Genomic DNA, 64402 nt, shown 5'->3' with positions numbered 1-64402 from the left:
AAGATCTCCCCCAAGGCACAAACCCACGGGGGGCCAAACCCGGACAGGTAGATCACGTCAGTGACTCAATCCACTCAAGTGACGCACCCTTCCTAGGGACGGTATGGAAGAGCACCAGTAAGCCAGTGACTCAGCCCCTGTAATAGGGTTTGAGGCAGAGAATCCCAGTGGAGAGAGGGGAACCGGCCAGGCAGAGACAGAAAGGGCGGTTTGTTGCTCCAGTGCCTTTCCGTTCACCTTCACACTCCTGGGCCAGACTACACTCAATCATAGGACCTACTGAAGAGATGAGTCTTCAATAAAGATTTAAAGGTTGAGACCAAGTCTGCATCTCTCACATGGATAGGCAGACCGTTCCATAAAAATGGAGCTCTATGGGAGAAAGCCCTGCCTCCAGCTGTTTGCTTATAAATTCTAGGGACAGTAAGGAGGTCTGCGTCTTGTGACCGTAGTGTACGTGTAGGTATGTACAGCAGGACCAAATCGGAAAGATAGGTAGGAGCAAGCCCATGTAATGTAAGCAGTAAAACCTTGAAATCAGCCCTTGCCTTAACAGAAAGCCAGTGTAGAGAGGCTAGGACTGGAGTAATATGATCGCATTTTTTGGTTCTAGTCAAGATTCTAGCAGCCGTGTTTAGCACTAACTGAAGTTTATTTAGTGCTTTATCCGGGTAGCCGGAAATTAGAGCATTGCAGTGGTCATAGTTCCAAAGATGGCTTAGCAGTGCAGACGTGTATTGTTCGTCCTCTCGTGTACTTTTGTATTTTTCGTCCTTTTTTGTATATATTTCGATTTTTATTTTCAATCTCTTTCCATTTTAACTCAATTATACCTTCCGGTAACCTGCCTCACCCAATGTGATACAGAACCGCTATTATTTTACATTTTTAGACCTTATAGCAAGAGCCACCTAGCTATCAGAAGCTAACCAGCTAATTTAGCTACAAGCTATTTAGTCATTGTTAGCCACTGCTAGCGGCCTTTACCTTCTTCACAGATACCAGCCCCTTTTTTTAGCTTGGATAATACTCGCCAGCCTACCAGTATCGGACTGTCTCTCCACTACAACGCCGGATTCCTCCCGTAATCCCTGGACCATTACTCCTGATCTTCACAGCTAGCTAGCACCCACCGAGTTACCCAGTACCGAAGCTATCCCTGAGGCCCACCTCCCGGCCTACTCAGTTGTTCACCCCAACCCCACCCAAACACAGCTAGAACCCACTACTCCACCGGATCCTTACCGAAAGCTCTGGACCTTGGCACCGGATCACCGCTGCTACCGAGTGGCTATAGTGGCTAACGCCCCATGCCCTGAAGCTAGCACCAGGTAGCCGTGAGCCAGGCGCATCCCCCGGCTAGCAAACTAAATTACTACATCTACAATACCTCTTTCGCCATCTGGCTTGGATCCTTTGTCGACACGGCGCCCCGCCGCACCACCACGACTGGTCTGCCGACGAATACTCCATCCGCTGTGCCTCCAACCGGCCTCCGTCGGACGTCGGAGCAGACGCTTCTACTAGCCCTGGGCTACTACCTTTAAGCGCCGTGTCGCCCGCGTGCTAGCGTAGTAGCGACTACTCCGCGGCCTCCCTGTTCCATCTACCGCTGCCCCCTGGACCCTATGATCACTTGGCTACATAGCTGATGCCTGCTGAACTGTCCATTAATCACGGTACTCCATTTTGTTTATTATTTGTTTATCTGTCGGCCCCAGCCGCAAACTCAGGCTGTGTGTGTAGTTAACCGACCCTCTCTGTCCAGTCATCACCATTTTACCTGTTGTTGTTGTTGTTTTAGCTGATCAGCTGTTGTCTCACCCGTTGTTGTCTAGCTAGCTATCCCAATCAACACCTGTGATTACTTTATGCCTCGCTGTATGTCTCTCTCAAATGTCAATATGCCTTGTATACTGTTGCTTAGGTTAGTTATTGTTTTAGTTTACAATGGAGCCCCTAGTTCCACTCATCATGCCTCTGTTACCTCCTTTGTCCCACCTCCCACACATGCGGTGACCTCACCCATTATAACCAGCATGTCCAGAGATACAACCTCTCTTATCATCACTCAGTGCCTGGGCTTACCTCCGCTGTACCCGCACTCCACCAGACCCCTGTCTGCACATTATGCCCTGAATCTATTCTACCACGCCCAGAAATCCGCTCCTTTTATTCTTTGTCCCCAACGCTCTAGGCGACCAGTTTTGATAGCCTTTAGCCGTACCCTCATCCTACTCCTACTCTGTTCCTCGGGTGATGTGGAGGTAAACCCAGGCCCTGCATGTCCCCAGGCACCCTCATTTGTTGACTTCTGTGATCAAAAAAGCCTTGGTTTCATGCATGTCAACATCAGAAGCCTCCTCCCTAAGTTTGTTTTACTCACTGCTTTAGCACACTCCGCCAACCCTGATGTCCTTGCCGTGTCTGAATCCTGGCTTAGGAAGGCCACCAAAAATTCTGAGATTTCCATACCCAACTACAACATTTTTCGTCAAGATAGAACTGCCAAAGGGGGAGGAGTTAGCCTGCAAAGTTCTGTCATACTGTCCAGGTCTATACCCAAACAGTTCGAACTTCTAATTAAAAAAATGAATCTCTCCAGAAATAAGTCTCTCACTGTTGCCGCCTGCTATCGACCCCCCTCCACTCCCAGCTGTGCCCTGGACACCATTTGTGAATTGATCACCCCCATCTAGCCTCAGAGTTCGTTCTGTTAGGTGACCTAAACTGGGATATGCTTAACACCCCGGCAGTCCTACAATTTAAGCTAGATGCCCTCAATCTCACACAAATCATCAACCCCAAATCCGTAAACATGGGCACCCTCATAGACGTTATCCTGACCAACTTGCCCTCTAAATACGCCTCCGCTGTTTTCAATCAGGATCTCAGCGATCACTGCCTCATTGCCTATATCTGCTATGGGTCCGCGGTCAAACAACCACCCCTCATCACTGTCAAACGCTCCCTAAAACACTTCTGCAAGCAGGCCTTTCTAATCGACCTGGCCCGGATATCCTGGAAGGATATTGACCTCATCCCGTCAGTCGAGGATGCCTGGTCATTCTTTAAAAGTATTTTCCTCACCATCTTAGATAAGCATGCCCCGTTCAGAAAATGCAGAACTAAGAACAGATATAGCCCTTGGTTCACTCCAGACCTGACTGCCCTTGACCAGCACAAAAACATCCTGTGGCGGACTGCAATAGCATCGAATAGTCCCCGTGATATGCAACTGTTCAGGGAAGTCAGGAACCAATACACGCAGTCAGTCAGGAAAGCAAAGGCTAGCTTTTTCAAGCAGAAATTTGCATCCTGTAGCTCTAACTCCAAAAAGTTTTGGGACACTGTAAAGTCCATGGAGAACAAGAGCACCTCTTCCTAGCTGCCCACTGCACTGAGGCTAGGTAACACAGTCACCACCGATAAATCCATGATAATCGAAAATTTAAATAAGCATTTCTCTACGGCTGGCCATGCCTTCCTCCTGGCTACTCCAACCCCGGCCAACAGCTCCGCCCCCCCTGCAGCTACTCGCCCAAGCCTCCCCAGCTTCTCCTTCACCCAAATCCAGATAGCAGATGTTCTGAAAGAGCTGCAAAACCTGGACCCATACAAATCAGCTGGGTTAGACAATCTGGACCCTCTCTTTCTAAAACTATCCGCTTCCATTGTTGCAACCCCTATTACCAGTCTGTTCAACCTCTCTTTCGTATCGTCTGAGATCCCTAAAGATTGAATAGCTGCCACGGTCATCCCCCTCTTCAAAGGGGGTGACACCCTAGACCCAAACTGTTACAGAACTATTTCCATCCTGCCCTGCCTATCAAAAGTCTTCGAAAGCCAAGTTAATAAACAGATCACTGACCATTTCGAATCCCACCGTACCTTCTCCGCTGTGCAATCCGGTTTCCGAGCCGGTCACGGGTGCACCTCAGCCACGCTCAAGGTACTAAATGATATCATAACCGCCATCGATAAAAGACAGTACTGTGCAGCCGTCTTCATCGACCTGGCCAAGGCTTTCGACTCTGTCAATCACCGTATTCTTATCGGCAGACTCAATAGCCTTGGTTTTTCTAACGACTGCCTCGCCTGGTTCACCAACTACTTTGCAGACAGAGTTCAGTGTGTCAAATCGGAGGGCATGTTGTCCGGACCTCTGGCAGTCTCTATGGGGGTACCACAGGGTTCAATTCTCGGGCCGACTCTTTTCTCTGTACATATCAATGATGTCACTCTTGCTGCGGGCGATTCCCTGATCCACCTCTACGCAGACGACACCATTCTGTATACTTCTGGCCCTTCTTTGGACACTGTGTTAACTAACCTCCAGACGAGCTTCAATGCCATACAACTCTCCTTCCGTGGCCTCCAACTGCTCTTAAATGCAAGTAAAACTAAATGCATGCTCTTCAACCGATCACTGCCCGCACCTGCCCGCCCGTCCAGCATCACTACTCTGTACGGTTCTGACTTAGAATATGTGGACAACTACAAATCCCTGGGTGTCTGTTTAGACTGTAAACTCTCCTTCCAGACTCACATTAAGCGTCTCCAATCCAAAATTAAATCTAGAATCGGCTTCCTATTTCGCAACAAAGCAAATTTCCCTCAAGCTGCCAAACATACCCTCGTAAAACTGACCATCCTACCAATCCTTGACTTCGGTGATGTCATTTACAAAATAACCTCCAACACTCTACTCAGAAAATTGGACGCAGTCTATCACAGTGCCATCCGTTTTGTCACCAAAGCCCCATATACTACCCACCACTGTGACCTGTATGCTCTCGTTGGCTGGCCCTCGCTTCATATTCGTCGCCAAACCCACTGGCTCCAGGTCATCTATAAGTCTTTGCTAGGTAAAGCCCCGCCTTATCTCAGCTCACTGGTCACCATAGCAGCACCCACCCGTAGCATGCGCTCCAGCAGGTATATTTCTCTGGTCACCCTCAAAGCCAATTCCTCCTTTGGCCGCTTTTCCTTCCAGTTCTCTGCTGCCAATGATTGGAACGAACTGCAAAAATCACTGAAGCTGGAGAGTCATATCTCCCTCTCTAACTTTAAGCACCAGTTGTCAGAGCAGCTCACAGATCACTGCACCTGTACATTGCCCATCTGTGAATAGCCCATCCAACTACCTCATTTCCATATATATATATATTTTTTGCTCCTTTGCACCTCAGTATCGCTACTTGCACATTCATCTTCTGCACATCTATCACTCCAGTGTTTAATTGCTAAATTGTAATTATTTCGCCACTATGGCATTTTATTACCTTACCTCCCTTATCTTACCTCATTTGCACACACTGTTTATAGACTTTTCTATTGTGTTATTGACTATGTTTGTTTATTCCATGTGTAACTCTGTGTTGTTTGTGTCACACTGCTTTGCTTTATCTTGGCCAGGTCACAGTTGTAAATGAGAACTTGTTCTCAACTGGCCTACCTGGTTAAATAAAGGGAAAATAAAAATATTACTGCCACTTTTAGTGAGTTTGGATAGAGAGCTGTTTATTGTGTTCAACATAGGAGGGCCAAACACAGGAATCAGCTCTTTCAGTAGTTTAGTTGGAATAGGGTCCAGTATGCAGCTTGAAGGTTTAGAGGCCATGATTATTTTCGCCAATGTGTCAAGAGATACAGTATTAAAAAACTTGTCTCCCTTGATCCTAGGTCCTGGCAGAGTTGTGCAGACTCAGGACAACTGAACTTTGAAGGAATATGCAGATTTAAAGAGGAGTCTGTAATTTGCTTTCTAATTATCATGATCTTTTCGTCAAAGAAGTTCATGAATTTATCACTGCTGAAGTGAAAGCCTTGTGGAATGCTGCTTTGTGACAGTATCAAAAATACATTTTGGATTGTTCTTATTTTCCTCAATTAAGTTGGAAAAATAGGATGATCGAGCATCAGTGAGGGCTCTTCGGTACTGTCTTTCCAAGACTTACCGTTTGGTGTAGCGCCATTTCCGTTCCAATTTTCTGGAAGCTTCTGGAAGCTTGCTTCAGAGCTCGGGTATTTTCTGTATACCAGGGAGCTAGTTTCTCATAATTTTTGTTTTGTTTTTTTGTGCTTCTTCATCTGCATTGCTTGCTGTTTGGGATTTTAGGCTGGGTTTCTGTACAGCACTTTGAGATATCAGCTGATGTAAGAAGGGCTATATAAATACATCTGATTTGATTTTGTTTTTAGGGTTGCGACTGCATCTAATGTATTACGCAAGGTTAAATTGAGTTCCTCAGTTAGGTGGTTAACTGATTTTTGTACTCTGACGTCCTTGGGTAGGTGGAGGGAGTCTGGAAAGGCATCTAGGAATTTTTGGGTTGTCCGAGAATTTATAGCACGGCTTTTGATGATCCTTGGTTGGGGTCTGAGCAGATTATTTGTTGCGATTGCAAACGTAATAAAATGGTGGTCCGATAGTCCAGTCATCACTCCCCCTAACTGGGAGGGGGCCATAGACAATTACTCGATGCCGACACATCTTTCTAGCTGATTTACACGCTGAAGCTATGTTGCGCTTGGTGACGTCTGACTGTTTCATCCTAACATCGTTGGTGCCGACGTGGATAACAATATCCCTATACTCTCTACACTCGCCAGTTTTAGCCTTAGCCAGCATCATCTTCAGATTAGCCTTAACGTCGGTAGCCCTGCCCCCTGGTAAACAGTGTATGATCGCTGGATGATTTGTTTTAAGTCTAATACTGCGGGTAATGGAGTCGCCAATGACTAGGGTTTTCAATTTGTCAGAGCTAACGGTGGGAGGCTTCGGTGTCTCAGACCCCGTAACGGGAGGAGAGGAGACCAGAGAAGTCTCGGCCTCCGACTCCGACCCGTTGCTTAATGGGGAGAACCGATTGAAAGGTTGAAAGTTTCTGTCCTCTGAATGAGCGACAACGGTTGAGCAAAAGCCGTGAGAAAATTGTCCGGCTGCGGGGACTGTGCGAGGGGATTTATACTACTATCTGTACTTATTGGTGGCACACCTTTCTTATTGGTGGCACACCTTTCCTACACTTAAATGACCTTGCCTAACGATTGCGTCTGAAGCAGGGCTTGCAGCACAGCTATCCTCGCCATAAGGCGATCGTTCTCCTGTATATTATGAGTACAGCGACTGCAATTAGAAGGCATAATGTTAATATTACTACTTAGTTATCAAATATCTCACATTTATAGCGTATCTATATCTACAGATTATGTCCCAGCTTTTATTATTGTGTGTGACAGAAGGGAGATGGGAAAATATTATACTTGGATGTGTTATATTCTGTGCTTGACTTGGACTGAAATAGTTGCCGGGCAGCACTTATTTTGAGTGATGGTGCTATTTATATTATATGCAGGAACTCTGCAATACTTTTGAGCTAATGTTCTGTGGTCCAATCCCAAATCGCCCCCTAAGCCCTGCACCCTATGCACTTTGGGAGATCTGAGAGGATTTGACAGGTGTAATCAATCTGGTAATAGTTTCACCATATTGCTTATACCAATCAAATCTTCTCAGTGCATAGGGCTTAGGGAACAATTTGGGATTGGCCCTAAAAGAGGTGCAGGAACTCAAGCAGTTGAACATTTGAGGTGCTGGATTGGTGATACTGTAGTCTGGGTGCCAGTCTGTTTTGTCTAATTAATCAGACTTTTATACCAATACTTGATATACAGTCTGAAACATGATAATGCAAGATTATTGAAGTTTTCCTTACATGTCAGAACGTTGAATTAAATTACACTTGAATTTACTGTACCGGTTGGTCCTTCAGCCGCTTGAAATTTTTTATAAAATATCCCAAAATATTTTGTCTAATATGCGCACCTGTACTATCATTGAAATGCATCATCAGGCACATGCGCAAAACCATGTAAACACCTGCAGACTTCGGTTACATGCATGCGTTGTGTGCATGTACTTCCGTCTAGTGCACGTGCCTTTGGTCACAAAGAAACTAGGCTTGTTTGCCACACACAGACCCGCGCTTTGAAGTTTGGTTTATAACACTTTCCTGTGGATATTTAGTCTAAAATTTAGACCAACTGAAGGACCAACACCACAGACAATCAGCAGAGTTCAAATGAAGTTTATTACATTTATTTATACATTTCCATGTATTACATTCTGACTTCTAAAGGGACCGTTTGGATATTTTATTACATAAATGTGTGTGGTTTTGCCTACATACAGTGCATTCGGAAAGTATTCAGACACCTTGACTTTTTACACATTTTGTTACGTTACAGCATTAGTTTCAATGGATGAAATAGTTTTTTCCCCTCATCGATCTACACACAATACCCCATAATGACAAAGCAAATGTATAAAAAAAGTATTCAGACCCTTTACTCAGTACTTTGTTGAAGCACCTTTGGCAGCGATTACATGCTCAAGTCTTCTTGGATATGACGCTACAAGCTTGGCACACCTGTATTTGGGAAGTTAATCCCAACTGCACAGCTATTTTTCAAGTCTCTCCAGAGATGTTCGATCAGGTTCAAGTTCGGTCTCTGGCTGGGACACTCAAGGACATTCAGAGACTTGACCGAAGCCACTCCTGTGTTGACTTGGCTGCGTGCTTAGGGTTGTTGTCCTGTTGGAAGGTGAACCTTCGCCCCAGTCTGAGGTCCTGAGCACTCTGGAGAAGGTTTTCATCAAGGATCTCTCTGTACTTTGCTCCGTTCATCTTTCCTTCGTTTCTGACTAGTCTCCCAGTCCATGTCGCTGAAAAACATCCACACAGCATGATGCTGCCACCACCATGCTTCACCGTAGGGATGGTGCCATGTTTCCTCCAGACATGACACTTGGCATTCAGGCCAGAGTTCAATCTTGGTGTCATCAGACCAGAGAATCTTGCTTCTCATGGTCAGAGTCCTTTAGGTGCCTTTTGGCAAACTCCAAGCGGGCTGCCATGTGCCTTTCACTGAGGGTATGGCTTCCATCTGGCCACTCTACCATAAAGTCCTGATTGGTGGAATGCTGCAGAGATTGTTGTCCTTCTAGAAGGTTCTCCCATCTCGACAGAGGAACTCTGGAGCTCTGTCTGAGTGACCATCAGGTTCTTGGTCACCTCCCTGACCAAGGCCCTTCTCCCCCTCGAGTCTTGGTGGTTCTAAACTTCTTCCATTTAAGAATGATGGAAGCCACTGTTCTTGGGGACCTTCAATGCTGCTGACATTTTTTGGTACCCTTCCCCAGATCTGTGCCTCGACACAATCCTGTCTCTGAGCTCTACAAAATTTCTTCAACCTCATGGCTTGGTTTTTGCTCTGACATGCACTGTCAACTGTGGGACGTTATATAGGCAGGTGTGTGTTTTTTCAAATCATGTCCAATCAATTCAATTGACCACAGATGGACTCCAATCAAGTTGTAGATAAATCGCAATGGAAACAGAATGCACCTTAGCTCAAATTCGAGTCTCACAGCAAAGGGATATTTTTAATAAATCTCAAATCTGTTTTCGCTTTGTCATTATGGGGTATTGTATGTATGTATGTGTTTGTACAGTACCAGTCAAAAGTTTGGAAACACTCATTCATGGGTTTTTCTTTATTTTTAATATTTTCTACAATGTAGAATAATAGTGAAGACCTCAAAACTATGAAATAACACATATGGAATCATGTAGTAACCAAAAAAGTGTTAAACAAATGAAAATATATTTGAGATACTTCAAAGGAGCCCCCTTTGCCTTGATGACAGCTTTGCACACTTGGCATTCTCTCAACCAGCTTCATGAGGTAGTCACCTGGAATGCATTTCAATTGACATGTGTGCCTTGTTAAAAGTTAATTAGTGAAATTTCTGTCCTTATTAATGCATTTGAGCCAATCAGTTGTGTTGTGACAAGGTTGGGGAAGAAGATAGCCCTATTTGGTAAAAGACCAGATCCATATTATTGCAGGAACAGCTCAAATAAGCAAAGAGAAATGACCATCCATCGTTACTTTAAGACCTTTTAAAGATTCTTCAAGTGCAGTCGCAAAAACCATCAAGCGCTATGATAAAACGGGCTCTCATTAGGGCAACCACAGGAAAGGAAGACCCAGAGGAACTCCTTTAAGACTGTTGGAAAAGCATTCAAGGGGAAGCTGGTTAAGAGAATGCCAAGAATGTGCAAAGCTGTCATCTAGCCAAAGGGTAGCTACTGTCATGACGTTGGCCTGTGGGTAAGGTTTATGACCCCCCCCATAAATACCTTTCTCCCTTCCCCTCTCTGACCCTACTGAAGGACTTGAATAGCCTGTGTTAACCCTTTCACACGTACCATCACACGGGGTGTGATCGTTCTACAGTGATCCCTGAAGCGTACGATCACACCCCGTGTGATTAGAACACTAATTTAGAACGCTCATTTAGAACGGCCAGTTTCGAATGACGCAACAATCAACATTTGAGCTGGCCACACTTTTTTCAGAAACTATTTACACAAACAGTCCTTACGTAAACTATACCATGAATTAGCTAATAGCAATTACTATGTACAATTAATCACATCACGGGTGAGCTCACCGTTGATCAAAATAATTGAGTAAAACACTTTCTAGAAATTGAAAGTAATCTGACGATTAGTTCCAGCGCGCAGCTGGCCACACTTTTTTCAGAAACTATTTACACAAACACAGTCCTTACAAAGTTATGTCCAGAATGTGAGCAGTTTATTTTTGGATGCAATGTTCAGATATTCACAGAAGTATCTATAGCATAACACAATCATCCTAACCGGAAAGATGTAGGCTACATTTGTCCTAGCGCTGAGGAAAGATTGACGCAACACAAGCGGTCATATTTTCTAACTCTCGGCTGACATAAACTACACTATGAATTAGCTAATAGCAATTACTATGTACAATTAATCACATCACGGGTGAGCTCACCGTTGATCAAAATAATTGAGTAAAACACTTTCTAGAAATCGAAAGTAATCCGACGATTAGTTTCAGCGCGTAGCCATGCTTTTTTACCTCACAGACACCGAAGATAATAAGAGAAGACAAGATGAGTTGTTGAAGGGGTGTGGTCTACCATCATTCACATCCCACATTCACTTCCTGAAGTTCTCAAAAAATGAGTGAACCCTTACTCACCTCATTTTGTTATAGCATCTTTGGTCCGACAGACGATCAAGTGAAACCCAGAATGCATTGTATGTCAACAAACATGGCTCCATACACATAGCTGGAATTAGCTTAGCTCATCATAATCAGTACAACCTTCAAAACATTATTTTACACACATACTATGCGCCCTTTACAATTTATGCAAAAATTGGAACGCATGATTTATCACGGGTAATTGAAAAACGTAAATAAAATAGTAAATATATCAATAATACCACACAAAACATTTTCTGATAGTGATTTATTGATACAAATTGCGCGTTTAGGCAGTCAATCACGGTAACCTCTCACTCCCACTCTGAGCATTCAGTGTTGTTGTTTATGTAACAATCACATCCTGGAATGAAGAGAACGTTCGAACATCACGTGCATAAAAAAAAAACTCACGCTGGGGCGACCGTTAGAGATATTTGGAACTCACGCGTGAAAGGGTTAAATATAGAGAGTCTGGGAACATCAAACAAATGGGGAAAGGAACCATATTTTGGTAATAAAACCAGTTGGAAATATGCTTTGGAACGTAATGAGTATGGATGTCAGTTCGTTGTTATCTGAGACATTATGATTGATGACAGAACGACATAAACTGTACCTGAGAAAGTATACACCCTCTAGTTATCAGAGTAACATGGAATTGTTATGCAATTGAAATGTTTGATATTGAAATTGTTTGTTAGGAGATTAAATGTAATTTTAGCTTCCAAATGAGAGATTTGGGTTTTCATAAGGAAAGTGCCCTGCTTGATCAGTGGCCCACCCCTGTGAAGAGGAGGGGTTATAAACGATGAAACACATCCTTCCCCCTCTCCACTATATAAGCCTTTGACGAAAAGATAACCAGGTTGGTTCCAGTACGTGAGGTCTGCAGCCTCTACGTTAGAAGGACACACGTCAAGGACAGAACTAAGCCAACCTCGGCGTGAGCTATGGTATGAACTGGTATGAACTTTGAGCTTATTCACTACAGAAGTGATACTTCCTAGCCGTTGAGTTAGCAGCGGCCGCTGTAGACGTGGGCTAGGAAAGGACGGACGACGGATCCAGTCTAACAGACGGACGAAGATACCACCACGTATCCAATTTACCACCAGAGACATTCTTAAGAGTTTACAGGAAGATCTGTTGGCCAACCCGGCCAGCATCTACGACCAATCTACCGAAGCGCAGCTCAGAGTAAATATTTATTGCATTTTCCTTTTCCAAATGGGTGGTAATTTAGAATGCATAAGATAATGTATTTACGATAGCATAGCTAAGTCTTCCCGCTCTTTCATTCAAGCCCAACCCCCTTTCCTTTGTGTAACCAGCCATGATACAGGTTCCGTCCACCGGGACGTTTTCTGTATGACATCATTTGTATTCTGTGTATTTGTAATTCTGTGTGATTAGTTTAGGTATTTAGTAAATAAATAATTAAACCCAATTTTGTATTGCTGATTCAACTTGTTAGCCAGGGTTCGTGAAGATAACCAAGAATTTACAACTTTCATTATGAGACTGAAAATAATTATAGGGTTAATATTGACTGCTATCAATGTAAAATATTACAAAGTATTTTAAGAGTTTATTCGGAAGATAACGGCTCTATAAATGTTCTTCCGTGGTGCCCCGACTTTCTAGTTAATTACATTTACATGATTACCTTAATCAGGTAATATTAATTACAGAGAAATCATTTTATAAGTTAGCATGTCATATCACTTAATCCGGCATAGCCAAAGACACGACATATTGGAGCCCCCGTGCGAGGAATCTAAAATAGGATGACGCTTTCATTTTGATTCAGCCTATATAAAATTGAAAAGCAGATTACATAATATACCAAGTTTATTATATACATTATGGGAATTGTAGACCGGAATTATTGGTGCGTGTGTGCTCTGGAGAATCGCCTCCGTGTTGTGCTCTGAGGTAGTCAGTGGCGAGCATAAGCTATACAGTTCTGTAGGACGACTGATAAAGCTATCTGAGAAATAGCGCGTTTGGCCAAACGCTAAGTATTTCTGGCTCTCGCGTTTCAGACACGTGTTGGCTAGGTCATTATTAATTTCTCGAGCGAGGACAAAGACCCAGCCGATTGAAATTTAGGAGAGATTAGCTTGACCAGCGATAAGTATCTCTCTGTCTCTCTCGCGTTTCGATGCGAGTAGACCACGGTGCATTTCGATTGTTTGCCGCGAGTTCCGGTTAAAACATCGTCAAATATCGCCGAAAAGGGTTTGAACATAATACGTTATAAGTAAAACCTTTCCCTTGCCAAGGGAATCCTATGTTGAGCATTTTTCAGGCATCAAGTAGCATTAGCTTGCTCGAGATGCTAAGCTAACAAAAGGGAAAACAGCCATTTTGTTTGTGCCACATTGTAATTCATCCGACTTGAGTTGGATTTCTGCGTGTGCCAGCAGGGACCTCTGAAGAGTCACCAGTACTTTCCTTCAAGAATAATTAGTCAGGTGACGCTCAAGTCGTTACTCGTGATATCCAGATGGATATCGATGTCTTATTCAATTGAACTAATAAGTGAAATTGCCAGATTTACATTCTCAAGTGGATCTTTTAAATAAGTTTTCTAAATGAGACATTGTAATCTTTTTTCCACATTAACCTAGATGAATAAACCTCTCAGGTTAATTAAAGTTTAAATCCCAAATAGCCTATACAGGTTTGATTTATCATTAAAATGGATCAATCAGTAAAATTTGGTTTTTGCAAAACCCATTCAGTAATCCAGTACTGACAGGAGTCCCGCCCCCGCGGGAATCCCATGTGGCTTCGGCCCAAGGAAGAAGTGTGCCATAGTGGGGAGTGTTCCCAACATTTGAACTACTGTTTACACTTATGATATCCAATCAATGGAGATTGTATGGATTATCATCTCATTCAATTTAATAAATTAAATTGTTGAACATACCTTAATGTTCTTGCAATCAAATGAGACACTTTTAAACTTCCCATATTAACCTGGATGAAGCAACCTCTCAGGTTAATTCAAGTTTAATACCCAGATGGCCTACCCAGGTATGATTAATCATTGGCATTGATTAATTCATTCAATTTGCTTTTGCAAATTCATTCACGTCCAACTTCCACATTACTGGTACAGTACTGATGGTTCGTCAACATCTATAAATAGATTAAACTTGTCTTTGCAGCTTCCAATGAATTCCAAACCCAAACATTGAAAAAAAATAGGAACATTTTTCCTCTAAATTTTTCTAATAATGTGCAAGCTACCAAAGGAGGTGGTCACCACTCCTCCGCTAATTAGTGAACCTCAACCCATAAAAGGATCGATCTCTGACCTCAGCAGGGATACCAACCCTAATTATGACATTAGCGAATACACAGCCGAAATTGCGAACGCTCTCCAAAATCAACCATCAAACACAGGCATTGTGACGGTTCTCTCCACTTTAGCACTTATGTATCGCCATCAAAGTTTGGCATCGATCCAATACCACAGTGCACAGCTGAAGCACGTGCAAGACATGGCTAACATGAGGGCAAAGGTGGAGAGAACTGAGCAACTATTGACAAAAGCAGGAAATGAAAACATTCTGCTTGTTGAGGAACTGCGTTTGAAATCGGAAGAATTAAAAGTAATTGCAAATACTTATGACGATGAACGAGCACAAGCTCTTCAACAAAATCATATGCTACAGGAACAACTCGATTTAGCCAAAACTAAATATGATGTTGTCCACGCCAAATTAGATAAATCTGTCGAGTTATCTATAAACAGGAGCGCACAATTAGATAACATGCAGGCAGTTTTGTTGAACGTTACTCAAGGTAACAATGTTCTACTCCAAATTCTGCAGACTAAAGACGATCAGTTGATGAACACAATGACAAAGTTGGATGACAAATCAGCAGAACTTATTGAAGTCGCTGACCAATTGCATGATGAGAGAATTCAGGTGATGAGGATGGAAATATTGATTTCTAAGCAAGCAGAGGAAATCTCATCACTGAATCTCTCGCTCCGTACTCGAGACCTCTATCTGCAAACCATGACAGATAAGTTTGAGACCAAAAGGAGCAGAGGTGACACTCACGTGTCCAAAATCGGTACTCTAAGCGCTCAAGTGGACTCTGCAATGCAGCAGAAGACCACCCTTACGTACCATCTGGAGGAAGTCCAGAATGGTCACGCTCTACAGCATGACTACCCATCCAAGCAACCGGAGTCCGGTACTCAAAGGAGTGAAGACGATAGGTTTCAGACATTGCCTCCATCATGTGTCCCTCAGTCTTCTCCTCTTGGCCATTCGGCACTGAGTAATATGGAGCCTCTTGGCCAACAAAGCCAAAGCTTGGCTTCTCCTCTTGGCCTGTTGGCCCCAATTTCTCCACAGGATGAAGCCAACCCTCTCCGCCCGCTTGGCGCGGAATACCTTGACAAACTCGTCAAGAATTTCCCCACCTTTGACCCCGTTCCAGGTCAGCCAAACGATACTGAGACGTTCCTAGCTGACATAGAGGACGCGTTGGGTGGCTACCCAAATGCTACGGGTTCTGACAGGGTTTACCTGTTGAAGCGAACGTCGAATAGACACGTGACGAGGTTCATTCGCCTACAACAGCAACACGTGCTAAATGACTACGCTAAACGTGCCACAGCTTTGAAATTAGAATTCAGTGGTTCTGCGACTCGCAAACACGATAGCTCACTGGCTAACACGGTCAAACAAGCTCGGAACGAACACCCACAAGCTTTCTATCATAGGCTTCGTTCAGCTTACTTTGGCCTACTCACGGAAACAGGAATGGAAGAGCTGTTACCATTCAAACAAATGTTTCTGTCAAACATGTATCCCACCTTCATTACCTACTTGGGCCCTGCAGCCCACGTTGGCTTGCCTATCTTACAACTCAGAGAGCTTGCAAGCACAGCTTTTGAGGCATCAAAAGTTCACAATGCTAAGAGCCCTGACCACTCGGTTTTGAAGTTTGACCAGGAGCACTCACTCCAGTTAGAGGGTGCATTATCAGGTATTGGAGTGTTGAGAGATGACACACAACAACAGTTTCTACCACGAAACCATGGTTCCAATAACCTCCGCGGTCAAAATAACTGTAAAATACGTAGCCATCAACATGACTACCGCTACAATCGACCCGTTCGCTACGTTCCTGCACCCAACCCACAAAAAGTGTCAGAGCACAAGGGTAACAAAGGGTTGAAGGACGATCAAAATGTAGACCAATGTTCTCCAGAAGTCCCACTACGGGAAGAACTTAAGCGAGAACAATTTGAGAAAAGGGTAAAAGATAAGTCACAAGGACTAGACGGGGAATTACCGGACACCAGGTCCGCAGGAATTAACACCCATAGTATGGACGTTAAAGTTAAAATTTCTCCCGCTCTCATTCAAGACCCTATCCAGGGCCGGCTTGATCAAGAAACAAGCCCCCGGGCTCTGTCTATAGACTCTGATACAAAAGTTGCGAAGATAAAGGTCAAACGCTTCGTTAAAGCCAAGCCCACTCAAAATCGAAAAAGTCAATCTGCTTCCATCTTGAACAGACGTTGCGAACGACCACTCCACTTTGTGGGGAATATGTCCACTAACCACGAATCTAAACGGCCATACCTGGAAACAGTCCTGGAGGACTGCTTAGCTTGTCATGCGCTAATTGATTTGGGTGCGACAATATCACTCATCTCTCAAACATTGTTTGATGATCTCAAAAGGGCTTTGAAGCCAACTAAACGTTGGTTAAAAGTGGAACGATGCGACACTAAACTTCGAGGGGTCACTCAGACTACCTCGCCTCACATTGAGAGTCATGCTGAAACTACACTTCCAGGACGTATCGCTCGTTCACCCTGTGTATGTTACCAGCCTCGAAACTGTACCCCTGCTACTTGGAGCAGACTTGATGGATCGGTTACTCCCATTGATGGATTGGAAAACCAACCAGATATGGTCACAGGCCACAGTGCCTTCTCCACTGACCACACTGTCTTCCCCTAACGCTAGCTGCAACGCAGTCCTTCACGAGGGGTATCTGTCGAAAGCACCCCTTGGGAAAAAGACGTTTAGAAACCTCTTGGTGCAGAATCCGATCCAAGGAGATATTACGATATCTCGACATATTCCATCAGCCAATCTGATTGACCATTATTTTCATGATTTCGAGCCAGCTGTCTCTGTGAATGAGCAACTTCCCTCCTCCTTGCAGTCGTGCAATACGGTAGTTGAGATGAACTTCTCTTGCCCTTCGGACACTTCCGCAAGCACTGCGGCCGTCTCAGCAAGAAAAACATTGATGTGCATTGTACACTCTGCTTCCGATGATACACCTTCTGCTTTGTTGGGGACTGTCACCCCTTACAATGACACTAATGGCGTCAGTCCAGCAACTGACCCGATGACTCCCACTGGTGAAACACTTTGCGATATCACAGACCGATATCCTCGTCTCAGTTTGCAGGTACTGAAGAGGTTGCCACACGCGGACGCGGTGGTGACTGACAGGCCTCGACAGCCACTGAGGGTGTTGAAGCACAAACACCAGGAGATTTGGTTGAAAGGTTACAGCCATTCTCATAATAACGCGGCCACTGACAACTCGTACATAGGGTCCGACCTTTTCGTTTGCGCCTCGGACACCAACACCACCCGCTGGTGGGGGGGTCCTGAGACACAAAGGGGGGGAATAGTAGCCCAGACCCATGATGAGCCTCATCGAGGCCGGTGGGGGGGGGGTCGAGACTACGGACAACACCGTACGAGGCCACCAGAGCATAAATCAAATCTAGTTGTAAACTCCCCTATGAGAACAGTGAGGAGCAGACAGGCCCCTAGACGGGGATTATCTTAGAACACGTCTAAGATAGTACTGAGGTGTACCACACTGGTCGTAAAGGAAGTCCAGTGGACTTGTCCACCTCCAAAACAAATGGCAACAATAATCATTCCTTGCCATGTGTAGGTTCAACTACAATACAACTAGTAATATGCTCCAATCATGTGTTCCGGTAGATAATATTTCAGAATAAATTGGTAGGACAACTGGACCCCTTGAATACCAGTACCAATACCACAGTCAGTCCAGCAACACTCAGTAAGAGGATTAGTAACCTCACAAGTTAAATTGCTATTGATAATAGCGTCATAGGAGTCACTCAGAGTGCAACACGGGGAAGGGAATCTCCATTGCACTCTTCCAATGGTTAACACATGCCACTAATAAATAGAGCCCTCCGTTCAGGAGAAAAGTTATTAGAAGTCACGAACCATGATCACACCACGTACGACTGGTCTAATACTTAGAGTACTTCCGTCGTGAGGTTAGCTCCTCCGTGGATAACATAGCTATGAAATAGACTTCATACCTACCGCCACTACAATAGTGGAAGACACCGTGACTTGTAGAAAACTACTACAGTCTCCCTTGACACCAATTCTGACTGACCTCCAGGCATTGACCTGAAAATTACCTGACTACGTCAGACTCATTCTGAACAAGGTGTAATCTGCCAGAATACTTGGTTTTCTTCCCTTGACATGCGCGATTGTGTAAGCATAAACGCACATGCACAACGGAACATCCAATTAGGATTTATGCTAGGATCACTTAAGGGTCCAAGCAAAATACCAGCCTTAGTAAAGTTGAACATTTACTTCTAGGCCTTTGACTCTACAGCACTCACCAGTTTTCTAACCAGAAGTCCATAGGTCATCCTGTAGACTGCCCAAAACTAGTGCCTTACAGCTGTAGACTTATCATATAGTTATCAACTTAGGATAGTAACCTAAGCGCCACCCCGCAAATTAGGAAAGCCCTAAATATGTCATTAGACAATGCCATGATAGGGTCATTTTGCCAAGACCATGGACGTAGATAGAATACAGTCCAATTAGATGATTAAGGTGGCATAACTATATTTGTTTTGTTTATGCTTTCATTCATTTTGTTTCATTTTCTTCGGCACATAGAAAGTGATAGAGCCATAAACAACACCCCCATACAACCATCAGTTAGTGCCACAACGCCGCTCATTTGGGAGGAAATGTAATGATATATTTCATGAGTGTGTGTGCGTTGTTAACATCTGCCTAAGTTACTGCCCAGATATTCCAGTCTGGACGACCAGACGACGGGTCCGGAACGGCGATCCCAATCCGGACATCCGCTGCCGAGCCATGGAACGGACATCTTCATTTGCAGAGACCCTACCCGGGTCGACCACCAGAGGGGGGACTGCAATAGCAACCACCAACTGGACATCTGCTGCCCAGCCTTGGAGCGGACTTCTTCATTTGCAGACACCCTACCCGGGTCGACCGCCAGATGGGGACCACAACGATGATCCACAACCAGGACAACCCACGTTCATTTTTATGTTGGTTTACAACATGCAGTTTAATCGCAAGATTGAACCCAACATGGGGGGACTGTCATGACGTTGGCCTGTGGGTAAGGTTTATGACCCCCCCCCATAAATACCTTTCTCCCTTCCCCTCTCTGACCCTACTGAAGGACTTGAATAGCCTGTGTTAAATATAGAGAGTCTGGGAACATCAAAGAAATGGGGAAAGGAACCATATTTTGGTAATAAAACCAGTTGGAAATATGCTTTGGAACGTAATGAGTATGGATGTCAGTTCATTGTTATCTGAGACATTATGATTGATGACAGGACGACATAAACTGTACCTGAGAAAGTATACACCCTCTAGTTATCAGAGTAACATGGAATTGTTATGCAATTGAAATGTTTGATATTGAAATTGTTTGTTAGGAGATGAAATGTAATTTTAGCTTCCAAATGAGAGATTTGGGTTTTCATAAGGAAAGTGCCCTGCTTGATCAGTGGCCCACCCCTGTGAAGAGGAGGGGTTATAAACGATGAAACACATCCTTCCCTCCTCTCCACTATATAAGCCTTTGACGAAAAGATAACCAGGTTGGTTCCAGTACGTGAGGTCTGCAGCCTCTACGTTAGAAGGACACACATGTCAAGGACAGAACTAAGCCAACCTCGGCGTGAGCTATGGTATGAACTGGTATGAACTTTGAGCTTATTCACTACAGAAGTGATACTTCCTAGCCGTTGAGTTAGCAGCGGCCGCTGTAGACGTGGGCTAGGAAAGGACGGACGACGGATCCAGTCTAACAGACGGACGAAGATACCACCACGTATCCAATTTACCACCAGAGACATTCTTAAGAGTTTACAGGAAGATCTGTTGGCCAACCCGGCCAGCATCTACGACCAATCTACCGAAGCGCAGCTCAGAGTAAATATTTATTGCATTTTCCTTTTCCAAATGGGCGGTAATTTAGAATGCATAAGATAATGTATTTACGATAGCATAGCTGCTGTTTGTGGTTCCTAAGTCTTCCCGCTCTTTCATTCAAGCCCAACCCCCTTTCCTTTGTGTAACCAGCCATGATACAGGTTCCGTCCACCGGGACATTTTCTGTATGACATCATTTGTATTCTGTGTATTTGTAATTCTGTGTGATCAGTTTAGGTATTTAGTAAATAAATAATTAAACCCAATTTTGTATTGCTGATTCAACTTGTTAGCCAGGGTTCGTGAAGATAACCAAGAATTTACAACTTTCATTATGAGACTGAAAATAAGACAAGGGTTAATATTGACTGCTATCGATGTAAAATATTACAAAGTATTTTAAGAGTTTATTCGGAAGATAACGGCTCTATAAACGTTCTTCCGTGGTGCCCCGACTTTCTAGTTAATTACATTTACACGATTAGCTTAATCAGGTAATATTAATTACAGAGAAATCATTTTATAAATTAGCATGTCATATCACTTAATCCGGCATAGCCAAAGACACGACACTACTTTGAAGAATCTCAAATATAAAAAACACTTTTTTTGGCTACTACATGATTCCATATGTGTTATTTCGTAGGTTTGATGTCTTCACTATGATTCTACAGTGTAGAAAATAGTAAAAATAAAGAAAAACCCATGAATGTGTAGGTGTGTCCAAACTTTTGACTGTGTGTTTACACACACACGGTTGAAGTCAGAAGTTTACATACACTTAGGTTGGAGTTATTAAAACTCGTTTTTCAACCACTCCACAAATCTCTTGTTAACAAACTATAGTTTTGGCAAGTCGGTTAGGACATCTACTTTGTGCATGACACAAGTAATTTTTCCCACAATTCTTTACAGATTATTTCACTTATAATTCACTGTATCACAATTTCAGTGCATCAGAAGTTTACATACACTAAGATGACTGTGCCTTTAACCTCTATGGGACCGGCGGGACGAATTCGTCCCACCTACGTAACAGCCAGTTGAATCCTGTGGCGCGATTTTTAAAACGTTTGAAATACTATTACTTCAATTTCTCAAACATATGACTATTTTACAGCTATTTAAAGACAAGACTCTCGTTAATCAAACCACACTGTCCGATTTCAAAAAGGCTTTACAACGAAAGCAAAACATTAGATTGTCAGGAGAGTGCCCAGCCAGAAATAATCAGACACCCATTTTTCAAGCTAGCATATAATGTCACAAAAACCCAAACCACAGCTAAATGCAGCACTAACCTTTTATGATCTTCATCAGATGACACACCTAGGACATTATGTTATACAAGACATGCATGTCTGTTCAATCAAGTTCATATTTATATCAAAAACCAGCTTTTTACATTAGCATGTGACGTTCAGAAAAAGCATACCCCCCGCAAACTTCCGGGGAATTTACTAACAATTAACTAAATTACTCACGATAAACGTTCACAAAAAGCATAACAATTATTTTAAGAATTATAGATACATTACTCCTCTATGCCCTCGATATGTCCAATTTTAAAATAGCTTTTCGGATGAAGCACATTTTGCAATATTCTAAGTACATAGCCCAGCCATCACGGGCTAGCTATTTAGACACCCACCCAGTTTAGCCTTCACCAAAATCACATTTCCAATAAGAAAAATGGTCTTACCTTTCCTGTTCTTCGTCAGAATGCACTCCCAGGACTTCTACTTCAATAACAAATGTAGGTTTGGTCCCAAATAATCCATCGTTATATCCAAACAGCGGCGTTTTGTTCGTGCGTTCTAGACACTATCAGAATGGTAAATCACGGTCGTGCGCATGGCGCAGAATGTGACAAAAAAATTCTAAATATTCCATTACCGTACTTCGAAGCATGTCAACCGCTGTTTAAAATCAATTTTTATGCCAATATTCTCGTAAAAAAGCGATAATATTCCGACCGGGAATCTGCAATTAGCTAAACAGCCGAAGGAAAATACTGCACGGGGTCGAATCGCGCACGCGCCTAATTCCATTGTCCTCTGATGGCACACTTGGAAAAGGGGATTCTGTGTTTCAGCCTGAGGCTGCCTCGTCATCGTTCAGGTTTTTCCCGGGTTCTGAGAGCCTATTGGAGCCCTAGGAATTGTCACGTTACAGCTAAGATCCTGACTCGTCAATAAACAGAAGCAAGAACAACAACACCTTGTCAGACAGGGTACTTCCTGCATGAAACCTTCTCAGGTTTTTGCCTGCCATAGGAGTTCTGTTATACTCACAGACACCATTCAAACAGTTTTAGAAACTTTAGGGTGTTTTCTATCCAAACCTGAACAATAATATGCATATTCTAGCTTCTGAGTTGGTGTAGGAGGCAGTTAAAAATGGGCACATATTTTTTCCAAAATTCTCAATACTGCCCCCTAGCCCGTAGAGGTTAAACAGCTTGGAAAATTCCAGAAAATGATGTCATGGCTTTTGAAGTTTCTGATAGGCTAATTGACATAATTTGAGTCAATTGGAGGTGTACCTATGGCTGTATTTCAAGGCGTACCTTCAAGCTCAGTGCCTCTTTGCTTGACATCATGGGAAAATCAAAATAAATCTGCCAAGACCTAAAAAAATGTTTAGACCTCCACAAGTCTGGTTCATCCTTGGGGGCAATTTCCAAACGCCTTAAGGTACCACGTTCATCTGTACAAATAGTAGAACGCAAGTTTAAACACCATGGGACCACACAGCCGTCATTCCACTCAGGAAGGAGACGCGTTCTGTCTCCTAGAGATGAACGTACTTTGGTACGAAAAGCGCAAATCAATCCCAGAACAACAGCAAACGACATTGTGAAGATGCTGGAGGAAACAAGTACAAAAGTATCTATATCCACAGTAAAACGAGTCCTATATCGACATAACCTGAAAGCCCGCTCAGCAAGGAAGAAGCCACTGCTCCAAAACCACCATTAAAAAGCCAGACTACGGTTTGCAACTGCACATGGGGACAAAGATCGTACTTTTTGGAGAAATGTCTGATGAAACAAAAATAGAACTGTTTGGCCATAATGACCATCGTTATGTTTGGAGGAAAAGGGGGAGGCTTGCAAGCCGAAGAACACCATCCCAACCGTGAAGCATGGTGGTGGCAACATCATGTTGTGGGGGTGCTTTGCTGCAGGAGGGACTGGTGCACTTCACAAAATACATGGCATCATAAGGAATTAAAATGATGTAGATATAGTGAACCAACATATCAAGACATCAGTCAGGAAGTTAAAGCTTGGTCGCAAATGGGTCTAACAAATGGACAATGACCCCAAGAATACTTCCAAAGTTGTGGCAAAATTGCTTAAGGACAATGAAGTCCAGGTATTGGAGTGGCCATCACAAAGCCCTGACCTCAATCCCATAGAAAATTTGTGGGCAGAACTGAAAAAGTGTGTGCGAGCAAGGAGGCCTACAAACCTGACTCAGTTACACCAGCTCTGTCAGCAAGAATGGGCCAACATTCACCCAATTTATTGTGGGAAGCTTCTGGAAGGCTACCCAAAATGTTTGACCTAAATTAAACAATTTAAAGGCAATGCTAATAAATACTAATTGAGTGTATGTACACTTCTGAACCACTGGGAATGTGATGAAAGAAATAAAATCTGAAATAAATCATTTTCTCTACCATTATTCTGACATTTCACATTGTTAAAATAAAGTGGTGATCCTAACTGACCTAAGACAATGATTATTTACTAGGATTAAATGTCAGGAATTGTGAAAAACTGAGTTTATATGTATTTGGCTAAGGTGTACGTAAACCTCCGTCTTCAACTGTATAAACTCAACAAGAAAATAAGCGTCCTCTCACTGTCAACTGTGTTTATTTTCAGCAAACTTAACATGTAAATATTTGTATGAACATAAGATTTAACAACTGAGACATAAACTGAACAAGTTCCACAGACATGTAACTAACATAAATGGAATAATGTGTCCCTGAAGAAAGGGGTGCTCAACATCAACAGTTAGTATCTGGTGTGGCCACCAGCTGCATTAAGTACTGCAGTGCATCTCCTCCTCATTGACTGCACCAGATTTGCCAGTTCTTGCTGTGAGCTGTTACCCCACTCTTCCACCAAGGCACCTGCAAGTTCCCGGACATTGCTGAGGGGAATGGCCCCACCCTCCGATCCAACAGGTCGGAGCTGACAGGTCGGAGCTCAATCCCATTCAGACGTGCTGAATGGGATTGAGATCCAGGCTCTTCGCTGGCCATGGCAGAGCCTGCAGGAAGCATACCACATGAGGGAGGAGGATGTCTTCCCTGTAACGCACAGCATTGAGATTGCCTGCAATGATAACAAGCTCAGTCCGATGATGCTGTGACATACCGCCCCAGACCATGACGGACCCTCCATCTCCAAATAAATCCCGCTCCAGAGTACAGGCCTCGGTGTAACGCTCATTCCTTCGACAATAAACACGAATCCGATCATCACCCCTGGTGAGACAAAACCACGACTCGTCAGTGAAGAGCACTTTTTGCCAGTCCTGTCTGGTCCAGCGACGGTGGGTTTGTGCCCATAGGTGCCGTTGTTGCCGGTGATGTCTGGTGAGGACCTGCCTTACAACAGGCCTACAAGCCCTCAGTCCAGCCTCTCTCAGCCTATTGCGGACAGTCTAAGCACTGATGGAGGGATTGTGCGTTCCTGGTGTAACTCGGGCAGTTGTTGTTGCCATCCTGTACCTGTCCCGCAGGTGTGATGTTCGGATGTACCGGTCCTGTGCAGGTGTTGTTATCAGCTGTCCGTCCTGTCTCCCTGTATTACTGTCTTAGGCGTCTCACAGTACGGACATTGCAATTTATTGCCCTGGCCACATCTGCAGTCCTCGTGCCTCCTTCCCGCATGCCTAAGGCACATTCACACAGATGAGCAGGGACCGTGGGCATCTTTCTTTTGGTGTTTTTCATAACTGTGACCTTATTTGCCTACTGTCTGTAAGCTGTTAGTGTCTTAACGACCGTTCCACAGGTGCATGTTCATTAATTGTTTATGATTCATTGAACAAGCATGGGAAACAGTGTTTAAACCCTTTACAATGAAGATCTGTGAAGTTATTTGGATTTTTACAAATTATCTTTGAAAGACAGGGTCCTGAAAAAGGAACGTTTCTTTTTTTGCTGAGTTTATATATATATATATATATATTATTTTATCAATTTTAGAATAAGGCTTTAATGTAACAAAATGTGGAAAAAGGAAAGGGGTCTGAATACTTTCCTAAAGCACTGTGACTTGACGTTATCGCCACGTTTCGTGCCTACTGTCTTTTTAGCTATCATTCCACTCCTTGCTATGGTAAACATATAGCGTGGAATGTTTGCTAAACAGACTGTACCCAGGCTAATGATGGTTTCTCGGAACTGATTGCTTCTATGGTTGTGGCTAGTTGAGTATAGCTACGGACCAAAAGTTGCGTGTTTGAGTACATTGGGGACAACTTGCATTTTATCTAAGCCCTAACCCTTTTGCTAATTCTCCTTACCTGCTACTTTAATTCGCCTAACCTGTTCTGACACTTCAGTTCTCCTAACCTGCTAATGTAAAGTCACAACCATAGACACCACCAGTTCCGAGAAACCATCAGTGTCACCACACCGGTAGTTCTGGCTCCTTCCCAAGTCAAGCACTGGTCATATTATGTTGATACTAACAGCTACAATCTGTTGAAACTCAAACAGAATCTTTCTTCTAGTCTACCTCTATGTAGGTAGAGTTATTAAAGTGACTGCATAGATTATAACAGAAAGTAGCAGTGGCGTGAAAGAGGGGGGTGGGCAATGCAATTAGTCTGGGTAGCCCTTTGATTAGATGTTCAGGAGTCTTATGGCATGGGGTAGAAGCTGTTTAGAAGCCTCTTGGACCTAGACTTGGTGCTCCGGGACCGCTTGCCGTGCGGTAGCAGAGAAAACAGTCTATGACTAGGGTGGCTGGAGTCTGACAATTTTTAGGGCCTTCCTCTGACACTGCCTGGTATAGAGGTCCTGGATGGCAGGAAGCTTGGTCCCAGTGATGTACTGAGCCGTATGCACTACCCTCTGTAGTGCCTTGCGATCGGAGGCCGAGCAGTTGAGAATGGGGGGGTGCTCGGTCCTCCTTTTCCTGTAGTCCACAATCATCTCCTTTGTCTTGATCACGTTGAGGGGGGAAGTTTTTGTCCTGGCACCACACAACCAGGTCTCTGACCTCCCTATAGGCTGTCTCGTCATTGTCGGTGATCAGGCCTACCACTGTTGTCATCGGCAAACTTAATGATGGTGTTGGAGTCGTGCCTGGCCGACTCCAACCCTAACCCTTTTGTCCAGATGGGAAAGGGCAGTGTGGAGTGCAATCGAGATTGCATCATCTGTGGATCTGTTACGGCAGTGTGCAAATTGGAGTGGGTCTAGGGTTTCTGGGATAATGATGATGATGTGAGCCATGACCAGCCTTTCAAAGCACTTCATGGCTACAGATGTGAGTGCTATGGGTCGGTAGTCATTTAGGCAGGTTACCTTAGTGTTCTTGGGCACAGGGACTATGGTGGTCTGCTTAAAACATGTTGGTATTACAGATTCGGGCAGGGAGAGGTTAAATGTCAGTGAAGACACTTGCCAGTTGGTCAGCGCATGCTCGGAGTACACATCCTGGTAATCCGTCTGGCCCTGCGACCTTGTGAATGTTGACCTGTTTGAAGGTCTTACTCACATCGGCTGCGGAGAGCATGATCACACAGTCGTCCGGAACAGCTGGTGCTCTCATGCATGTTTTAGTGATATTTGCCTCGAAGCGAGCATAGAAGTAGTTTAGCTCGTCTGGTAGGCTCGTGTCACTGAGCAGCTCTCGGCTGTGCTTCCCTTTGTAGTCTGTAATGGCCTGCAAGCCCTGCCACATCCGACGAGCATTGGAGCTGGTGTAGTACGATTCGATCTTAGTCCTGTATTGATGCTTTCCCTGTTTGAAGGTTCATCGGAGGGCATAGCGGGATTTCTTATAAACTTCCGGGTTAGAGTCCCGCTCCTTGAAAGCGGCAGCTCTAGCCTTTAGCTCAGTGCGGATGTTGCATGTAATCCATGGCTTCTGGTTGGGGTATGTACAGTCGTGGCCAAAAGTTTTGAGAATAACACAAATATTAATTTTCACAAAGTCTGCTGCCTCAGTTTGTATGATGGCAATTTGCGTATACTCCAGAATGTTATGAAGAGTGATCAAATGAATTGCAATTAATTGCAAAATCCCTCTTTGCCATGCAAATGAACTGAATCCCCCAAAAAACATTTCCACTGTGTTTCAGCCCTGCCACAAAAGGACCAGCTGACATCATGTCAGTGATTGTCTCGTTAACACAGGTGTGAGTGTTGACGAGGACAAGGCTGGAGATCACTCTGTCATGCTGATTGAGTTCAAATAACAGACTGGAAGCTTCAAAAAGAGGGTGGTGCTTGGAATCATTGTTCTTTCTCTGTCAACCAAGGTTATCTGCAAGGAAACACATGCCGTCATCATTGCTTTGCACAAAAAGGACTTCACAGGTAAGGATATTGCTGGCAGTAAGATTGCACCTAAATTAACCATTTATCGGATCATCAAGAACTTCAAGGAGAGCGGTTCAATTACATTTACATTTTAGTCATTTAGCAGACGCTCTTATCCAGAGCGACTTACAATTGTTGTGCAGAAGGCTTTAGGGCGCCCAAGAAAGTCCAGCAAGCGCCAGGACCGTCTCCTAAAGTTGATTCAGCTGCAGGATCAGGACACCACCAGTACAAAGCTTGCTCAGGAATGTCAGCAGGCAGGTGTGAGTGCATCTGCACGCACAGTGAGGCGAAGACTTTTGGAGGATGGCCTGGTGTCAAGAAGGGCAGCAAAGAAGCCACTTCTCTCCAGGAAAAAAATCAGGGACAGACTGATATTCTGCAAAAGGTACAGGGATTGGACTGCTGAGGACTGGGGTAAAGTCATTTTCTCTTATGAATCCCCTTTCCCGATTGTTTGGGGCATCTTGAAAAAAGCTTGTCCAGAGAAGACAAGGTGAGCACTACCATCAGTCCTGTGTCATGCCAACAGTAAAGCATCCTGAGACCATTCATGTGTGGGTTTGCTTCTCAGCCAAGGGAGTGGGCTCACTCACAATTTTGCCTAGGAACACAGCCATGAATAAAGAATGGTACCAACACATCCTCCAAGAGCAACTTCTCCCAACCATCCAGGAATAGTTTGGTGATGTACAATGCCTTTTCCAGCATGATGGAGCACCTTGCCATAAGGCAAAAGTGATAACTAAGTGGCTCGGGGAACAAAACATCGATATTTTGGGTCCATGGCCAGGAAACTCCCCAGACCCACAAATTCTGACAAACTCCAAGCATTGATTATGTAAGAATGGCCTGCCATCAGTCAGGATGTGGCCCAGAAGTTAATTGACAGCATGCCAGGGCAAATTGCAGAGGTCTTGAAAAAGAAGGGTCAACACTGCAAATATTGACTCTTTGCATCAACTTCATGTAAATGTCAATAAAAGCCTTTGACACTTATGAAACGCTTGTAATTGTACTTCAGTATTCCATAGTAACATCTGACAAAAATATCTAAAGACACTGAAGCAGCAAACTTTGTGGAAATTAATATTTGTGTCGTTCTCAACTTTTGGCCACGACTATACCTACTGTCACTATGGGGACGACGTCGTTGATGCACTTATTTGAAGAAGCCAATGACTGATGTGGTGTGCTCCTCAATGCCATAGGAAGAATCACGGAACATATTCCAGTCTATGCTAGCAAAACAGTCCTGTAGCTTAGCATCTTCTTCATCCGACCACTTTTTTTATTGACCGAGTCACTGGTGCTTCCTGCTTAAATTTTTGCTTATAAGCAGAAATCAGGAGGATAGAATTATGGTCAGATTTGCCAAATGGAGGGAGAGGGTGAGCTTTGTATGTGTCTCTGTGTGTAGAGTAAAGGTGGTCTAGAGTTTTTTCCCCTCTGGTTGCATATTTAACATGCTGATAGAAATTTGGGAAAACAGATTTAAGCTTCTCTGCATTAAAGTCCCCGGCCACCATTCAGAGAGGCTTCTCACGCATCGTGCTTGAGAAAGTGTAAGGCAAGACTGTAATGTAGCCTGTTGCATGATAATGTATGTTTTGGCTTTCACAATTACCTGGCTTAAAACCATCTCCCCTTCTTTTTTCTTATTTTTTCTCCGTTAGGTATGTTGAAGCTAAGCAGCCCAACTCTGCCATCAGGAAGTGTGTCAGGGTGCAACTGATCAAAACGGCAAGAAGATCACAGCAATGACAGCTGTTTGAACCTGGAAGCACTTTCCTATTTCTCACCACAGTTCTCTATTTTACATGGTTTATCAAAGGTCACTTTATTTCTCAAGATCACAGATGAGCAACTTTTGATGGGGTTGGGGGCCACAAGAAATCGGAAGTCATCACGAGGGGCCTCAGTGGCTCGCGGGTCTGTGTACCAACATCCATACCCACACATGCAGTCAACTGATTTGTGCAATCAATCTACCAGTAGACATAGCCGGCCCTAGCCTTTTGGGGGGCCCTAAACAAGATTTGGTTGGGGGGCCACCCCATCTTCTGGGCAAGATTATTATTTATTTTTTAACTGGCCCGTGTTGACGACGGAGATACATTTACATTTTAAAGTACAAGGGGCAGAGATGCAATTTTATAACATTTCATGTAATTCTACTCATTTTGCCATGGGGCAGATTTATTTTTGGGGGTATTTTTACAGCTAATGTCCTGCAATTCTACACATTTTGCCATGACTTATACCATGTTAATGATATCTGAGTGAGAGTGACTAACAAAATCAATGGGGGGCCCCCCTGGAGGTCAGGGACCCTGGGCAAGTGCCCTGTGTGCCCAGTCAGTATACTGCCATGACTACTACATGACTACCAATGAGTTATACAGTGCATTCATATCCCTTAACTTATTCTACATTTGTTGTGTTTAGGGCTGACCCCATTTAGTCGACTGGTTGATTAAAATTATTCATTACTAAAGAGACTTATGTTATTACAAGCAAAAACTAAAGGAGGAGGTACCAGTGACTCGCTCAGTACAAAAGTAGTCAGATGTCGCGGATGCTACGCTACAGGACTGTTTTGATAGCACAGACTGAAATATGTTTCGGGATTCATCCAATGGCATTGTGGAGTATACCACCTCAGTCATGGCTCACATAAACACCATAATCCCGGAAACCCTAGACCCTCCAATTCACATACCGCCCCAACAGATCCACAGATGAAGAAATCTTGCAAAGCTCATCACTAAGCTAAGGACCCTGAGACTAAACACCTCCCTCTGCTACTGGTCCTGGACTTCCTGACGTGCCGCCCCCAGGTGGTAAGGGTAGGCAACAACACATCTGTCACACTGATCCTCAACACTGTGGCCCCTCAGGGGTGCGTGCTTAGTCCTGTACTCCCTGTTCACCCACGACTGTGTGGCCAAGTACAACTCCAACACCATCAGTAAGTTTTCTGATGACACAATAGTGGTAGGCCTGATCACCTACAACGATGACACAGCCTATAGGGAGTAGGTCAGAGACCTGACAGTGTGGTGCCAGGTCAACAACCTCTCCCTTAAAGTGAGCAAGACAAAGAAGCTGATCGTGGACAGGCAAAGGAGGGCCGAACAATCCCCCATTCACATCCACTAGGCTGTAGTGGAGCGGGTCGAGAATTTGTAGTTCCTTGATGTCCACATTATCAACAAACTATCATGGTCCAAACACACCAAGACAGTTGTGATGAGGGCCCGACAACACCTTTTCCCCTTCAGGATCCTCAAAAAGTTCTACAGCTGCATCGAGAGCATCCTGACCGGTTTCATCACCGCCTGATGTGGCGACTGCTCGGCATCCGAACATAAGGCGCTACAGAGAGTAGGGCGTAAGGCCCAGTACATCACTTGGGCCAAGCATCCTGCCATCCAGGACATATACACTAGGAAGTCAGAGGAAGGCCCAAAAAATTGTCAAAGACTCCAGTCACCCAAGTCATAGACTGTTCTCTCTACTACCGCACGGCAAACGGTACCAGAGCGCCAAGTCTAGGACCAAAAGGCTCATTAACAGCTTCTACCCCCAAGCCATAAGACTGCTGAACAATTAATCAAATGGCCACCCAGACTTTTTACATTGACCCCCCCCCCCTTTGTTTTTACACAGCTGCTACTCGCTGTTTGTTACTATTGCATTGTCACTTTACTCCTACCTAAATGTACAAATTTCCTCGACTAACCTGTACCCCTGCACTTTGACTCGGTACCGGTATCCTTTGTATATAGCCTCATTATTGTAATTGTATTGTGCTACTTGTTTTTACATTTTTTCCTTTAGTTTATTTAGTAAATATTTTCTTAACTCTATTGTTGTTGGTTAAGGGCTCGTAAGTAAGCATTTCACGCAAGGTCTACCTACACCTGTTGTATTTGATGCATGTGACAAATACAATTTTATTAGATTTTCCGCAAGTTTCACACCATCATATATCGACAACAACCCTGGTTCGTTTCCAGGCTGTGTCGCAGCCGGCCGCGACCGGGAGACCCATGAGGCTGCGCATAATTGGTCCAGCGTTTCCCGGGTTAGGGGAGGGGAGGGTTTGGCCGGCCAGGATGTCCTTATCCCATCACACTCTAGCGACTCCTGTGGCGGGCCGGGCACATACAAGCTGACACAGTCGCCAGGTGTGCGGTGTTTCCTCTGACACATTGGTGCGGCTAGCTTCCGGGTTAAACGGACATTGTGTCAAGAAGCAGTGCAGCTTGGCAGGGTCTTGTTTTGGAGGACGCATGGCTCTCGACCTTCGCCTCTCCCGAGTCCATACAGGAGTTGCAGCGATGGAACAAAACTGTAACTACAAATTGGATACCACAAAATTTGGGAGATAAAGGGGTAAAAAAATTACATTACAAAAATTCAAAAATTCAAAATATCGAAAACACCAAACATATAAAAATCTATGTATAGACTACATGACCAAAAGTAGTGGACACCCTGCTTGTCAAACATCTCATTCCAAAATCATGGGCATTAATATGAAGATGGTCCCCCAATTGCTGCTTCCACACTTATGGGAAGGCTTTCCACTAGATGTTGGAACATTGCTGCTGAGACTTGCTTCCATTCAGCCACAAGAACATCAGTGAGGTCGGACACTGATTTTGGGCGATTAGGCCTGGCTTGCAGTCGGCGTTCCAATTCATACCAAAGGTGTTCGATGGGGTTGATGTTGGGCTCTGTGCAGGCCAGTCAAGTTCTTCCACACAGATCTCAACAAGCAATTTATGTATGGACCTCACTTTGTGAACGGGGGCATTGTCATGCTGAAACAGGAAAAGGCCTTCCCCAAACTGTGCCTCAAAGTTAGAAGTATAGAATCTCCTAGAATGTCATTGTATGCTATAGCATAGTTGGTGCTCTGCATTCGAGCAGGTAACGTTCTCCTGGCATCCGCCAAACCCAGATTCGTCCGTTGGACTGCTAAATGTTGAAGCATGATTCATCACTACAGAGAATGCGTTTCCACTGCTCCAGAGTCAAATGGCGAAGAGCTTTACACCACTTTAGCCGACGCTTAGCAGTGTGCTTGGTGATCTTCGGCTCGTGTGTGGCTGCTCGGCCATGGAAACCCATTTCATAAAGCTCCCGATGAACAGTTGTTGTGCTAACGTGGCTTCCAGAGGCAGTTTGGAATTCAGTAGTGAGTGTTGCAATCGAGGACAGATTACCGGGGTAGCTCTAGCAGGACATAAATTTAACAAACAGATTTGTTGGAAAGGTGGCATCCTATAACAGTGCCACGTTGAAAGTCACTGAGCTCTTCAGTAAGGCCATTTTACTGACAATGTTTGTCTATGGAGATTGCATGGCGGTGTGCTCGATTTTATACACCTGTCAGCAACGTGTGTGTGGCTGAAATAGCCGAATCCACAAATTTGAAGGGGTGTCCACATACCGTTGTATATATAATGTATTATATATCTGCGGTTTACTTATTTCACTCACCTCTACATCATCCTTGCTTTCAAAGTATCAGAATTCATATGACCAATACAGCCTCTTGCACAGTGAAACCTCTTCATTTGAGTAATGAACTAATGGGTTTAAAAAAAAGAAAGGATGATGGTTGATCGGGGTGGATGGGTAGGCGTATAGCACGAACATCTAGCAACCCAAAGGTTGTGTGTTCAATAGGATTTTTTTGTAGAATATAATATGGTTTACTCTGAGACCAGGTTGGCCAAGTGGGTTAGCTGTTCAGCTGTTTCTATCATACACATATTCAGCCTCAGTGGACAATTTCCTCTGCCCCGGGCCTCCTGTGCTCACAACAACACTTAGATCAAGTGAACAGCTATTGTGGCAGCACACTCACTGTGGATCTAGGTCATGCATTCATGGCTTTTTTTCCCTCCCTGTAAAATAATGTCAACATTAATCCAAACTTGATATTCCCATGTGATTTTTGTCTGTGTGTTTGTGTGCGTGTGTGTGTGTGGCTTTGTGTGTTTATACACGTTTTATGTACATTATTAGGCTAGAATAGGTATAATGAGATGAGTGGTGAAAAATAATAAGCCACTGTCTATACTTAGGGTTTGCCTGAAGCTATGCTTACATGAGAGACGGAGAAAGATAGAGGGAGGACGATCAGAGAAGGGAGAAGGGAGGAAGAGGGAGGGGCTGTATGAGTATGATGCAAACGCATCCCCTATTCCACATTGTGACTGGCTTCTGAGGCTGTCTGTCAGTGAGCTCAGCGGCTGACGATGCAGGGAGAGCAGATTATGAAGGGGAGCTCACCAGCGGCATTCTCCTCTCATTGTCTCAATGGCTGCACACGCGTTCCTCTTGCTCTCCTCTGCCTTGCTGTCTGCCCTCAGCCAGCCCACCCTGTCCTCAGATCAAGTGCCTGCACTCCTGGAGAGAAGGTAAATAAATACCCTCTGTGTGTGTGTGTTGGTGTCTGTGTGATGGTGGAGTGGAGGGGGGTGTACGAATCCAGGGATGCTGGTAGGCTGATCTCTTTTGCTCTCCCTGGAACTCTCCCTACCTTTCTCTCTATCTCTCTTGCTATCGCTATGTAAATACACAAGGCATCAAATCTGATACAGATGCTCTAAAAGAGTTGGTGAATCTGTGGCCGGGGACTCTATGGTTATCTGTAATTTTGCGTTAATCAGACATTTCTCATTGATCACACAGCTGTTGTCTGTACAGGACAGCACTCGCTCTCTTTGTCTGACAGAGAGCAGGTAAATGAGGCCAGGACAATGGAGAGGAGAAGAGAGGAGGAACAAAATAGAGAGATGGGATAGAGGAGAGGAAGAACAAAATATAGGGATGGGATGGAGGAGAGGAGGGGAGAAGAGAGGAGGAACAAAATAAAGGGATGGGATGGAGGAGAGGAGGGGAGAAGAGAGGAGGAACAAAATAAAGGGATGGGATAGAGGAGAGGGGGGAGAAGAGAGGAGGAACAAAATAGAGGGATGGGATAGAGGAGAGGAGGAACAAAATAGAGGGATGGGATAGAGGAGAGGAGGAACAAAAGAGGGATGGGATAGAGGAGAGGAGGAACAAAAGAGGGATGGGATAGAGGAGAGGAGGAACAAAATAGAGGGATGGGATGGAGGAGAGGGGGGAGAAGAGAGGAGGAACAAAATAGAGGGATGGGATAGAGGAGAGGAGGAATCGGTGCTGGTCTGTTGGGCTCTGTTTACAGATGCAGAGAAAGAGAGAGTGTGAGAGAGATGGATGGAGAGGGAGAGAGAGAGATCATTGATTGACAAGAAGGATTTTTCATTCTCAGCAACACAAAGTGAGGCAATGTTGAGGCAATGCCTTCCCTGTAGCTCAGTTGGTTGAGCATGGTGTTTGCAACGCCAGGGTTGTGGGTTCGATTCCCACGGGGGGCCAGTACGGGAAAAATAATAATAATTATGAAATGAAATGTGTGCATTCACTACTGTAAGTCGCTCTGGATAAGAGCGTCTGCTAAATGACTAAAATGTAAAATGTTGAGGCTTTATACTTGCTCTATGGGAAAGGTACATAATAACTTTACAGTTGTATTGACTATATAACAATTACAGTCAATACTTTTGGTTGTTATGAGGATTCTAGTGGTTTTCTGTTAATATTCAGAATTCAAAAGCTTGAAACTGCTCTTTCTGCTCTCTGAGCTCACTGACGTGTGAATGTGTTTTCCTTTTCTGCTCACTGAGATGTGAATGTGTTTTCCTTTTCTGCTCACTGACGTGTGAATGTGTTTTCCTTTTCTGCTCTCTGAGCTCACTGACGTGTGAATGTGTTTTCCTTTTCTGCTCTCTGACGTGTGAATGTGTTTTCCTTTTCTGCTCTCTGACGTGTGAATGTGTTCTCCTTTTCTGCTCTCTGAGCTCACTGACGTGTGAATGTGTTTTCCTTTTCTGCTCACTGACATGTGAATGTGTTTTCCTTTTCTGCTCTCTGAGCTCACTGACGTGTGAATGTGTTTTCCTTTTCTGCTCCCTGAGCTCACTGACATGTGAATGTGTTTTCTACAAAATGTAGAATGGTAGCTTTTAGAGTTTCAAGAGGAACGATATTAGCTAGAGATTACATAGGGAAGGGCAAAATCAAATCAACCCTTTATTTAAATGGTATATGGTATACAGAAGCCATGGATTACAGGCAACATCCGTACTGAGCTAAAGGCTAGAGCTGCCACTTTCAAGGAGCAGGACACTAATCCGGATGCTTATAAGATATTCCGCTATGCCCTCAGACAAACCATCAAACAGGCAAAGCGTCAATAGAGGACTAACATTGAATCCTACTATACTGGCTCTGCGCTCGTCGGATGTGGCAGGGCTTGAAAAATATTACGGACTACAAAGGGAAACACAGCCGCAAGCTGCCCAGTGACATGAGCCTACCACACGAGCTAAATGCCTTTTATGCTCGCTTCGAGGCAAGCAACACTGAAGCATGCATGAGAGCACCAGCTGTTCCGGACGACTGTGTGATTACGCTCTCCGTAGCCGATGTGAGCAAGACCTTTAAACAGGTCAACATTCACAAAGCCGCGGGGCCAGATGGATTACCAGGACATGTACTCAAAGCATGCGCAGACCAACTTGCAAGTGTCTTCACTGAAATGTTCAAACTCTCCCTGACTGAATCTGTAATACCTACATGTTTCAAACAGACCACCAATGTCCCTGTGCCGAAGGAGGCAAAGGTAACCTGCCTAAATGATTACTGCCCCGTAGTGCTCACGTTGGTAGCCATGAAGTGCTTTGAAAGGCTGGTCTTGGCTCACATCAACATCATCATGCCGGAAACCCTAGACCCACTCCAATTCGCATACCGCCCCAACAGATCCACAGATGATGCAATCTCTATTGCACTCCACACTGCCCTTTCACACCTGGACAAAAGGAACACCTACGTGAGAATGCTGTTCATTGACTACAGCTCAGCGTTCCACACCATAGTGCCCTTAAAGCTCGTCACTAAGCTAAGGACCCTGGGACTAAACACCTCCCTCTGCAACTGGATCCTGGACTTCCTGACAGCCGCCCCCAGGTGGTAAGGGTAGGCAACAACACTTCTGTCACGCTGAGCCTCTACACTGGGGCCCCTCAGGAGTGCATGCTTAGTCCCCTCCTGTACTCCCTCTTCACCCATGACTGCATGGACAAGCACAACTCCAACACCATCATTAAGTTTGCTGGCGACACAACAACGGTATGCCTGATCACCGACAACGATGAGACAGCCTGTGGGTCAGTGGTCAGAGACCTGGCAGTGTTGTGCCAGAACAACAGCATCTCCCTCAAATGTGAGCAAGACAAAGGAGCTGATCGTGGACTATAGGAAAAGGAGGGCTGAATAGGCCCCCGCTAACATCAATGGAGCTGAAGTGGAGCGGATTGAGAGTTTCAAGTTCCTTGGTTTCAGCATCACCAACAAACTATCATGGTCTAAACACACCAAGACAGTTGTGAAGAGGGCACGAAAACACATTTTTCCCCTCAGGAGACAGAAAAGATTTGGCTTGGGTCTCCAGATCCTCAAAAAGTTCTACAGCTGCACCATCAAGAGTAACTTGACCAGTTGCATCAACGCCTGGTATGGCAGCAGCTCGGCATCTGAAAGTAAGGCCCTACAGAGGGTAGTGCGTACGGCTCAGTACATTGCTGGGGCCAAGCTTCCTGACATCCAGGACCTATATAATAGGCAGTGTCAGAGGAAGGCCCAAAAAATTGTCAAATTCTCCAGTCACCCAAGTCATAGACTGTTCTCTCTGCTACTGCACGGCAAGCGGTACCATGAGCGCCAAGTCTAGGACCAAAAGGCTCCTTAACAGCTTCTACCTACAAGCCATAAGACTGCTGAACAATTAATCAAATAGCCACCCGGACTATTTACATTGTTTTTACACTGTTGCTACTCGCTGTTTATTATCTATGCATAGTCACTTTACAAATTACCTCGACAAACCTGTACCCCATTGACTTGGTACCGGTACCCCCTGTGTATAGCCTTGTTATTGTTCTGTAATTTTCTTGTGTTACTTTTAAAATTTAAAAAAAATGTCACTTTAGTTCATTCAGTAAATATTTTCTTAACTCCATCTTGAACTGCATTGTTGTAAGTAAGCATTTCACAGTAAGGTCTACAGCTGTTGCATTCGGCGCATGTGACGATTTGATTTGAAATTAGATGGGGAGCATGGCTGCACAGATATTTTTAGGTCTCTCCAGAGATGTTAAACCTGGTTCAAGTCCAGGCTCTGGATGGGCCACTCAAGGACAGGTTTTCATCAAGGATCTCTGTACTTTGCTCCGTTCATCTTTGCCTCAAACCTGACTAGTCTCCCAGTCCCTGCCACTGAAAAACATCCCCATAGCATGATGCTGCCACCACCATGCTTCACATTAGGGATGCTAGGTTTTCTCTAGATGTGACGCTTGGCGTTCAGTCCAAAGAGTTCAATCTTTGTTTCATCAGACCAGAGAATCTTGCTTCTCATGGTCTGAGAGTCGTTGGGTGCCGTTTGGCAAACTCCAAGCGGCCTTTTATGTGCCTTTTTACTGAGGTGTGGCTTCGGTTTGGCCACTCTACCATAAAAGCCTGATTGGTGGAATGCTGTAGAGATGGTTGTCCTTCTGGAAGGTTCTCCCATCTCCATAGAGGAACTCTGGAGCTCTGTCAGAGTGACCATCGAGTTCTTGGTCACCTCCCTGACCAAGGCCCTTCTCCCACGACTGCTCAGTTTGGCCAGGCAGCCAGCTCTAGGAAGAGTCTTGGTGGTTCTAAACTACACTGTGTTCTTGGGGACCCTGGACTCCGGACCATAGATTGCCACAGAAGGTTCCGGACTGGGAACCCCCGTTGGAGGCTCCGGACCGCCTACCGTCGCTGCAGGCTCCGGGCCGCTGATCGTTGCTGCAGGCTCTGGGCCGTGGACCGTCTCGGGAGTTTCCGGGCCGTGGACCGTCGCCGGAAGCTCCGGACAGCTCCGGACCGTCGCCGGAAGCTCCGGACAGCTCCGGACCGTCGCCGGAAGCTCCGGACAGCTCCGGACCGTCGCCGGAAGCTCCGGACAGCTCCGGACCGTCGCCGGAAGCTCCGGACAGCTCCGACCGTCGCCGGAAGCTCCGGACAGCTCCGGACCGTCGCCGGAAGCTCCGGACAGCTCCGGACCGTCGCCGGAAGCTCCGGACAGCTCCGGACCGTCGCCGGAAGCTCCGGACAGCTCCGGACCGTCGCCGGAAGCTCCGGACAGCTCCGGACCGTCGCCGGAAGCTCCGGACAGCTCCGGACCGTCGCCGGAAGCTCCGGACAGCTCCGGACCGTCGCCGGAAGCTCCGGACCGGGGACCGTCGCCGGAAGCTCCGGACCGGGGACCGTCGCCGGAAGCTCCGGACCGGGGACCGTCGCCGGAAGCTCCGGACCGGGGACCGTCGCCGGAAGCTCCGGACCGGGGACCGTCGCCGGAAGCTCCGGACCGGGGACCGTCGCCGGAAGCGCCGGACCGGGGACCGTCGCCGGAAGCTCCGGACCGGGGACCGTCGCCGGAAGCTCCGGACCGGGGACCGTCGCCGGAAGCTCCGGACCGGGGACCGTCGCCGGAAGCTCCGGACCGGGGACCGTCGCCGGAAGCTCCGAACCGGGGACCGTCGCCGGAAGCTCCGGACCGGGGACCGTCGCCGGAAGCTCCGGACCGGGGACCGTCGCCTGAATGGCCGGACCGGGAAGGCACACTGGAGGCCTGGTGCGTGGAGCTGGAACAGGTAGCGCCAGACTGGTGACACGCTCTCCAGGGCGAGTGCGAGGAGCAGGCACAGGACGTACCTGACTGGGCAGGCGCACTTCAGGGAGAGTGCGAGGAGCAGGCACAGGACGTGCCTGACTGGGCAGGTGCACTGGAGGCCTAGTACGTGAAACTGGCACAGGTGACGCCAAACTGGTGACACACACTTCAGGACGTACCTGACTGGCACACGCACTTCAGGGAGAATGCGAGGAGCAGGCACAGGACGTACTGGGCTGTGGAGGCGCACTGGAGGTCTGGAGCGTAGAGCTGGCACAATCCGTCCTGGCTGGATGCTCACTTTAGCCCGGCAAGTGCGGGGCGCTGGCACAGGACGCACTGGGCTGTGAATGCGCACTGGAGACACCGTGCGTATCACCGCAAAACATGGTGCCTGACCGGTCACACGCTCCCCACGGTGAGTACGGAGAGTTGGCAAAGGACGTACTGGGCTGTAAAGGCGCACTAGAGACCTGGTGCGCATAGCCGGCCTCATTTGTACCGGAACTTTAACACACTTCTTGGGATGAGTACGGGGAGCTGACTCAGGTGGCATCTGACAGCTAACACGCTCCTCAGGGAAAAAGCCGTACATACTACGCCAAACCAACAGCTCTCTCTCATCACCCCCCTCAACTATCTCACAGTACTCCTCGCTCAGTCTCTCCCAATATTCCTCTTCGCTCTCAGACTCACCCCTCGGCTTCGCCAACCAACCCATGTGCCCCCCCCCAAAAAAAATTGGGGCTGTCTTTGTGGTCGCCAACCCCGGCGTCGCAGATTCACCTCCCTCGCTGCTTCCGCCTGCTTCCATGGCTTCCTGCCATTATTTAATCCCAAGTCCAGGATGTCCTCCACTCCTGGCTTTCCTCCCATGCCCAGGATCCCTGCTCTTCCTGGGCACGCTGCTTGGTCCGTGGGTGGGATATTCTGTCACGTACATTTGTAGAGAAGGGCCCAGGCGCAGCGTGAGTATCGTTCCACATCTTTATTAATATGTGAAACTTAGCAAGACATACTATAAACAAAACAACAAACCGTGACGACAGAGGTGCAACATGCACTAACTCAAAATAATATCCCACAAAAACAGGTGGGAAAAACAACTACTTAAATATGATCCCCAATTAGAGACAACGATGACCAGCTGCCTCTAATTGGGAATCATACAAAAACCCCAACATAGAAATAAATAAACTAGATAAACCCCCCAGTCACTCCCTGACCTACTCTACCATAGAAAATAAGAGCTCTCTATGGTCAGGACGTGACAAATATAAAACATATTTGATTTGTTTAACACTTTTTTGGTTATTACCTCATTCCATATGTGTTTTTCATAGCTTTGATGTCTTCACTATTATTCTACAATGTAGAAAATAGTAAAAAAATAAAGAAAAACCCTTGAATGAGTAGGTGTCCAAACTTTTAACTGGTACTGTGTGGGCTGCAGTAGGCCTATGTGCAAATAGACCATTGCCATATATGGATCTGTGCCATTCACTTAGAAGTATACTGTGGTTACAGCATGAGCGGTCATGAGTAGATGTACTTGTTTTGAGATCACAGCGAGAGCTGCATGTAGCCACGTGTTCACATTTGTTCATGTTCTTTGCTAGTTAGTGAGTTATAGATAATTTGTAGTCAGCAATGGGGAAGTGATTGCTTCCTACAAAAGCACAACACGTGTACATTTCTAGACATCTTTTTTGTGTCTAAAAGGGTATTGTATTTTGAAACAGTTTTGAAAAAGCTAAGTAGCCAATAGCCAGCAGCATAATTTGTCTGATTCTCTGTAATAATGGTATGGAAATAATAATGCAATTTATTTTGTAAAGTGGTTTCTTGTTTCAAATTAAACTTTCAGTCACCTCCTTATCTGAAGGACAAGTGGATCAACGGGTTAATGTCAAGCCCTGCATGTTTGTTTCAGAAGTCTCATGGAATGTAGGCCTACATTGAACACCACACATTGGCTGCTACTGTAGGCTGAATCCATGTTAAAATGTTATGAGACACATTTTCTCCATTGTTTTTGATGGTAGGCCACTCTGGTAGCCCTACATTATGATCAAATAGCCACAGAAGCCTACTTGACCACTGTCTGAAACTGTAACTTAAAGCGGATACATCCACAGTGTTCACAGTAAACACGTACTGGAAGTTCCACATTTTCACAACATTCAAGTTTGCACTCAGAAGACCTAACGTTTGCCCAGTGACAAAACATTTTTGAGGGAACATTGCTGATGGATGGGTTAATGAAATTGTGAGTGTTTACGGTTTCTGTTGGAATCACTTTTATAGACTTTGACACCTTTTGGAAACAGAAGATACTCTACAGGAATGACAGAGTCCATCCAAATCATCTTGACTCCTGGACTCTGTCCACGCAATTTCAAGGCTGCGTTAAGACAATGACTTATCAATGACCCAAGACCAGCTCAGTTAATCCCTACCATTGTGACAATGAGTCGTCATAATGCTGCAGCAAATGTACATTATCCTAGGGACATTGGAAGACACAATGTAAATAACCTAATTTATGTCCCCGTAACTGCCCAGAATGCCTCTGCTGATCCTACAGTTACTGTATGCAGTAATCATGAGCCTTTGAACCAGAGTTATACTGTTACCGGATCACTGAGGTGGTGTGCCCTAGTAGCAAGACCACTTTATGCAGCTCACCCTGCAATATCAGCTCCAATATGAATAACATGCGCAAGTCTACTTCTGATAAGCTTCCCAGTAAATCATTCAAATCAATCAAGAATCACAGAAAAGTGCTAAAAATAGCCCATATTAACATACGCAGCCTGAGAAACAAGGTCCATGAAGTCAATAACTTGCTTGTAACAGATGACATTCATATTCTGACTATCTGTGAAACTCACTTAGATAATACCTTTGATGATACAGTGGTAGCAATACATGGTTATAACATCTACCGAAAAGACAGAAATGCCATCGGAGGCGGCGTTGCGGTCTATATTCAGAACCACATTCCTGTAAAGCTTAGAGACAATCTAATGTTAAATACTGTTGAAGTAATATGGCTACAGGTTCACCTGCCTCACCTAAAGCCCATTCTGGTGGGAAGCTGCTACAGACCACCAAGTGCTAACAGTCAGTATCTGGATAACATGTGTGAAATGCTTGATAATGTATGTGATTTCAACAGAGAAGTATATTTTCTGTGTGATTGAAATATTGACTGGCATTCATCAAGCTGCCCACTCAAGAAGTAACTTCAAACTGTAACCAGCCTGCAATCTGGTTCAGGTTGTCAGTCAACCAACCAGGGTAGTTACAAACAGCACAGGAATGAAATCATCAGCATGTATTGATCACATCTTTACTAATGCTGCAGACATGTGCTTTATAGCAGTATCCAGATCCATCGGATGTAGTGATCACAATATAGTAGCCATATCTAGGAAAACCAAAGTTCCAAAGGCTGGGCCTAATATAGTGTATAAGAGGTCATACAGTAAGTTTTGTAGTGATTCCTATGTTGTTGATGTAAAGAATATTTGCTGGTCTGTGGTGTGTAATGAGGAGCAACCAGACGCTGCACTTGACACATTTATGAAATAGCTTTTTCCAGTTACTAATAATCATGCACCCATTTAAAAGAATGACTGTAAAAACTGTTAAACCTCCTTGGATTGATGAGGAACTGAAAAATGGAATGGTTCAGAGGGATGAGGCAAAAGGTATGGCAAATAAATCTGGCAGCCCAACTGATTGGCAAACGTACTGCAAACTGAGAAATCATGCGACTAAATAAAAATAAAATATACTATGAAACAAAAATAAATTATAGAAAGAATGATAGAAAAAAGCAAACTCCGCTCCATCATTCATTGAATCTGGTGGCTCATTCATCACAAAACCCACTGATATAATATAACTACTTGAATTACTTTTTCATTGGCAAGATTCGCATATTTAGGCATGACATGCCAGAAAAAAAACCATCAAGTATATCTGACCAAATTATGAAATACAAGCATTGTACTTTTGAATTCCATAAAGTGAGTGTGGAAGAGGTGATTTTTCGTTGTTGTTGTCTATTAACAATGACATGCCACCGGGGTCTGACAATCTGGATAATCTGAATTACTGAGGATAATAGCGGACGTTATTGCCACTCCTATTTGTCATATCTTCAATTTAAGCCTACTAGAAAGTGTGGGGGGGGCACCGATCCTGTAGAGGTTAACTTCATCACTACTTGTTTTTGTAAGAAGTGTTGACAAGCTGAAAGTTCTGAGCTGTCTGTTTAAACTACTTGCACATAGCTGGGACACCCATGCATAGCCCACAAGACATGACACCAGAGGTCTCTTCAAAGTCCCCAAGTCAAGAACAGACTATGAGAGGCACACAGTACTACATAGAGCCATGACTACATGGATCTCTATTCCACATCATCAACTGATGCAAGCAGTAGAATCAGATAAAACAAATGTTAAAAATACACCTTATGGATCAGCGGGCACTGTGAAGAGAAACACACAAAGGTACAGACACATGCACACGCATACGTTGTAATATTGTTGTATGGTGTTATTATACATTTTGTATTGTAGATATGTAGGGGTGTAATAATGTTATATGATGTACTGTTTTATCTTTTGTTTTATATGTAACGTAAGTGCTTTAATGTGTTTGGACCCCAGGAAGATTAGCTGCTGCCTTGGCACCAGCTAACGTGGATCCCTAATAAATACAAATGATTAGTTTCCCGTTTATTCTTGGGCTAGCTAGCCTACGGGCAGCGGAGACATCGCATTTGTAAAATTATACATGGTTGCACAGGTTGTAGAGGCAGACATGTAGGTTTATACAACCCCCAACTGTTGCAAACCAAATAGTAGCATGGAAAAATTATCTGTATATGCTTTTCTTCCCACAGGGAGATTAAGTTGATGAATTTCCTGCCCAGGCTTTAGGACAGTGGAAATATTACATTAACACGCATATCAACCAATCAGCATCCAGGATCCAAACAACCCATTTTATATAAATGATCAATTCAAAAGGCACTCGCACATCTAAGCTATCTTTGGTAACAGTTGAAAAAGATGAGAAAAAAGAAGAAACCCACACACTGCTCTTTAATAAGGTTTACGCATCGGCCTCAAGGCCTTCATAAGAGCTTTTGTGAGTTAAAAAAAATAAATAGCACTCTTATGTAGACATAGCTCCACCCACATCCGTTTGAGGGAAAACAAGTGTTACCAAATATAACAATGTAACAATGTGCAACTCTGTTGTTTCCTGAATTCCACAATCATCTCTCGCTGTTCCATAAACTGTATTATATAAATAATACAATTGTGTAACATTGAGGTTATACAAAATTACAATTAAGTGCTTGAAAAAGTCCCTGAAACTCCTTGGATTTGACTTGCCAATGTCTGTATGAACCCTGCTTAAAGGATGTATAGTCCTAGGCCTATGCTGTTGTGTAGGTGGAGTTATGGGTCAATTTGTATATATTCTCATTTATTCCTTTAAATACACATATGGATTTTCTTTCAAACCATTTTGAAATGTTGATCCCAATGCCACACACTGGCCCCATTATTTATAGAAAAACCAATGTATCCCCTGGTTTCTGTCCCTTTGTGTGGGTGCGTTTGTGCTAATTTTTTATTTCCCCTTTATTTAACCAGGTAGGCCAGTTGAGAACAAGTTCTCATTTACAACTGTGACCTGGCCAAGATAAAGCAAAGCAGTGGGACAAAAACAACAACACAGAGTTACACACAAACAAACGTACAGTCAATAACACAAAAGAAAAGAAAAATAGAAAGATCTACGTACAGTGTATATATATATGTAGAAGAGTAGGAAGGACGGGCAATAAATAGGCCATAGAAGCAAAAATAATTACAATTTAGCTTTAGTACTGGAGTGATAGATGTGCAGATGATGAATGTGCAAGTAGAGATACTGGGGTGTAAAAAAGCAAGAGAGTAAGTAATAATATGTGGATGATGTAGTCGGGTGTGCTATTTACAGATTGGCTGTGTACAGGTACAGTAAGTAAGCTGCTCTGACAGCTGATGCTTAAAATTAGAGAGGGAGATATGAGATTTTTGCAATTCGTTCCAGTCATTGGCAGCAGATAACTGGAAGGAAAAACAGCCTAAGTAAGTGTTGGCTTTGGGGATGACCAGTGCAATATACCTGCTGGAGCACGTGCTATGGGTGGGTGTTGCTATGGTGACCAGTGAGCTGAGATAACGTGGGGTTTTACCTAGCAACGACTTATAGATGACCTGGAGCCAGTGGGTTTGGCGACAGATATGTAGTGCGGGCCAGCCAACGAGAGCATACAGGTCACAGTGGTGGGTAGTATATTGGGTTTTGGTGATAAAACGGATGGCACTGTGATAGACTACATCCAATTTGCTGAGTAGAGTGTTGGAGGCTATTTTGTAAATGACTTTGCCGAAGTCAAGGATCGGTAGGATAGTCAGTTTTACGAGGGTATGTTTGGCGGCATGAGTGAAGGAGGCTTTGTTGCGAAATAGGAAGCCGATTCTAGATTTCATTTTGGATTGTAGATGCTTAATGTGAGTCTGGAAGGAGAGTTTACAGTCTAACCAGACACCTAGGTATTTGTACTTGTCCACATATTCTAGGTCAGAACCGTCCAGAATAGTGATGCTAGTCGGGCGGGCAGGTGCGGGCAGCAATCAGTTGAAGAGCATGCACTTAGTTTAACTAGCATTTAAAAGCAGTTGAAGGCCACAGAAGGAGTGTTGTATGGCGTTGAAGCTTGTTTGGAGGTTTGTTAGCACAGTGTCCAAAGAAGGGCCAGATGTATACAGAATGGTGTCGTCTGCGTAGAGGTGGATCAGAGAATCACCAGCAGCAAGAGCGACATCATTGATACATACAGAGAAAAGAGTAATGTACATGTGTGTGTCCATTTGTCTTTGTGAGTATGTGAACACGCGTGTGTACATACGTATGTGTCCCTCTGTCTGTCTGTGAGGTGAGCCAAGGATGGCTTTGATTATATAAAGGGACTGTTCAGCACCCCGGCCCCATGTGACAGGCTCACCATCCCTGTGTTGCTGACCTCGCTAAACTGGCACAGGAACAAACGGCTGGGCTTAGTGTGCACACAGCCCAGCAATTACCTATGCCAGGCCAAGGCTACCTTAACCTGTGTAGCAGCACCAGAGATAACCACCCCAGACCCATCAACTACCCCTGAACAACAGTTACTGTTCCAGCTCACTAGGACTAAGGTTGGTGACCACTGAACCATGTGTGCCTCTCTGGCAGTCTCTTTCTGAATCCCAATCCTATGGCCTTGAGCCAGGTGGACAAACACAAATTGGCAGGTTACTCTCTGATAACAGCAGGTGAGTACAACACAAAAATGCCCCAGACTGGGGTATTAAATGCCCCAGATGGATACTGACCCCAGAGGAAATAATTAAGATCATTTTATCAAAGCTAGCTGATCGGGGTATGATCAAACAGCGTGTCTGTCTGATACCTGTTAGGTAGGTGTTAAGACAGGGAATTCTATCAGTGTTGGCCTATATAAATTAACCCACATCCCAGGCACTGCTCCACAATATAAAGTAGGCCTAATTCAAACCACAGATAAAAGCAAACCAAGCAAGTTCACTCACAATGTTTACTTTACGCTGAGTTGTGAACTAGGTTAAAGACAATGCACCCCGTGAGCAATTCCTCTCACAGACATTGTCATTCAATATTGACGCAAAACCACACATGGCATGTGCTTAAAATAAGGGGAAAACCATTACAGTGAATCTGTATAGAGGTTTTTCTTTATCTAGGCCTATGTTTCATGGAATTGGGTGCCTTAGTGTGGTTCACCAGCCCGATCAGTTCTCAGAGTGAAGGTGTTCCGACTCATAATGGAACCCAATTCCCACACACACACAGATACACGCCACTCCTGTAGCATAACTCTCGTGGCTTATCAGACGTAGAGTGATCAGGTGTGTGTGAGGGGAGAGACAGGGTGGAGGTAGTGTAGATACATTTCCCACCCCTACAGTGGTGGGGTTAGTCATAGTCTCAGTAAGCCCATGATGGTGATTTAGATGGTTAAAGGGACCTGGTTGAGATGAACCACAAGGGATCTAAGCTACTAATGCCACAGACAATCTGCATGGTCAGCCTACACAGGACGATATAAGATGGCCAGCCACAACTATAGGCCACTGCTTGATAGAAAATAAAGTAAGCTTTGTTTTGTATTGGGGAGATTTACCACCAAGCCCATCCATTACCAATGTGTAGCCGCCACCTGCTTGACATCCTTTTGGCGCAGAAAGCTCACCATACATGGGCTATGATGATCTGGTTATGATCAGAAGGTGAACTGTTGAAAGGATAGTATCGTATGTGGACGTAGAACATATGTTGGCCACTGTTAGTATAGCTTGCCTATATAGGCAGACGTGTGCTGTTTTGGAACCTGTTCTGGCAACTCTGAGGAAATGACATGTAGCTGCATCTTTTAACCTTTTCCTCTTCTCTCTACAGCACAGAAGAGGACTATGTTACAGAGGTTCCATACCCAGCTGGGAGAATCAGAGCGGGTAAGCAACAAACCATGTCTCACATTTAACATGACTATGGACCTGATGCAATCAAACCTATTTTAGCCATGTGTATGCAGTATCTTTTTACAAACTACTGTCCACACTTAAAGCTTGAAGAATCAATGTAAAACGTAAATTTAGGGAGTATATTTCTAAGCAAATATATTTGAGCCAAATATTATCTGATTGTTTTATTTGTGTGTGTCAGGTGGTCTTGATGGAATGAGCTTGGAGACTCAGGGTTATGTGCCCACTAAAGAAACCCCATTCAGAAGATTACTGAAGGTAGATCTCTCTCTCCCTCTCCTTCTTCTTGTACACTTTCTGTATAGCTCTCTCTCTCTCTGATCCTGTGCATCTTAGTATCATATCGCCCCCAAGAGGACACTGTTCATTATTTATGCACCCCTCTCCATTCTTTTGTATCAAAATGCGCAAACACCAAACATATCACAGTGTCGGGATAGCATTTTGCTCTGAGGCTTGCAGCCTTGCTGGCTTGGCCGAAGTGGTTATCAGAGAGTCTTAATTAGTGACTAAACTCTAGATCATTTGAACTTCCTCAGCTTTGGGACATTTGTGTATACGGCGGAGGCTAATATATTTACACACATTATATGTGTCCATTACAATCTATACAACAATCAGAATGCATGATTTGAAAACGTGAATAAAACAGTAAATATATAATGCTCCGTACATAGACTGTATACGGTGTGCTACAGTAGAAACAACAACACGATATACAGAAACTATAATGATAATGTAATAAGGCACTTACTTTGATGGGAACGCACACGTCCAAAGTTTTTGTTACTAAGGAAATAAACAATGAAGGCAATGCGGGCGCCAGCTGGAAAATGTGCCAGGGGGAAAAGTTAGTGCAGGTTCTGTTCTGACTGGAGCTGCACAAATGTCTGCATACTTGATCTGGGGAAATACAGGGAAATGCTTGGAAGCAACAGTGAAATTGACTACTTCTACAGTGCATTCAGAAAGTACACAGACCCCTTCCATTTTTCCACATTTTGTTACATTACAGCCTTATACAAAAAAATGTTTAACTCAGAAATCTACACACAATACCCCATAATGACAAAGCGAAAACAGGGTTGTAGAAATGTTTGCAAATGTGGTACCTGTAGTAAATTCAATTGATTGGACATGATTTGGAAAGGCACACACCTGTCTATATAAGGTCCCACATTTGACAGTGCATGTCAGAGCAAAAACCAAGCCATGAGGTAGAAGGAATTGTCCGTAGAGCTGCAAGACAGAATTATGTCGAGGTACAGATCTGGGGAGAGGTGCCAAAAAAGTTATTCAGCATTGAAGGTCCCCAAGAATACAGTGGCCTCCATCATTCTTAAATGGAAGAAGTTTGGAACCACCAAGACTCGCCTGGCCAAACTGAGCAATCAGGGGAGAAAGGCCTTGGTCAAGGAGGTGACCAAGTACCAGATTGTCACTGACATCGGAGTTCCTCTGTTCAGATGGGATAATCTTCCAGAAGGACAACCATCTCTGCAGCACTCCACCAATCAGGCCTTGGTAGAGTGGCCAAACGGAAGCGTCTCCTCAGTAAACGGCAGATGACAGCCAGCTTGGAGTTGGCCAAAAGGCACATCAGACAAGATTCTCTTGTCTGATGAAACCAATATTGAACTATTTCGCCTGAATGCCAAGCATCATGTCTGTAGGAAACCAGGCACCATCTCTAAAGTGAAGCATGGTCGTGGCCGCATCATGCTGTGGCGATTTATTTCAGCGCCAGGTACTGGGAGACTTGTCAGGATCGAGGAAAAGATGAATGGAGCAAATATACAAGAGAGATCCTTGATGAAAACCTGCTCCAGAGCACTCCGGACCTCAGACTTTTTTATTTTTTTATTTCACCTTTATTTAACCATGTAGGCCAGTTGAGAACAAGTTCTCATTTACAACTGCGATCTGGCAGACTGGGGTGACGGTTCACCTTCCAACAGGACAACGACCCATAACACACAGTCAAGACAATGCAAGAGTGGCTTTGGGACAAGTCTCTGAATGTCCTTGAGTGAAATTATTTGAAATTGACAAGTTGAAGCATAGCCGAGATTTAATTAGCAGGCAGCGTGCCTTGGTTTGAGGACAGCGCAGGTTAATTTTTCAATTGCGTAACAATCACATTTTGGAACAGTGAGTGAATTTGTACATCACTCGTATAAATAAACTCATGCTTGTGCGACCGTTAGAGATATATGGAACTCATGGGTGAAACAGTTAAACGCACTGAAGTCGGAGGTCGAACATTTCAAAGTTGTCTTGAACTAGGTTCTAATTGGAGTTCAACTCACGCAATATTGACTTTAACCCTGTAAATACACATCAAATAGCAAACCCACAAGTGGCCACTAGGTTTCGTAATAACAAAATAAAGGCAAATTCCAAACCTTTAAAAGCCTTAAGACCCGGATCAGTGAGAATCGCAGCAATATTTGTACAGGTGTAACAAAAAACCCGGTTGCTGTTTATTTTCTACAAGCTGGACATCCTACTAGTTCTCTGGGATACACTGGAATAGAAACACTCAGGGGTGGGGACGTTGAGAGGAAACTTCTTCAAAGGGAATCTTTCTGGATCCACAAGCCTTAACGAGGAGTTTGACTTAAAACCGTTTTTATAGTTCCAAAATGTTCAAATTATTGTATTTTTTATCCTAATTGGATATTGTGTATATGTATTACTGTAAATATTGATCACATTCCTTGTGTATGGTCATATATTTAGATACAATGAATGTTGATATTTTGAACCTATGTTATATATTTTTACCACCTGTTTCAGGAAGTGATTTCACTGAGTACTGCCCATATATATAGGACCTTCCACCACTACCTGGGATATGGATTTCTGATGAAGACCTAGGGTCCAAACATTGTTATAATGAAATTACCTGGAGCAGCAGTGTGCGGCATTTTCCTTTTTATTTTCCATGAGTTCACCTACAACTCCAACACCTGCAGAAAGTACCTGGACGTGCGTATGTTCTTCATCTTTTGTACTGAAATAAAAGATCCCAGAAATGTTCCATAACCACAAAAAGCTTATTTCTCTCAAATTTTGTGTGCAAATTGGTTTACATCCCTATGAGCTTTTCTCCTTTGCTAAAATAATCCATCCACCTGACAGATGTGGCATATCAAGAAGCTGATTGAACAGCGTGATCATTACACAGGTGCATCTTGTCCTAGGGAAATTAAGGCCAATCTAAAATAGGCAGTTTTGTCACACAACACAACGCCACAGATGTTTAAAGTTGAGGGAGCGTGCAATTGGAGGGCTCACTGCAGGAATGTTCACCAGAGCTGTTGCCATGGAATTTAATGTTAATAGACTCTACCATAAGCCACCTCCATCGTCATTTTAGAGAATTTGGCAGTACGTCCAACCGGCCTCACAACCGCAGACCATTACATTTACATTTTAGTCATTTAGCAGACGCTCTTATCCAGAGCGACTTACAGTAGTGAATGCATACATTTTTTTATTTTTTTCCCCCCGTACTGATCCCCCGTGGGAATTGAACCCACAACCCTGGCGTTGCAAACACCATGCTCTACCAACTGAGCCACACGGGACCACTTGTAACCACGTCAGCGCAGGACCTCCACATCCGGCTTCTTCACCTGCGGTATCATCTGAGACCAGCCACCTGGCCAGCTGATGAAACTGAGGAGTATTTCTGTCTGTAATAAAACCCTTTTGTGGGGAAAAACTTATTCTGATTGGCTGGGCCTTGCTCACCAGTGTGTGGGCCTATGCCCTCCCAGGCCCACTCATAGCTGCCCAGTCATTTGAAATCCGTAGATTAGGGCCTAATTAATTTATTTCAATTGACTGATGAACTGTAACTCAGTAAAATCATTGAAATTGTTGCATGTTGCGTTTATATTTTTGTCCAGTATCGGCTATTAAATTGACCAAAATAAGTTATATTCGTTTAACAATTACTACCTGGATAACAGGATACACAGACAGCCCAATTCTGATATTTTGCCCAATTAAAGACCAATTAGTGAAAAAAATATCTGAATTAGGCTGCCTCTGTAGGCACAGCCAAAGTGTGTGACATTTCCAATCAATGATATAATTGATCAATATCCCTTCCATCCTTCCTCTCTGCAGCTGCATGGCTGGCACCACCTCAACCAGCATGGCCATGGCAAGGGCAAGAGAAAGCTACTCCAATCCCCCATCCACGGGCCCTACTCTCCCTTGAGCGTGGCCTACAATGGCAAGACCTGCATCCTTTTCAAGGCCAAGCGCCTGGCCATCCGCTACCAGAACCACACATTCGTAGACCTGACGGAGAAGACCTTTGGACCCGACGCCCCTGTGGACACCAAGGGTTCCATCTGCACCAAGGAGAAGGCTACGTAAGTACTGTAAATCATGTACTTGAGTTGTATACGATGTGCAACTGACACGTATATTTTATTTATGTATTCATGAAAACGTGGCCATTTAAGATACTGTATATTAAATTATATACGGGTTTCTGGGTGAAATAACATACAATATGCGTTTTTTTCAATGTATTTGATGGCCAAGAAAAAGCAAAAAAAGCTAAAAAGTTACATCTGTTTCAATAGAACTACACACATGAACTACAAATATTTTGACAGCTCGCCGGTCTACAAACTAACTATTTTCTCCATTTAAAAAAAGTACTAGGCTCTGTCGCAGCCGGCCGCGACCGGGAGGCCCATGGGGTGGCGCACAATTGGCCCAGCGTTGTCCGGGTTAGGGAGGGTTTGCCCGGCAAGGATATCCTTGTCTCATCGCGCACTAGCGACTCCTGTGGCGGGCTGGGTGCAGTGCACGCTGACCAGGTCACCAGGTGTACGGTGTTTCCTCCAACACATTGGTGCGGGTTGGATGCGCACTGTGTTAAGAAGCATTGCGGCTAGGTTGGGTTGTGTTTTGGAGGACGCATGGCTCTCGACCTTCGCCTCTCCTGAGTCTGTGCGGGAGTTGTAGCGATGAGACAAGACAGTAACTACTAACAATTGGATACCACGAAATTGGGGAGAAAAAGGGGGTAAAAAAAAAGTACTGGCTGGCAACTTTCAGTAGAAAACCCCACAGCATAATCTAACATAAACACATCAAACGGCTTGTAACTAACAGGTTCTTACCATCCTGCAAGTCCTCAGCTCAAGCAGACACATTGTATGTAGTTATCAAAGAACTTGAATTATATATATTTTTTTACATTCAATTCATGGAGAAGAATATTGTTACAATGAGATGAGCACTGCATCTACCCACTAAAGGCCCTTTTCAATCAACATACTCTGTGTTTGTACACAGGCTCTCGCTAAAGTTTGGAGATGTGGAGGATCTCAGGGGACTTGTTATCAGGCTGCAGATGTCCAACACGTTCTACGAGTCAGCAGGGAAGAACTGGTTCACCTTAGACAGCGTCCACATCCACTACAACTGGACCCATGAAGCTACGTTCAACACCAGCGAGGTGTACGCCCCCGCCACCTCCTCCTACCACTGCCAGCATGTCAGCAGTCAGCACAAATATGACACCCTCCTGGTGCCCAGCTCACACACCGACACCTCAGCTAACTGGCACATCACGTTCACTGACTTCCAGGTGTGGGCCATTTCTATTGACTGATTGATGGATTTATTTAGCTATCTATTTGTTTTACTTTAGCTTGTAATATTCCCTCTTTCCTCTCCTCTCCGCAGATCCAGGCATTCAACGTCATGTCTGATAAGTTTGCGTCTGCCAGCGACTGTGCCAACTTCCTGACCCCAGCCATCCTGATGGGCCTGGTGACCTCTCTGATCCTGCTGTTGGTCCTGGCCTACGCTCTGCACATGGTGGTCCACCTCAAACACATCGACCGCTATGAGGAACACAAAGCTACGGTGTACTTCCCACGCAGGCTGAGCAAAGCTCTAGAGTGCAGAGCCTCACAGCAGTGTGAGTTACCTGACAAGAACTGCCTGTGAGAGATGGAGGAAGAAAGAGTGAGAAGATGAAGAGGGGGGATGCTGCCAAATGCAAGAGTGAGAAAGTATCACCCACACAGTTTTCCACGCTTCCAAATGTTTGTTTACTAGTGACAACTATTTTGACCTGTTGGCTTTTGTCATTTCTCCATATGTAAGATCAACACATTTGACATGTTATCACTTCTAAGCTATCATATTTTTTGGAGCATTAAAACAGTTTTTTTACCATACTTCATTTTTTAAAATTGACCTGAACACACATTAATATCCTACGTAAAGGTTATTGGATGTTAAACCCTCTTGACGGTGGGGTTAGGAAGAGACCAGGGGCCCAGTATGGCCACAGTGTCACCAGGCTTTCACTTGCGCTCCTGATTCAACAGTAAACGACTGCAGCTAACCCTGCCGTCTTCCAAGCCTGCAAAGCGGCCTTCACTATTTGGCATAACTAGACTTTGGTGTGTTGAGTCCCCACTCTCCATCGCTAGCCTTGACACATTGCCAAATTCACTATCTCATCTTCAAGACGAGCACGAGGTATCTTTTTAAGTTGAATTAGATGGTTTAGTACAGTATTTCTAAAGTGGTGTGTGTGAGGATCCACTGGTAGATCACTGACAAATCTTACTGGGTTAAGATTGTACTTGAGCTGGAAACTTGTTTGGAATAACTGGAGGGGATCTCAAGAATTCCAAAGGGCTTTGGTGAGTCATGGAACAAAACCATTTGGGAACCACTGGTCTGGCACCTGGCTTGTGTGAACTGAATTGGTCACTGTGGACCACTGAACCTCTGGGGCGTAGACTTTTGGGACTTACTGTGAAACGGCCTTGAACGGACCAGCAGCCAGTCTGAGGGGTTAGCCTTGCAGGCACCAATGGCTTACTTTCAACACTAAAGACAAAACATTGAAGTAAGCTGCACAAGACTGCCCTTCTGAAGTGAAGCTAAAAGATTTCCCATTACACATGGTGAAGGACAGACTGTGACAATGTGAAGATGAGAAGTACAGTTACAATGTATAAAACAAACAAAAAAAACACTCAAATGTACAGATGTATCTCTCAGCTGTCTTTTTTTACAGTTTAATCAATAAATCCTGTTATGTACAGGAAGGCTATTCTACTCCTCATAATCACAAAGACATACAGTTCTGGTCTGTATATGATCATAGCTGTTTACTATTTTCAGATAGTAAACACTTGCTTAGGTACCAGTTAAACATGTGCTATGTGGATGAATGAAAGTGTTGAGTTACATATGAGTTGTTTTCTACAGTATTACCATATTGCACTGTCTGTCTTAAATCTGTCTTGAACTGGGCACGTCAGGACGCTCTAGAAATACAGTCCAGTTTAAAGGTAGACTCAGCAATACAACATAATCATCTACAGCAGGACAGCTTCCTGCTTCACAGACAACAGCGTAAGCCTACAAGAAAGTGTGTGCCCTCAGGACTGGAGGGAAGCAAAATTAATTCTTCTTCCCAAGATCAGCAAAGCACCCTTTGCTGGATCAAACAATTGACCAATCAGCCTGTTACCAACCCTTAGTAAACTTTTGGAAAAAACGGTGTTTGACCAGACACAATGCTAGTTCACAGTAACAAATGAATTAACAGATTTACGGCACACTTATAGGAAAGGGCATTCAACGTGTGTGACTCTGACACAAATGACTGATGATTGGATGAGGGAAATGTATAATCAAAATATTGTGGGAGTTGTTTTGTTAGACTTCAGTCCAGATTTGGACATTACCATAATTTGCTGCTGGAGAAACGTATGTGTTATGGCTTTACATTCACTGCTATATTGTAGATCAAGAGTTGCCTTTCTAACAGAACATAGAGAGTTCTTTAATGGAAGCCTCTCCAATATAATCTAGGTAGAGTCAGGCATTCCCCAGTGCAGCTGTCTAGGCCCCTTACTCTTTTCAATCTTTACCAATGACCTGCCACTGGCTCTGAGTAAAGCCTGTTTGTCTATGTATGCTGATGACTCAACACTATACACGTCAGCTACCACAGCAAGTGAAATCACTGCAACATTTAATAAAGCGCTGCAGTCCGATTCAGAATCGGTGGCAAGAAATAAGTTAGTCCTAAATATTTCAAAAACGAATCATTCACTAAACCTCAACTAAATCTTGTAATGAATAATGTGGAAATTGAGCAAGTTGAGGAGATTAATCTGCTTGGAGTAACCCTGGACTGTACTGTCATGGTCAAAACACATTGACGCAATAGTAGCTAAGATGGGGAGAGGTCTGTCCATAATAAAGCGCTACTCTACCATCATCAAAACAGGTTCTACAGGCCCTAGTTTTGTCACACCTGGACTACTGTCCAGTCGTGTGGTCAGGTGCCACAAAGAGGGATTTAGGAAAATTACAATTGGCCTAGAACAGGGCACGGCTGGCCCATGAATGTACACAGAGAGCTAATATTAATAATAGGAATGTCAATCTCTTCTGGCTCAAAGTAGAGGAGAGATTTACTTCATCACTACTTGTATTTGTGAGAGGTATTGACATGTTGAATGCGGACACCCAAGCATACCCACAAGACATGCCACCAGAGGTCCCTTCACAATCCCCAAGTCAAGAACAGGCTACGGGAGGCACACAGTACTACATAGAGCCATGACTACATAGATTTCTAACCACATCAAGTAACTCGTGCAAGCAGATCAATTAGATTTAAAAAAACAGATACAAGTACACCTTATGGAACAGCGGGGCCTGTGAAGAGACACACACACACACACGGACACAGACACATGCATACACACAATTTGTTACGTTACAGCCTTATTATAGATCGGATTAAATAGTTTTTCCCCCTCATCAATCTTCACACAACACCCCACAAAAAAATGGAAATATCAGCTCTACATAAGTATTCAGACCTTTACTCAGTACTTTGTTGAAACACCTTTGGCAGCAATTACAGCCTCGAGTCTTCTTGGGTATGATGCTAAGAGCTTGGCAAACCTGTATCTGGAAAGTTTCTCCCATTCTTCTCTGCAGATCCTCTCAAGTTCTGTCAGGTTGGATGGGGAGTGTCGCTGCACAGCTATGTTCAGGTCTCTCCAGAGATGTTCGATTGGGTTCAAGTCCGGGCTCTGGCTGGGCCACACAACGACATTCAGAGACTTGTCCTGAAGCCAACCCTGTGTTGACTTGGCTGTGTGCTTAGGGTCATTGTCCTGTTGGAAGGTGAACCTTCACCCCAGTCTGAGGTCCTGAGCACTCTGGAGCCGTTTTTTTTTATCAAGGATCTCTCTGGCTCCGTTCATCTTTCCCTCGATCCTGACTAGTCTCCCAGTCCCACATCCACACAGCATGATGCTGCCATGCTTCACCGTAGGGATGGTGCCAGGTTTCCTCCAGACATGACGCTTGGCATTCAGGCCAAAGAGTTCAATCTTTGTTTCATCAGACCAGAGAATTGTTTCTCATGGTCTGAGAGTCCTTTAGGTGCCTTTTGGCAAACTCCATGCGGGCTGTCATGTGCCTTTTACTGCGGAGTGGCTTCAAATCAAATTTCAAATCAAATTTATTTATATAGCTCTTCTTACATCAGCTGGTATGTCAAAGTGCTGTACAGAAACCCAGCCTAAAACCCCAAACAGCAAGCAATGCAGGTGTAGAAGCACGGTGGCTAGGAAAAACTCCCTAGAAAGGCCAAAACCTAGGAAGAAACCTAGAGAGGAACCAGGCTATGAGGGGTGGCCAGTCCTCTTCTGGCTGTGCCGGGTGGAGATTATGACAGCACATGGCCAAGATGTTCAAATGTTCATAAATGACCAGCATGGTCAAATAATAATAATCATAGTAGTTGTCGAGGGTGCAACAAGTCAGTAACACAAGAGTAAGTGTCAGTTGGCTTTTTCATAGCCGATCTTTGAGAGTATCTCTACCGCTCCTGCTGTCTCTAGAGAATTGAAAACAGCAGGTCTGGGACAGGTAGCACGTCCGGTGAATAGGTCAGGGTTCCAGCAGGTCTGGGACAGCAGGTCTGGGACAGGTAGCACTTCCATCTGGCCACTCTAACATAAAGGCCTGATTGGTGAAGTGCTTCAGAGATGGTTGTCTTTCTGGAAGGTTCTCCCATCTCCACAGAGGAACTCTGGAGCTATGTCAGAGTGACCATCGAGTTCTTGGTCACCTCCCTGACCAAGGCCCTTCTCCCCCGATTGCTCAGTTTGGCCGGGCGGCCAGCTCTAGGAAGAGTCTTGGTGGTTCCAAACTTCTTCCATTTAAGAATGATGAAGGCCACTGTGTTCTTGGGGACCTTCAATGCTGCAGGAATGTTTTGGTATCCTTCCCCAGATCTGTGCCTCAACACAATCCTGTCCTCGAGCTCTTCGGACAATTCCTTCGACCTCATGGCTTGGTTTTTGTTCTGACATGCACTGTCAACTGTGGGACCTTATATAGACAGTTGTGAGCCTTTCCAAATCATGTCCAATCAGTTGAATTTACCACTGGTGGACTCCAAGTTGTAGAAACATCTCAAGGATGATCAATGGAAACAGGATGCACCTGAGTTCAATTTCAAGTCTCATAGCAATAAATTATGTAAATAAAGTATTTCTGTTTTTTATTTTTAATACATTTGAAAAAATGTCTAAAAAACAGTTTTTGCTTTGTCATTATGGGGTATTGTGTGTAGATTGATCAGGAAATGTTTTTGTTTAATCAATTTTAGAATAAGGCTGTAACTTAACAAAATATGGATACAGTCATGGGGTCTGAATACTTTCCAAATGCACTGTATGCACTATTCACACATATACACATGGATTTTATGTTGTAGATATGTGGTCGTAAAGTATTGGCCTGAGGGCACACACTAATTTGGAACCAGAATGTATTGTGAAGTCTGTTGTGAAATGTATTGCAATGTTTTACAATGTATTTCCAAAATTTTGCTGGACCCCAGGAAGAGTAGCTGCTGCCTTAGACCTAACCCTAACCTAACCCCACCCCCACCCCAAACCTAACCCTAACCTCACCCCAACCCTTACCCTAACCCTCCACCGAAATAACGGACGGAACCCACACTTCACGAGGAACCCGCAACTCAACTTATCTTCACACCCAATAGTTCCTCTTAACCATCGCACCCTACAACCAACTTGGTGGAAGCGGACACTGGCAGCTGGCGGACCGAGCATAGTATGGGCTGGATTACTTGGGCTGCAACAACAGGAACAACACAAGACCCTACTCCAAACCCCTGGGCTAGTTGTGCCCGGACCCCCTGGTGCTCCTGCCTGGCAAGAGGAGTGCCCCTCTCCCTCGGTCTCCGCACAGCTTGAAGGTGCCAGATCGACCTTATTACAATATACCCTAACTTGGCCAGATGCCTGGGTATTGGGCGCCGGGGGGCCCAGACAAAGTCTGCCCCGGCATTACTCGGACACTCGGGCGTGACCTCTACACAACGGATCCCACGGGGTCAGCAGTGGACAGGTGTTGAACAACGGGTACTACAACAACAGACAATGGAAGGAACCACCATCTCCACACAGCAGTCACAGGAACTGCGACAAAGGGCAGGTGTTGAACAACGGGTACTACAACAACAACGGCAGGACACACAGACGGACAAGTGACGCAACATAAGGTGCAACACACAACAACGGGGGGTTCTACGGTGGGCTCAAGTGGTTTGAGGATAACAACCAAGGGAGAGAGGCGAAATGGAGTGAGCTGGGTGCCTGAGATGGAGCCGGCACTCATCATCGTCATACTAGTAACGGTGTCACATGACACCTGAACTACGCGAAACGGAGTAGAGGAGACAACTCCTATGCCAACAAGGGAGCCCCAGTTAACACAGAGGTTCTTATGCTCAATGGGGTTGCAGGTTGGGCGCCACAGCATTGTGCCACATACCATCACGAGGCCATCAGGACACTGTGCAATAACCAGGACAAACATGAGGATTCACTCAGGCAAGTATCATCCGAAACAGGAGGATCCACACAGGTAAGTGTCATTTCAACACGTGTGGCACAAAAAGCAGGTGTCGTGCTCACAGTGGCTACTAAGTGGTGAAGACTAGGCACAACGTAGGAGCAACTGGAGGTCAAGGCGCACAACTATAAAGACCCCGCGAGGCCACAAAACACCTCACAGAGGCTGTGCTTTGGGTTGGTTAGAACTCCAGGCGCGGGCACAACGGTAGTAGGATCCAAAAGAACAAAGCAGGAGAACATCACTCCCCAATCGCTACATTAAAGTCAATGGGAAAACGGAGGTCAAGGCACGGCACCTATCGGCCGATCACAGTGTCACTGGGCACGTCACCGGAAAGAATTAAAAAGGTGCCAATCAAACCCCCAGAGGGACACAACAGCCTCCCACACTCCCCGAACCTGTCGCTAATTCACAACGGAAGTCGGAACGGAAACAAAGCAGCAGGCGACCACCTTTGAAATCAAATGCGTCCCTGTGCCCTCACTTGTTCTCCAGAACCCCGTGTCTCTCCACTGTTCACTACTTCGCCAAGGGATGGCTAGAGAACGGATCTCTTGACAAAACCGGCAACAACGACTGAGACTTCAAGACTACCAGCACTGCATCCACACACACACTTTTTACCATTGGACGGTTAAACTCCTGTACCCATTTCTTTCATTTTTTCTCCTCCTTGCCACCTGAGGCTGGCCTCCGGTGTCAGTGGCTCCCACCCATATCACCTCTCACGACCGTCAACATCGACACAAGACAGGGGATGCTACGCTGAGTAGACCTTCCGACTGGGGTACTACGACACAGAAACGTGTCAGCGAATCCCTCGGGCACAGCGGATAGATAGGGAGCAACACGGAGCAGGCCCTCGTGGCCCAAACAGATGCGCAGGCAACGAAGCAGGGAGGAACCGGACTAGGCGGCAGTGTGGCACCAACACGGAGCACCCGACCGACGTAACATCCGGAGCAGGTACGACGTGGGACCGCAAGCAGATCAATCTCCAATCCGGTAACGACCCCGACAGCAAATGTGTAACTTTGTTCTTTTTTATCTGTGAACTGTATTTTGAGTGCACATCAATCAGATTACCTACACATATTAACCAGCTCAAATAGACAGAAGCGTGATATACGGCAGACCAATCCGAACTCATCTCTCGGCATGTCCAGCCCACTCATTATCTCAGCCAATTATGGCTAAGGGGAAGGTTGATCACTTTTTCTGTGGCTAAACCAACTAGGCTCATAATTAAAAAAATTTATTCATATTTACAGATGGCATACACGTTTGTTATTAAAGGCACATGAAAGTTTACATGTTCTAGACGGCGTTCAAATGGGTCTCATGCTCCTTGTTTCCTGAAACGGGTAACACATTTGATTAATTATTTGGATGCAAAGAGACAATGTGATTTTTTTTCAAAACAATCCTGCAGACATAAAAACAACAAAATATAAATGCGACTTGTTGATTATTGTTTATTGATCAATCTACATCAATTGTTCAGTGGAGAAACGTACTCCACTGGTTTCATAGTTTGTAGGATACATTTATGAAGTATACATTTTACACTGCTACAGACTGACAGAACTGCCAAATTTAACGCAATGTCTACTTACTGTCACGCTGAGTGTTATTCTGTAATAGTGATTGACTGATGTTGTTACTAGTTGCCAGTGTCGTCTCTGTAGTATAATGGCCACTATATGTACCTGTGAACAGACGGCATTCCATAATTATTGTCCCTATGTTAACATTTGCACTGGATTAAAGGTAGACTCAGCAATATCACATCATCATACACAACAGCGTGACATGTCGCCTAAAGAAATCAACTACAAAATTGTAATCTGCCATTACTTGCCCCTATTGGCTCTTTCCCAGAAATGGAAATGCAAGCCGCAGCACCGAGCAACCACAAGCCCATTTCACCAACACTCCATTGTAGTCACCATGTTCCACTAAGCCGTTTCTTGTGCAAAACTCACAGGAGCTATTCTCAACTGAGGCGCAAGCCAACGGTTGAGAGGAGGTTCGCCGGGATGAAGGTGTATTGTTGGCCGCTTACCAAGCCCCTCTACCCGTCGGTGAAAGGGTCTGGCAATTACTTTTGATCTAGGAACTCTTATTGCGTAGGGAAACATCACCTTTTTTGGGCGTCATATCCTGAGCTTCACTCAGAGGGGAACTCCACCTCTAGTCCCTAGTGGCAGCGGGGATGAGGTTTGCATTCCACCGTCTCAAAGATGGGGAGAAGTGAGAGGGGGAGACCATACATCCGTGTCCCACAGGCAACTGGATATACCTTGAATACCGTAAGGTGCCCCCAGCGTTAGGAGCGACTGACATGCCTAAGTTGCTAGGGGTGGCTCAGTGCACAAACGGCACGACTGCGGGGACCAGGTGGATCGAAGATTGGGGGGGGGGGGGGCGGACCGGTGGATGTTGAAGTGCAGTGTCACTCCCTCAATGGCTGGAGACGTTGAAGGGCCGTGGTTGCGGTCAGCCTAAGTCTCAGCTTGATGTGGATGGGTGTGTTGTGTCGCTCCCTCGGTCGCTGGAGACGTTGGAGGGCCTGTGTTTGCGATAACCCTGAGTCTCAGCTTGTAGATGGATTGGTGGGTAGGCGGGCGGGTGGGTGGGTGGGTGGAAAGGTGTTTTGTGTCGCTCCCACGGTGGCTGGAGACGTTGGAGGGCCCGTGGTTGCGTTTTCCCTAGGTCTCAGCTTGTTGGTGTGGAGGTGGGTTGTGTCGCTCACTCGATGGTTAGAGATGTTGGAGGGTCCAAGGTTTCAGAAACCCTAAGTCTGTGGCTTGGGCCGAAGACGTTGTGGGCCCGTGGTCCCGGCAACCCTAGGTGTCCAGCATGGGACCTTTGGAGGGCCCGTGGTTGCGGCACACTCTGAATCCCAGGTCCAAGCCAGAGACGTTGCCGGTCCCATGGTAGTGTCAACACCGAGTCTCATGTTTCCATCGGAAACGTTGCAGGACCTGTGGCGGCATGATGATGATGTGCTGTGGGTGGTGGTGTTGGTGGGGCTCGAGGGTTTGACATGTTGCTGTGACTGTCGTCAGAGTGGGTTTCGCTGCTGGAGTCATATTCGACTCGTCCCGAGTCATGTATGGGCTCCGAGGCCCTTTTGTTGAGCCCGTTGGGCATGATGGTGCGGCAGATGATGGCTTTAAAGCAGTTAGTGGTGTGCAAGGAAAGGGGCCCGTAGGGGCTGCGCACCCGCAGAACGGTGCTGTGCGTTGCAGCGAACTGATTGAAATCATGTCGCTTGTGGGGCCAGACACGTCGAGGAATCAGTAGAAGCACGAGGGCCGTAGGGTGCACAGAGAGAACATGGTAGCCTCCCACTCCGCTAGGTAGATGTCGGTGGGGGCGAATCGCTTGCCCATCACCACCCCCTTGATCTGCAGGTAAGAGTCACGATAGCGCTAACAGCCACAGGAGTTCCTTGTCCGGTCAGCTGGCTTGAGGGTGGCACTCGAGGCAGGCGCCCATCACGGCCAAGCCCAGCTCCACTTCGATGTTGGTGTCGAGGCTGTCCACGTCCATGGTGAACAGGAAGTTGTCGGCGCTCAACCTTGTTGCACCCACCTTGTCCAGAAAGTCGCCCGTGTCCCTGATATAGCTGTTATGCCTCGTCGCCAGAAGGTGTATGTTGGCGTTTATCCATTGGGACACCCCGTAGGTTTCGCTGCCACAGTCAGAATTGATTGGTCTGCCGGGGGGCACCTCGTGAGGCACTGGCCAAGTAGCCGGGTCCTTGTAGATGTTGGGCAGAAGGTAGAAGCTCCGGGCCTCTCCCCACCAAGTAGTCGACCTTTCGAGGCCGCGGAGTCCCGTCCTCCACCTGCCCTTCGAGCATACCTCTGATGAGTTGGTCTTGTGTGTTCCTTTTGCTGCTCTTGCGTGGTTCCACCGGTCCCATCATTCAGGTCCCATCCCCGCCGGTCAGCCCCTTAAGTCCCTCCTCCTCCCGTTGTCTGAGGGTCAGT

At 45.1% G+C, this 64402-nt stretch overlaps 1 protein-coding gene across 1 annotated transcript; it reads left to right on the top strand.

The window, feature by feature from the left end:
* The first annotated feature begins 34165 nt into the window (after window positions 1–34165).
* Window positions 34166–55528, top strand: LOC115169377 (V-type proton ATPase subunit S1-like). The gene is made up of 6 exons (XM_029724941.1): window positions 34166–34408; window positions 48334–48389; window positions 48601–48677; window positions 52560–52810; window positions 53748–54042; window positions 54141–55528. The coding sequence occupies exons 1-6, from the start codon at window positions 34308–34310 to the stop codon at window positions 54405–54407; spliced, it is 1047 nt and encodes a 348-aa protein (XP_029580801.1). The 5' UTR covers window positions 34166–34307; the 3' UTR covers window positions 54408–55528.
* Window positions 55529–64402: the final 8874 nt, after the last annotated feature.

The sequence above is a fragment of the Salmo trutta genome, chromosome 31 (genome assembly GCF_901001165.1).
Source record: "Salmo trutta chromosome 31, fSalTru1.1, whole genome shotgun sequence".
NCBI classification, from domain to species: domain Eukaryota; kingdom Metazoa; phylum Chordata; class Actinopteri; order Salmoniformes; family Salmonidae; genus Salmo; species Salmo trutta.
This window is presented reverse-complemented; position numbering and strand designations above follow the sequence as displayed.

Excerpts from the sequence above, each read along its gene's own strand:
- LOC115169377 (XM_029724941.1), top strand. The coding sequence starts at position 34,308 with ATGGCTGCACACGCGTTCCTCTTGCTCTCCTCTGCCTTGCTGTCTGCC. Across the intron at positions 34,409-48,333 it reads CCTGCACTCCTGGAGAGAAG|CACAGAAGAGGACTATGTTA; the intron begins GTAAATAAATAC and ends TTCTCTCTACAG. Across the intron at positions 48,678-52,559 it reads CATTCAGAAGATTACTGAAG|CTGCATGGCTGGCACCACCT; the intron begins GTAGATCTCTCT and ends TCCTCTCTGCAG.